The sequence below is a fragment of the Rattus norvegicus genome, chromosome 1 (genome assembly GCF_021556685.1).
Source record: "Rattus norvegicus strain SHRSP/BbbUtx chromosome 1, alternate assembly SHRSP_T2T, whole genome shotgun sequence".
Lineage (NCBI taxonomy): Eukaryota > Metazoa > Chordata > Mammalia > Rodentia > Muridae > Rattus > Rattus norvegicus.
Window position 1 is genome coordinate 89,848,623 of NC_141534.1, and position 53,607 is coordinate 89,902,229.

Sequence of the window (53,607 nt, forward strand, 5' to 3'; positions counted from 1 at the left end):
CAATTAAAGTAAAGATAAACATTTTGTGTGAAGGGTTCGTGGAGATCAAATGACAATCCCAGAACTTGGTTTTCTCCTTTCATTATGAGGGTTCCATGGATCGAACTCTGTCACCCGGCCTAGCCAGGGCCTTCAGTCACTGAGTCACCTCTGGAACCCAGAAACTAAGTCCTTAAAGTGAGTTCAGAAAGATTGCAAAGCCCTGCACCGCACAGACTCGCCTCTCCCAAAACCGGAGTTGTGTGATATTCACTGCAGCTCAAATTGAGCTCTTTGTTTTGCTGGCTTGGGCTGGTGAAGTCCTCACCACACCCTCAGCACTGTTATGATTCCCATTTGACAGATGGTGACAGACTAGGAAAGAGCCCAAGCTGGGGAGAGGTCACCCAGCTGGGAGGGAGAGGAAGGGGGCGGGGCCAATCTCTGCCCTGAGTCTGCGCACGTGATACCTGCCCACTTGTCCACTAGTCCCGCCTCTCCCGATCTGCTCCCACCTACACCAAGCACCAGGAGCCAGCCAGTCCTCAGAGGCCCCTTAGAAGCGCTTAGCGCGCAATCTCCCGATGTCCCAGCCAACGGTATCATATCATCCCCCGTTTTGCAGGCTAGAAAGCTGAAGCCTCTCGTCCCAAAAGACAAACCTGCAAAGTCTCTCCAAGAATCCCTGCTCCTCCAAACTCCCTCATTGAGAAGCAGAGGAGAAGGAATACGTCCTTGGCTTCCTGGCTTCAAATGCCATTCTTTAAAAACAACGGGGCTGGGGTTGGGGATTTAGCTCAGTGGTAGAGCAAGGCCCTGGGTTCGATCCCCAGCTCCGAAAAAAAAAATAGAAAAAAACAAAAAACAAAAACAAACAAACAAACAAAACAAAACAAAACAAAAAACCAACGGTGCTAGGCAGGGGACTAGTGGTGCAGACCCGTAATTCCAACCAGGTACTTAGGAAGTGGAAGCAGGAGGGTGGTTGTTAGTTGAAGGCCAGCCTGAGTAACTTACTGAGATCTGGGTCAAAAAATGAAAAGTAAGCCTGGTATAGTGGCTCCTGCTGGTAGCCTCCCCACAAGAGAAGCAGAAGCAGGAGGGTCTCTGTGAGTTACAGGTCAGCCAGAAATACATAAAAAGAATAGAGAGACATTGTCTCTTGAAGGAAGGAAGGAAGAACGGGAAGAAAAATGACTAGACGTGTTATTGAGACATAGAGTACTTGCCTAGAATCCCCCAATGAGGGGCTAGGGGTGTGGCTCAGTGGTGTAGCCCCTGCCTAGAATCCCCCAGTGAGGGGCTGGGGGCGTGGCTCAGTGGTGGAGCCCCTGCCTAGAATCCCCCAGTGAGGGATTTGGGTGTGGATTGGCACTAGCTCTCTTGGCTACCACGTAAAGGTCATAGATTCACTCCCTTAAAAAGGCTTAGTACCTAGGTGGCAGCACACCCTCCAGGCCTGTTTCCTTCTCTGCAAAAGGAAAATCATCATAATAACCTAACCATATAGCCATGGTTAAGTCTTAAATTAGTTAGTACCTGCAAAATTCTTTTTTTTTTTTTTTTTTTTTTTTTGGTTCTTTTTTTCGGAGCTGGGGACTGAACCCAGGGCCTTGCGCTTCCTAGGCAAGCGCTCTACCACTGAGCTAAATCCCCAACCCTGTACCTGCAAAATTCTTAAAACAGCGGTCCATCCCCCCAGTGTTAGGACATGTTCCCAGAAGCCCTGTGTGGTTAGATTATTTACCCCCAAGTTTGTTTCAGGGAAAGAAAATTCATTGAATTCTTTCACATTATGGCAGAAACTGGGAAGGTTAGACTATATCTGCCTCAGTTTTTTTAAAGTTATGTTTTATTTGCATGTACATGGATGGGGGGGTGGGGACTGGGAAATCAAAGGACACCTTGCAGGAGCCATTTCTATAATGTGGGTCCCAGGAATCAAATCCAAGTCCTTAAGCAGGTTGGCAAGTGCTGAGCCCGCTCACCAGTCCCAGCATGGACTTCTTGCCACTGAATTACAGTTTGATCCTTTACAAGGGTTAAACATGAATGGAACACTTTCTGAATTAATAAGACACAGAAAGGGTAAGATACAGCCAAGTCACCCAGCATGTAAATGACAGGCTCAGGCTCCTGTGTGTCTAGTTTGAAGCCCACCTGTGTACCAGTGAACCCCTTCCTGCATACAGCATCACAGAGACAGGAGAGGATTGAAGCTTTCCTTCTCCAGCATGGTGTGGGTCTCTGGTGGCCCTGGTCCTGGACCCTGTCCAGATTGGGTAACCATCCCCCTGAAAGCACTGGGGTGGCACAGATGAAGGGAGAGGGTGCAGCCCCCTCCACCTACCTCTGATTGGGGCCTTGCAATCCCCCAGGATTTGGTGCTTGGAAAGCTGACGTTGGGTTGCTATGGTGATGGGTTTGGGGCGGTTGCCATGACAGCAGAACTAGCCTTGGTTTAAAAATATCTAGGAGGAGGTTTGTGTTTGTGTGAGTGTGAGTGCCCGACCAACTATGCTGTTTTGTGTGGGTTCAAACGGGAGTGTTTGGGAGGACTGGATGGGACTGGGACTGCAGGCATGACTTGGGGAAAGGGGTGGGGGCATCTCAACACACAGCAGCCCAAGTGTACTATGTGCACTTGTCGGTGAGTGGTCCTTGAGGTCCAGTTATTGTGTGTGCCAGACTTTGCTGGTCCTGTATTTAGATGTGCACAGCATCCAGGTTATGTTAAGTTATAATGAAGGCCACTCAGTTTAGACTCCCCATGGCACTGACACGTATGTCTTATGTAAGTGAGGCTGTATGTTTCTTGTGTTTTTGATCACGTATGTGTAACTTCTGGGGTGAGGGTGTGGGGGAACAAATTTGGAACGGTGAGTCTGAATACGCCTACATGGGACATATTTGGATATTAGATGTCCCTGCTTTGATATTAAATACACATTTATCTATTTGTGCGTGGGAGTCTTGCTGCGGTTTTGGTCTGAATGACTGAGTGTGCATTATAGGGGAGTGTGTGTGTGTGTGTGTGTGTGTGTGTGTGTGGTTTCAGTGGTCCTCTCCTGTCAGTCTTTCTGAGTCTGTGTGAAGCATGTCCCCTGTGTGACTGACTGTGTATTTTAGTGGAGAACTTCACATTCAGTACTGCAGATGTTGGGAGACGGCCCCTGTGTAGTGTGGGTCTGTGAGATGCTAAGGTCCTAAGGTGTGGATCTCAGCCCAACCTCAGTATTTCCCTGCATCCCCTCTTGCCTCTTCTCTGTCGCCATGGTAACCAGCTCCTCAGCTCCCTCCAGGAAGATAGAAGGGGAGGATCCAGACTGCAGTGGACCACAACCCCCTCCCATCCCCCTTGGCTGAAGGGACAATGGGGGGAGGGGACAGATGGGCGTCCACCTCACCCACCCCAGGCCATCTGCTGCCTCTACTGTCCTGGAGACCTGAGAGCATAGCATGGGAGGGGCAGGTGGGGTGGAGGAGATCCCAGTGCCACAGACTACCCCCACCCCCAGCTGCCACAGTTACCCCTTCCTGGACCCCTCTGGGGCTAAACTTGCCTCTGACCAAGCTAGAAAGGAAGGAAGCCTTGGTGACCAGAGATCCAGAGAGCAGAGAAAGATATATCTGAGAACACAGAATATTGGCAGCATCCTACTCCAAGAAGAACCTCCTATGGCTTCAGGCTCTGGAATTAGACTTGTCCTCTGTCCAAATCCCAGTTTTCTCTCTGTCTAGCCATGTGCCCTTGAAAAAGCCTCTCTGTAGCCTCCATTCTGTCATCTTAAAATCAAAATCTTCTACCGAGTGACCAGAATGATAATACTTACTCTACAAAGCACTAAGGCTGTTTTGTTCCTCGCTGTGTCCCAGGGTCTAGGGCAGTATCTATCACTCAGTGGGTGGGCCGTCAGTACCGTGATAGGACCTAGTGCCAGTCAGGCGTCTGTGACAGTTACTTGCTTTAACTTGAGTTCAGTCCCGGGAGCCCGACAGCAGCCTTAGTTCCACTCTTCATGGAGAGATGGACCATCCAAAAGGGGAATTTCCTTCCGGACTGTCAGACGACATGACCCCTAGCCATTGTTTCCTTTTCTCTTTTGTTTTTTGTTTGTTTTGTTTCTTGTTGCTTTGGTTTTTTTTTTTTTTAACAAAGGGTTTTACGTTGTAGCCCAGCTTGTCCTCAAATTCAAGGCAATTCTCCTGCCTCATCCCAGTCAAGCGCTGGGATAGATGAGTGAGCGCCCACGCTAGGCTGTTTCGGGTCCCTAAGGCTCAGTGTCCTCATCTGTAAGACAGAATACTAAAAGTATATCCCATCGTTTTCTCCCTGCGGGATTCAAGTAAGAATCTCTTAGAACCATTCCTAGCACATGGCAAGTGCACAAGTAATGCTCATTAGAAGTAAAAGGCAGCTGGGGTGCCGCGCACATCTCTCTAATCCCAGCGCTTGGGGGAACGGAGGCAGGAGAATTAGGAGGTCAAAGATAGCCTGAGCTACATAGTGAGTTCAAAGCCAGCTTGGGCTACATTACACTCTGTCCAGCTCCGCCCCTCCACAAATAAAAGGGTGAAGGGTAAGGAAGGAAGGCGTGGAGGAGCCTCGCGGTCCTTATTATACCCTGCAGGGGCGGGGAGTCAGGTCTCTGGCCTCCAAGCGTGATGGGCGTGGCCAACCTAGAGACCGTGGCCCAGGCTTCAAGGGTGGACCAATGGGGGCGCCGAAGGGCGTGGCCTTGCCTGCCATGGGCGTGACCTTGCGCGGATGGGAGGGGCCAGGACGCTGTAGGAGCCTAGCTGAGAAGATGCTCGGGCCAGCAACCACCACCACCAGCCCGGTCTCCGCTGCTGCCCTCGCCCGCCGCCCCCGGGGCCCCCACTAGCGGTCACCTCCGCTTCTTATCTCCGGCCCCCCGCCCTGAGCAGGGCCTTGGGAGGGGGGCTCGGCCCCTCGCATCTGTGGGGAGATCCCAAGAAAGGGTACAGAGAGGGTGTCCTGTCTACACCTCTGCACCCCACTGGCTCAGCCAAGTGCCCGGCTTCGGTGATCTTTGAGAGACCAGGACCCCACCCCTCAGTTCTCCATCCCAGACCACCCCCATACCCTCTCCACCCTGCTTTTCTCCGTCCTCCAGCTCTGTCAGCGCTTTCCCCCCCCCAGCCCCCTCCCGCTTCCCTCCCCGCCGCTCCCCTCCCCCCTCCTCGCCGCCCCCTCCCTCCCCCTCCTTCCCCTCCCCCTCCTCCGCCCCCCCACCATGAGGATGATGGCCGCCGGCGCGGTGCACGGCCTCTTCACGGCCTCCGCGGCCCCGCAGCCGCCGCCGCCCCCGCCGCCGCCGCCGCCGCCGCAGCCCCAGCCTCCCCAGCAGCCGTCGCCGCCGCCACAGCAGCCGCCGCCGCCGCCGCAGCCGCCGCAGCAGCAGCAGCCGCCGCCCCAGGCCCCCCCCATGGAGCCCGAGGCCCCGGATTCCCGCAAGAGACCCCTCGAGACACCCCCCGAGGTGGTCTGCACCAAGCGCAGCAACACGGGAGGTGAGGCAAAGCTGAGGGACCGCGGCGTGGGGCGTGGGGGGGGATCGCGCGCCGAAGGGGGCATCGCCGTCCTCCATCATCCCCCCCCATCCCTGGCTGGCAGGTGCAAGTGCTCCGGGGAGGGGAGGGGCACCCCTCCGCGAGGAGATGGGGAGCCGGACGGACCCCTTTCTCTTGTCGCCGAGGCCCTGGGGGCTGAAAGCTTTGTCTGCGACGAGAGGGGCTGGGGGGGGAGGGGGTGGTAAGTGTCCTTGTGGTATATGAGGGAGCCAAGGATAAGGGGCGTGGGTCTCTTCTGGGCCAGTGTGTCCTTGAGGGGTGTGTGATGTGACCCTTTCGGGGCAGGGGTGTTTCCTCGGGCTTGCGTGTCCCGGTTGGGGGAGGGGAAGGAGTAGAGTCAGGCCTGTGGACCTAGAGCTTCTGAGCTTCACTCCCTGGGGATGTCCTGAGCAAGGGTTGTCCGGGAAAGGGGCGGGTGTGGACAGTATGCAGGACTGTGCATGGGGACAGGCTAGGTGGGTGTGTTGGGTGACATGGAAGAAAGGGTGGGTGTGTAAAACTGGAGGGGAAAGAGATGGAAGGCTAAGACAGGTGTATATCCTGCTGGATTCTGTAGGGCCTGGATATGTGACATTAAGGGACCATGAATGTGACAGGGTAGGGGGTGTGAATATGTGTGTAAAAGGGAGCTGAATGTGAGACCCTTCAAGGGAGGGTATGGTGCTTGTCACTCCGGAGGGGGCTCTTGTTCTGTGACATGCCAGGGGGTGTGTAGGGAGGCAGAGAGGATGGACCCTGGGTGTGAACCCTGAGAATGTGTGGATCATCGGGGAAAGGGGTTCCGTGTGGGAGATACTGCTCTGCTCTGTATAGGGTGGAGTGGGACCAGGAGAAGCTGGCGCTAGGATGTGACAGGGAAAAGGGTGTAGGTGTGACTCCAGAGAAGCTGGGTGTGACACATGGAGGTGTGCAACAGTGACATCAGAGGGGGGTGTGTAACTGGGGGGGATGGGGTTATGGAAAGGGAGAGCTGGAGCTTGTGGTTCAGTGAAACCCATTGAGGGTGTGTTCACAAGGAAATTGAAAAAAAAAAATGTAGTTCCAAGTGACTGGAGACCGTATGCTTAAAACACCCTGGGGCGTGGAGATGTGTGACACCCGAAATGTGTGTAGATGTGTATAACACAGGAAGCTATGTGTGAAACAGCTGGGTGTGTCACGCCAGAGATGTGGGGGAGATACAGGGTGTACAAGAGCGGAGGACATGTGTGTGTGCGCACACGTGTGTGAGGCTGCTCGGTGTTAGGTACCTCAGAGATATGTAGGCAGCGTAAAACAGACGCTCTACGTGTGTCTCCGTAAGAGGTGTGCATAGCAGAAAGAGCCAAGCTAAGCACAGGACTCAACTTACTACCCTCGATGGTAGGGGTTGCAGGAAACAAGTAGGGTGTGGGAGAAGGAATATCCTCAGAGCGCTCACGGTCTCCGATAAGAAGGAGACCCCAAAATACACATTTTCTCCTTCATGATCGCCCTGTTCAAAATCCTCTCCTCATCTTGTCTTGAACGAACTATACATATATCCTTCTACCAGCCTGGCGCAGTGGCAGTAAGATGTCCACTTCCCACCCTGGCATATACACAAGCTCTCCCTTCTTTCTCTCACCCCCTCACCTCAGGCCAGGTGGGACAGGATCCTAAGTTCCCCTGGTGCATGGGAGGGTGCTCAGCAGAAATTGAAGGAAAGGGAAGTTGGGGGAGGGGTGGGAGAGAATTTCCTGTCTGTCTTCCTGCATCCACCCCCAGCACACACATGAAAATGTCCAAAGCCGACTTCCTCTCCTCCTTCCTGCCCTGCTGCCGTTGCCAGTCCCAGTAAGGATCAGGGGCCCGGATTTGGCAGCACATTACAGCAAGTGGCTGCTAAGGAAGGTCCCTTCCAGTGCTGCCATGTGATACTTACTGCCAGGCAGGTTCCGAGAGCTGGGCAAATTTCTCAGTACAATCCTCTGAAGAAATTATTTGACGTGAGTTTCTACCAGTGAGGGAAACTGAGGCTCTGTGAGATGAAGGTCGAAGGCTCCTAAGTGGCAGGTCCAGAAGTTATTGGACCCTGGACTGGTTGGTCCACTGGGATTTCGATGTTTCCTCGTACACTGCCAAGACTAAGTGGAGTCTTTCGGGACCAAAACTGTAGATCCTTTCCCACCTCCAACCCATGTATGGGGAAACAGGCCAGAGATACAAACGGGCAGTCCTCTATTGAGAGGGATGGTCTGGGGCAAGTGTTAATGGCTTTGATCTCAGATGTCCCGGGTCCTTTCAGTTGGGGGTAACAGTGGTGGCTGTGGAATACTTGATCAACCCCTGCCCCTTTCCAAGCTTCTGTGTCCCTGGCTTCCCAATACAGACATAACAGCAACTGCGTTGATAATGTCACAATGGCTGGCAATACCAAAGCTTAATGCCTGACATGCACCAGCATCTCCTTCTCCCAACATGCTATGATGTAAAAACACAAATGAATAGATTATAATAATGGCTAACATTTATGGTGCCAGGAAGTAGTATGAAAAGTGCTGAAACATGGGTCATTGAGTACTTCCAGTTCTGTTAACCATCTTTCAAATGAACAGCTGAAGCACGGAGAAAATTGGAAACTTGGGCACGATTTGAACTTGGAGGCCAGCTCCACTGTGTGGACAGACTCCATGGCCAATGCCCTGTTGAGAGAAGTCTGAGGTTCAGAGTGGTGAGGATGTCACAAGTGAGAGCAATGCATACAGACCCAACTCTTGCCCTCCTTGTTCCTAGGAACAGTGGAAGAACAGGAGATAATGATTCCTCTGGCTGGTGTCTGGACACTTGGCTGACAGGTGCCATTGGGAGGTAAAAGAAATACTCAGGGCAAGAGGATTCCAGTGAAGAGACTGGGAGAAAATCCAACTCAGGGAGTTAGTTGAAGAAATGAAAGAAACCACATGTAATCCCAGCTATAGAGAGACTAAGGCAGGATGATTGGAAGTTCAAGGCTATTCTGGGTCACATACCCAGACCCTGTCTCAAAAAATAATGATTAATAAAGTGAATGAACAAATAAAAAACGAGTGTGGGGATGTAGTTCAGCTGGGGAGCCTTTGCCTAGAATCCCCTAGTGGGAACCTGGCCTAGAATGGAACAGGTTAGGGGTGTGGCTCAGTGGTAGAGCCCCTGCCTAGAATCCCCCAGTGAGGGGCTGGGGGAGTGGCTCAGTGGTAGAGTCCCTGCCTAGAATCCCCCAGTGAGGAGCTGGGGGCGTGGCTCAGTGGTAGAGCCCCTGCCTAGAATCCCCCAGAGAGGGCTGGGAGCGTGGCTCAGTGGTAGAACCCCTGTGTAGAATCCCCCAGTGAAGGCTGGGGGCGTGGCTCAGTGGTAGAGCCCCTGCCTAGAATCCCCCAGTGAGGGGCTGGGGGTGTGGCTCAGTGGTAGAGCCCCTGCCTAGAATCCTCCAGTGAGGGCTGGGGGCGTGGCTCAGTGGTAGAACCCCTGTCTAGAATCCCCCAGTGAGGGCTGGGGGCGTGGCCCAGTGGTAGAGCCCCTGCCTAGAATCCTCCCACACCCTGTGAAGGGCTGAGGTATAGCTCAACAATCAAACACTTGCCCAGTGTTTGCAAGACACTGAGTTCCATACCAAGTACCAAGATCTGGGGGAGAAAACCTGTCTGATAAACTTAGGAATGTCCCCAGGAGAGCCTCAAGGTGGCTCCGCTAGAACTGGTGCTTGCTGCATAAGCCTAGTCGTGTGGCTGGATCCCATGTCAAGGTGAACGGAGAGAGCCACCTACTCAAAGCTGTCCTTGTGGCACATGAGCTCACACATGTATCATACACACACACACACACACACACACACACACACACACTAATAAAAAATAAATTGAAAGGAGTGGTAGGTATAGTGCAGACCATAATATTACTCGTATTCCCACCTGTACTGCCTCACCACCTTCAGGCAAAAGCGTGCCTCCCACCCAGGAGCTCCCCACCCAGATCTCAACCTGGTAGCCCTTACCCACAGCACAAAGAAAAGGTCCCAAGGCGAGCCCTGGAGCAGTGAGGCCGGGAACCCGGCTCAGCAGTGAGGAGCACATGCTCCTGCAGAGGACCCTGGTTCAATTCTCAGCATCTACCTAGTGGCTCACGACTGATTGCAACTACAGTTCCAGGGACCCGATGCCTTCTTCTGCCTCCCGAGGGCACTAGGCACATTTACAGTGCTCATGCCATGTTGGCAAACATCGCTTTAAGATTTATTTCATGTCTCTTGAGTGTTTTACTCATATGTCTGTCTGTACACACCGTGCTTGAGCAAAGCCCTTATATGCGTTTTTAAAGAGTCGTGCTTTGAGCCTTGAACAAACCACATCGCTGCTGTGTGTTTGGCATGGGACTCAGCAAGTGATGCCAACAGTCTGAGCCTGGGTCTTCCCTCTGGAAAATGGGGACAGTAAATGGTCTGAGCCTCAGTCTTCCCTCTGGAAAATGGGTCTGCTCTGGATAAATGGACCGGTCTGGGTGGTTCTGTCAAGTTACTGAAATTCCCTGTGAGAACTAGACATGGTGACCCATGTTGGAAATCCCTTCCAGCATCCATGTGGGTTCTGGAGATCCAAACTCCAGCTCCTTGCTGGCACACACCACCACTGAGGAGCCATCTCTGCTCCCCATCATAACTCCCAACTCAACCACCAAGAATCTGAAAAATCAATCCTTCCTCATTCATTCATTCATTCATTCATTCATTCATTCATCGACACAGGGTCTCTCTATGTAGCCCTGGCTGTCCTGGAACTCACTCTGTAGACTAGGCTAGCCTTGAACTCAGAGATTCACCTGCCCCTGCCTCTGCCTCCCATGTGCTGAACCACCATGGCCTAGTTGACTAGTTCTTTTTTTAAAATTATTTTTATTATTTTAAATTGTGTATGCGTGTGTGTGCATGTGCTCATATGTGTGGATACCCTTAGAGGGTAGAGAGATGTGGGACTCCCCTGGACCTGGAGTTACTTTGTGTGCCCTCCTAACTGGCTTGCCATCTCTTCACATCTCCTCAGTCCCAGTTGTTGGGTTTTTGGTTTTTTTGGGGGGTTTTTTTGTTTTTGTTTTTGTTTTTGGACATTTTAAGAGAAAGTTGCCCTGAGGGGGCTTTACCCTGGATTTTGGTTGGTTTGGTTTCTTTACAGTCATATTACATTTATTCATTCAAGCAGAGGTATGTCAGGTCAGCTTGTAGAAACTGGTTCCCTCCTTCCACATCATGGGTCCTAGGCATCAAACGCAGGTCATCGGAATGGGTGACAAGCACCTTCATGGATAGTCATCCTGCCAGCCCCACCTCTCCCCTTCCTGTCTTCTTCTATTTTGGAATGCTAGGGAATTGAACCCAGCACCTCAGATATGCTAGGCAAGTGCTCTACCTCTGTGCTACATCTCCAGGCCCACTGTGGCCCAGTCTCTCAGTCTAACAGGATCAGACCTCCAGAATGTTACCCTGAACAAGAACAATCCAGATAGGCTGCTTTTCTGCTCAGACTGACACATGATCACTCATGGAAGGACCCTAAATATTTGACATACTACCCCTCCCTAGCACATGCTACCACACCATATCCTCAATGTCTCTTGGCTTTCCCCAGTAACACCCCCCACATGCTTCCAATGACATTCTCAATCCCATACCTTGCTTACTCTCATATAACATGTCGACTATCCCATTCTAACTCCCACAAGAACAGGTACTATAAGGACAACACCCCAACTTTGGTTCTCTCTAGACATGGTAGAGGGAAAAAGCTACCTCTCTAAGATGTGTGCCTCTTTGACCCTGTGTGCATGAGAGTATGTGCGTATGCATGTTCATGTGTGTGTACATGTGTGTATATGGTGTGTCCATGTATTTGTATATGTGCATGTGTGTGTGCATGTACATGTTTGTGTATGTGCATCTGTGTGTGTATGTGTGTACACGTGCATGTGTGTGCATTCATGGTGTGTCTGTGCATACATGTGTTGCATATGTGTGTATGTATCTGTGTGTGGTATGTTCATGTGTGTGCATGTGTGGACATGTGCTGCATGTGTGTATGTGTCTGTTTGTGGCATGTTCATGTGTATGAATGTGTGTACATGTGCTTGTGTGTGTTTGTGTACATGCATCTCTCTGTGTTTGCATATGTGCATATGTGTATGTGTGTATGTATCCATGTGTGGTGTGCATCTGTGTGTATGTGTGTACATGTGCATGTGTTTGTGTACATGCATTTGTGTGTGTGTGCACGTGTGTATGTGTATATGTCTCCATTTGTAGTGTGTACACATGCATGTGTGTCTCTGTGCCTGCATGTATAGTATGTGTGTGTGCACATACACTTGTATGTATGCATGGAGGCCAGAGGAAGATCCCTGACATCCTCTGCTATCAGTTTCTGTCTTATTCCTTTGAGTTGGTATCTCTATTAAATATGGATCTCACTTATCTTTGGCAAGGCTGACTGCAAGCAACTGCTGGCAAGCCTCCCATCTCCATCCAGTGCAGCACTAGGTTAAAGGCTTGGGTCCCCATGGTTGCACAGCAAATACTTTTAACCACTGAGCTGTCTCTCAAGTCCTAAATGTGTTTTGGCTTGTGTATGTTTGCGTGTGTGTCTGTGTGTGTGTGTGTGTGTGTGTGTGTGTGTGTGTGTGTGTGCCTATGTTCTGTTTTGTAGTAAGACAGTTTTGCTATGTAGCCCAGGCTGACTTTGAACTTGAAGCAATCCTCCTGCCTCTACCTCTTGAATGCTGAGATTACAGATATGTGCCACTGTGACAGGCTGGGTTCTAATTTTATCACTGTCGATCCCCAGAGAACTAAGCCACCTTACTGGACTCTGGGACAGTGTCCCATTCTTACTTTGATGAGTCCAGATCCCTCGGGTAAACAAAGCCTTATCTGCAAGGCAGGGCACTGGTTGAGTGTGCCTCCTCAGGAGAGGCAGACATGGAAAGAAGTGCTGGCCAGGGCATAGTAAGCAGAGGAAGCCAGCAAGCCAGCTTCCCCTTGAGATGGACGTGGTTGATATTGCCGCCGTGGGGGAGACAGGCAAGAGGGGCACAGTAGCTTTCTCCATGGACTTTTCCATTCCTGTCACTGGGAGCTTCAGGAACGCCAAAGTAGCTGCTAAGAGTGGGCTGGGAGTGGACGAGTGAGTTCTGGCCTCTCTTCCTCATGGGCACAGAGAATTTGACATTAGCTACTGAGACAGGGAAAGGTCTGTGGTATCTGGGAGTCCCAGGTTCAGCTAAGCTCAGTGTCTCTGCTTTACTAAGGAAACAGAGGACTGGCTTCCTCAAAAAGAGGTGGGATTCTGTGGTATGACATGCCCCGAACAGGAAGGATCGGTGGAAGGTTCTAGAAGGGACAGGCAATAGCTAGAGCACAGTAGGGACTCCAGGAGTTAAGAGTTTTGAGTTTCTACAGGCAGGAGGCCTCGTCACCCATGACTGTTGTTTTCTTCTTGACTATCTTAAATGTACATCGATACACCTGTCACATTGTAATTACTGCAGTGGCTTTAAAACCCCATTGCCACATTGCCACTCTTTTGGGGCGGGGGTGTTGTCTTTCAGTCTATCTTTTCTGGTGTGTAAAACAATGAAGTTTTTAAAACATTTTAAATTCTATGCAGTCATTCAGTGTGTGTGTGTGTGTGTGTGTGTGTGTGTCTGTCTGTCTGTCTGTCTGTGTGTGTCTGTCTGTCTGTCTACATATTCGAATGTGCCACAGAACACTTATGGAGGTCAGAGAGCAGTGGTTCTCTCCTTCCACCACGTGGGCCTCAGAAGTCAAACTCAAGGTGTAGGCTTGACATACATCATGGTACTTTGTTCATGCTTCCCCTCAATTACCCTATCTTGTTCCTCCCTTCCCCAATACCAATGGTCCTTCTGATTTGATGTCATATATACAAGATACAGGGATGGATGGATAAATGGATGGATGGATGGATGGATGGATGGATGATACATACATACATACATACATACATACATGATACAAAGATAAATATTTTTTTAGAACTGGGTCTTATGTAGTCTACATTCTCCTTATACTCTATACGGGGCCCAGGCATGACCTTGAACTCCTGATCCTCCTGCCTCCACCTCCCTAATGACATTACAGGTGTGTGCCACCATGCCCAGTCCCTGTAGTCCTAGGGATCAAACTCAGGACATCATGCATGCTAGACAAGCAAACTACCATTGAGCTATATCCCCAGTCCCAATAATCAGATTCTACATCTGAGTGCAGCTCACTGTCTTCTGCTTTCTCTGAGGTTTTTGTCTCTTGTTTTTCTTTTCAGAGACAGCCTCGCCTTGGGTAGGCTGTCCTGCTGCTTTCTGTAGCCCAGGCTTGCCTTAAACTCCTGATCCTCCTGTTAATGCCTCACTAGTGCTGGGATTAGAGGTGTGCCCTGTTGTGGTTTCTGTCTCCTTTCCACCAAGTTGTTTGTTTTAATTACATTTATTTAGTTAATTAGTTGTTCACTGTGTGTGTGTGTGTGTGTTCGAATGTGCACGTACACGGTAGCAATCAAAGAATAGCTCAAGAAGCTGGTTCTCTTCTTCCAGTCTGAGAGATCGAGGGCTCGGACTTCTGTGGTCAGGCTTGGAGGCAAGCATCCTTGCCCTCTGCACCATCTCCATGGCCCAGGTTTCTTTGGTTGGTTTTGTTTTGTTTTGTTTTGTTTTTTAACAGAAACTCTGCAATTCAGGCAGAGCTGGACATTCCAAATACTTCAGCTTCCTTAGTGCTAGGATACAGGACATGCGCAGCCATGCCTGGCTTGAAATCTTTTGAGTCACCTCACTAGTTCAGAATTCCCCCTTTGAATAAATGTGTTTATGTGTCTTAAAAGGGGTTTAAGGGAAAAGGTGCCGACTGTGTGGACTTGGGGCTATATCCCCACCATCTAATGCAAGCAGGGCCACTGAGCAGATGTTCAGGGAGGCTTTGTTGCAGAAAAGGAAGAAAAAGGAAAAAGAGAAGGAAAGATGTCATGATTCAGGGGCACATAGTAGGACAGAAATCAAGTACATGGTGGAAGAAAGCTAGAGAAAGCTAGCTAGCGAGATGAATCAGTGGGTTAAAAAAATACTTCCCAGGGGTTGGGGATTTAGCTCAGTTGGGGATTTAGCAAGCGCAAGGCTCTGGGTTCAGTCCCCAGCTCCGGGGGTGGGGGTGGGGGGGAGTCTGATGACCTAAGTTCTCTGTCTGTGTAGAAGGGAGAGAATCAATCAGTTCTCCAAAGTTTTTCTCTAACTTCAACACTCATGCGTATGCGCGCGTGCACACACACACACACACACACACACACACACACACACACACACACACGAGTCAGGGGAAGCAAACAAAATACAATAACAACACTCTACAAAAGAAGAGATTCCAGAGCTTCCAGGGACTAAGCCACTACCTAAGGACTATACATGGACTGACCCTGGACTCTGATCTCACAGGTAGCAATGAATATCCTAGTAAGAGCACCAGTGGAAGGGGACGCCCTGGGTCCTGCTAAGACTGAACCCCCAGTGAACGTGATTGTTGGGGGAAGGGCGGTAATGGGAGGAGGATGGGGAGGGGAACACCCATAGAGAAGGGGAAAGGGAGGGGTTAGGGGGATGTTGGCCCGGAAACCGAGAAAGGGAATAACACTCGAAATGTAAATAAGAAATACTCAAGTTAATAATAATAATAAAAAAAAAAAAGAAGAGATTCCAGACAGGAGATCAGGCACAGGGTTGTCCTTATATCATAAGGCCTTTTCCACACAGGATGTGAGAGTGCTGGCCTGTAATTCCAAACATTCTGGACACTGAGGCAAAGAGGATCATGAGTTGAAAGTCATTCTGAGTAACTTAGATCTTATCTCAAAATCAAAAACTAAAAAGAAGGCTGGAAATGTAGCTCTCTGGTAGAACACTTGCTTCAAATCTACCCATTCAGGAGGCTGAGAGCATCATGGCTTAGTAGTAGAGCCCCTGCCTAGAATCCCCCAGTGAGGGGCTGGGGGCGTGGCTCAGTGGTAGAGCCCCTGCCTAGAATCCCCCAGTGAGGGGCTGGGGGCGTGGCTCAGTGGTAGAGCCCCTGCCTAGAATCCCCCAGTGAGGGGCTGGGGGCGTGGCTCAGTGGTAGAGCCCCTGCCTAGAATCCCCCAGTGAGGGGCTGAGGGCGTGGCTCAGTGGTAGAGCCTCTGCCTAGAATCCCCCAGTGAGGGGCTGAGGGTGTGGCTCAGTGGTAGAGCACTTGTCTAGTATGTGGTTCAATCCAATGATAGTACCACAAAAAGACAAAAGGGAACTAACAGATGACATTGCTCAGTTGGTAAGACACTACCATGGGTGATGGCCTAAGTAGAGGGAAAGAGTTGGTTACGACAGATTATTCTCTGACCTACACATGTACTACATACATACATTCACAGAGACAGTTCAAAGAGAAGGTTCCTCTTCCAGAAAGTAGGGCACAGCACTGGGCAGCGCAAGGACTAGATGATGAAGGACAGAGTTCCCCTCTTTCTCTTACCTCCCAACAAGGTACCCAAACCTTAAGCACTGGTTTCCATCACCAAGCCCAGAGCATCCATTATGTGTCAGGCACTGAACTGCCCTTTACCACACAAGGACTGAGGCGGGGAGCTCAGGAGTTCAAGCCCTCACTGAACTAGATGTTGACAACTTGTCTCAAAACAAAAAAGAACAAAAAGACGAGTCCCAGTGTGATTGGTGGTGCTCGTCTTTGATCCCAACAGTCCAGAGGCAGAGGCAGGGGGGTCTCTGTGAGTTGGCCACCAGCCTGGTTTACATAGTTCCAGAACAGCCAGCCTCAAAAACAAACAAATGACGGATTGTAGTGATTATAGTGGCATATGGCGTGTGTAGATGCTACGTTTACAAAGCATCCGAGCTACTTCCCAGTTCGTTGTTGAATGGTTTAAAGCCCTTAGAAGTCAATGCCACTGTTTCCCCAATTTTACTATTAGGACACTGAGGCCCGTTGAGGTGGGACAGCATTAGCCAAAGCCATCCAGATTTATTTATTTTCTTTCTTTCTTCCTTCCTTCCTTTCTCTCTCTCTCTCTCTCTCTCTCTCTCTCTCTCTCTCTTTCTCTTTCTCTCTCTCTCTTTTTTTTTTTGGTTCTTTTTTTCGGAGCTGGGGACCGAACCCAGGGCCTTGCGCTTCCTAGGCAAGCGCTCTACCACTGAGCTAAATCCCCAACCCCTTTCATTTTATTTCTTTCTCTTTCTTTCTCTCCCTTCCTTCCTTTCTTGCTTATTTCTCTTTCTTTTTCCTTTTGTTTGTTTGTTGTTGTTTTTCAAAACAAGGTTTCTCTGTGTAGACCAGGCTGGCCTCGAACTCAGAGATCCACCAGCGTCTGCCTCCCGAGTGCTAGGATTAAGGGTGTGGGCTACCATCGCTCCAGTTTAGTAATAAGATTGACACTACATTTGGGATTGTTGGTCTGCTCCATACAAACTCCCCAGCTAGGGCAGAGGGGACACAGGGCAGAAGGGATGAGGTGTGGATGTCCTGGCTTTCAGAGACAGTAGATAAATCTGAGCTGCAAAAGGAAGCTGGGAGGCATAGCTGTCATGGTGTAGCCTGTCATTCCAACACTCATTGAATGACTGGGGCAGGACGATTATAAATTTGAGGCCAGCCTTGGGATACATGGCTGAGCTATCAAGAAAGAGGGATGGGAGAGAAGGAAAGTGAATTGAGCAGGGGTCAGGATGATGGATGAGAGGGCTCCCTGAGGAGTAGGGGGGAGGTTAATTACCTAATAGGCTTAATGGTGTGATTAGGCCATTTTAAGAGGATTGCTTTGGACTCAATAAAACCCTTTTATTCTTGACTTCCTCTTTGTGCTTAGAAGGCTAGGTCCAGCCACTGTGCCCCACACCACTCTATAATACATATTAGGAACCCAGAACCCTCACTCTGAAGAACCTGTGCTGAGGTGGGAAGAATGAAGCACCTATCCCATCCAGATCAAGTTTGTTTAGTTTGTGAAATGCTAGGGGAGGAGCTGAGGACCTGGGACACAGCAGGCAGGTGCTCTACTACTGAGCCACTCCAGGGATTCTAGGCAGAGACTCTACCCTTGAGCCATGTCCCCAGCCCCTCACTGGGGGATTCTAGGCAGGGGTTCTACCACTGAGCCACGCCCCAGCCCCTCACTGGGGGATTCTAGGCAGAGACTCTACCCTTGAGCCACACCCCCAGCCCCTCACTGGGGGATTCTAGGCAGGGGCTCTACCACTGAGCCACACCTCCCAACTACAAATAACACTTCTCCTCTGTCTGCTGTAGGAGGCAGCTTTGTTCACCATACTGCCAGTTGGGATTCTGTGTTTGATGGTAAAAATAGACATACTATATCAGTCTTAGTCAGGGTTTGTATTCCTGCACAAAACATCATAACTAAGAAGCAAGTTGGGGAAGAAAGGGTTTATTCAGCTTACACTTCCACATTGCCGTTCATCTGGAAAGGAAGTCAAGACTGGAACTCACACAGGGCAGGAACTTGGAGGCAGGAGCTGATGCAGAGGCCATGGAGGGATGCTGCTTACTGCATTGCTTCCCCTGGCTTGCTCAGCTTGCTTTCTTATAGAACCCAGGACTACCAGCCCAGGGATGGCATCACCCACAATGGGCCCTCCCACCTTGATCACTAACTAAAAAAATACATTACAGCTGGATCTTATGAAGGCATTTCCTCAAGGGAGGCTTTTTTCTCTGTGATAACTCCAGCTTGTGTCAAGTTGACACACAAAACCAGCCAGTACAATATCTAAAAGGAAAAGTTGAAATATCTGGAGGACAAGAAAAGCCCCCCTAAGCCTTGGGAAGCAGAGTGGCCCGACACCTTTTCTTTTCCCACTTTTTGTCCCAAGCCTAATGTGCGCTGTCACGTGGTGTGAGGGACACAGATGTGCTCTCTGCTGACGTAGTCCATATTGGCCCTATGTGACAAATTGCTCCGGATAGATGGAGCAAGGTGTGGGGGAGGGGGAGGGCCCTTCAGTCTTTGGCATTCCAGGAAAGGTTTTGAGAATAAGCGAAGCTCCCAAAATGATGGGATAGAGAAAATGCCAGGCAAAGGGCGTCCGCAGGAGCCCTGACGTGGGAGGGAACTGAGAGTACTTGAAGAAATAAAAGGACAGTGAATCTCGTGCCTTGAAGAAATGGTTCTGAGCAGTAGGTCCATATCACAATAGGCCTTCCATCGAGAAGCTTGCAGAACCTTCCTCCCAGGAAAACCTAGGGGTAACAATCTGTTAGATGCAAAGTTAAGTGAAGTTAGAGATTTGCCTTAAGGATGCATTAGTGAGGTGGTTTACACATGACTGCATTACTGAGGACCTTGGTCTATAAAAAAGAATGCCCAGGAGTCAGCAGGATGGCTCAGTGGGTAAAGATGCTTGCTGTCAAGCCCGATGGCCTTGGGATCCACACAGAGGAAGGAGAGAACTGATGGCCAGGAGTCGTCTTGTCTGAGTAAAGCCTAGCCCATTCAGCAAGTTCCAAACCAATGAGAGGTCCTGTCTGGAAAGCCAACGACATCCCATGTTGCCCTCTGACCTCTAACCATGTGCAAACATTCCTGTATACACAGATGCATCCCCCAACTGTGCACACAGAGAGAATCTCCAATCCAGCCCTCGCCTGTTTTGCCTGTTACTGCTCCCTGAGTCAGCGCACTGTCCCCTCACCTTGTGCAGAGGCTCCTGCTTGTAACACCCATCTCCTTCACCTTTGCCCTACAGTCTGCTCCTGCCACAGGCATCAGAGCGATAGTCTTGTTTTGTCTTGTGTTTGAGGTTGCGCCTCACACAGAGCAGGCTAGCCTCAGACTCGCTGTGCAGCTGAACATAACTCTGGACTCCTACCTCTGTCTCCCAAGTGCTGGGATTACGGAGGCACACACCACACTTCATTTATATGGCCTCGAGGCTGGAACACAGGGCTTCATGAATTCTGGGCAAACACCTAGTTGTATCCCCAGCCTAGAAGAATATTGTTTTTTTTTTTTTTTTTTTTTTTTTTTTTTTTTTTTTTGGTTCTTTTTTTCGGAGCTGGGGACCGAACCCAGGGCCTTGTGCTTCCTAGGTAAGCGCTCTACCACTGAGCTAAATCCCCAGCCCCAAGAATATTGTTAAAAAAAAAAAAAAAAGTCACTTAAAAATATTTTACAAAGGCGGGCATGGTGGTCACACTTTAATCCCAGAACTTGGGAGATAGATGCAGATGTCGATGAGCCTGGTCTATTTGGTGAATTCCAGCACAGCCAGGGCTATGTAATAGAGAGACCCTGTCTCAAAACAAATGTAGTGTTTTAGCTTTTTATTGTATCTGTGTGTATATTCGTGTGCACACACACATGCCATGGCACATTTTTTACAGCTCAGAGGACAACTGGCAGGAGTCCATTCTCCCCTTCTACAATGTGTGTCTTGGGTATTGAACTGAAGTCACGTCAGGCTTGGCTGCAGACTCTTTTCACCACTGAGCCATCTTGCTGGCCCGAGAGGAATATTCTCAAATCTTAAATTAGTTCATACCCCATCGATATCCCCATCCCACTTGGACTAAGAGCCCAAGGCATCACTGTGGCCCACAAGCCTCACCAGTCTGCCATCACCACCACTTCCTCTCCCTCTTCCCCTCCCACTCAGTAACACAGACTCAGCTTCCTTGACTTGCTCACAAAGCAGCCCCCTCAGGAACCTTCACTCCTGCCAAGTGGCTCGGCTCCTCCTCCATACCTCAGTGACGATAGCCTAGGATATGAACTCCAGAGCAAGGCTGAGGCCACATTTCAGCTCTCCACTCCACCAACTCAGTGACTCTGAGACGATTCCTTAACCTTCTTTCTTCATCTGTAGAATGGGTTTCTTCTTACGAACAATGGCGAAAATTCATATAACCTATGTCTGTAGAGAACTTCTGGTGGGATCGAGTGTTTATCGGATGCTACAGATGAATGGTGAATAAATAAATATGCCTACTCAGAGCTGTGCCTTATGGCCAGAGGCCCGTCACCTCAGATGCTCTGAAGGACAAGGCAGGAGAATCCCCAAGTTCAATGTTTTCTTAGGATACAGAGTGAGTTCAAAGCCAGCCTTGGGCAACCTGAGTGAGATCCTGTCCCTAAATTTAAAAAAGGGCCCTGCCTAGAATCCCCCAGTGAGGGGCTGGGAGTGTGGCTCAGTGGTGGAGCCCCTGCCTAGAATCCCCAGTGAGGGGCTGGGGGTGTCATTCACTGATTGCAAGAGAGCCTTGGTTCAATATCTAGCACCCTAAAACAGTAAACAAAGGTGTGGTCCTTTCCTGGCCCTCACATCTGACCTTGCACTCCTCTGCCCCTCCCCATCCCTTTTCCTGCTTCTTTTAGCTCTCATACTATTCTGCTTCCTCCCATCCTGCATGAACTATAGCATGGCTCCTCTCTAGAAGAATGTCATTGTCTGAGCCCTAGCTTAGGTTCCTCAAACTCTCATGGCCTTATTTGCACACAAAACGCAGGCGACCCTTGCTATTTCCTTCAGGGCTGTTTCCCCACTGATGCTAAGGGTGTGCACGGGCCAGGCAGGTACTCAGTAATTGTTGGATGAATGGATGAAGCAACCAATCAATCCTGGGGATTTCGCTTAGCTGACAGAGCGCTTGCCTAGCAGGCATGAGATCCTGGGTTCCATCCCCAGTACTCCATTAAAAACAACAAAAACAAAAAAAACAAAAAACAAAAAAACATGGTTGTGGTGGGGAGGTGGCCCAGTGGTTAAGAGCACCGACTGCTCTTCCAGAGGTCCTGAGTGCAGGTCCCTGCAACTACATGGTGGCTCACAACCATCTCTAGTGGGAACTGATGCCCTCTTCTGGTGTGTCTGAAGACAGTGATGGTGTACTCATATACATAAAATAAATAAGTAAATCTTAAAAAAAAAAAAAGAAGAACATGGTTGTATCTGTGATCCCAGCATTGGGAGACGGAGACAGATCAGGAATTCAAAGCCATCCTTGGCTATATAATTTGAGGCTGGCCCGGGCTATGTAAGAGCCTGCCATAGATAGATAAATAGATAGATAGATAGATAGATAGATAGATAGATAGATAGATAGATAGATAGAATGAATAGATAAGGTAGATAGAATGAATGAATGTAGGTCAGGCATGGTGGTGTACACTTTAATCCCAACACCCGGGAGACAGGGGCAGGTGGTTATCTGTGAATGTGTTCCAAACTGCCGGGCTACATAGTGAGACTTTGTTGCAAAAAATGGGTGTGGGGGGAAAGAAGTGAATGAATGAAGATGGTTTTATGTTATCTAACTGCTGTTGCCATAGTCGTTGCTACAGTAACATGCCTTCCTAACGTGGGACCCCTCCCTCGCTCACTCCCTCCCACCTGTATGCCCTGCAGAGGAAGGCGAGTACTTCCTGAAGGTGCTTATCCCCAGCTACGCAGCCGGCTCAATCATCGGCAAAGGTGGCCAGACCATCGTGCAGCTCCAGAAGGAGACGGGAGCCACCATCAAGCTATCTAAGTCCAAAGACTTCTACCCAGGTAAGCGGCAGACCGGCCAGGTGCCTGAGCTGAACTTCTCTCTTCTCCTTCCGTCTTTCCTGAGCCCTGGGTGTGAGGAAGGATTGCGGTTAGGACAGTTAGAGTGACGGAGAAGGGCTACTTTCTCTCCCCCTTAGAAAGCCTGAGCTGCCTGCAGCCCACAGGGCCTGGCCTGAGCAGATGGGGGTGGGGGCAGGGCCAGACAATGAGCTGCTGCATATTCATGAGATCATTTGCATTATGCCAGGCAGTTGTGTCCCTTCCCACACACCTGCCGCCTCCGGTCAGTCAGTCGGAGCAGCCAGGGGGGGGAGGACGGCAGGTGTCCGGGCTGGGTGGGGGCAGCCTTCTGAATTACCCACACCCCTCTGTCCATTTGGGTGTATTAACCTAACTTGCATCCAATATACTCTCCTCTGAGTCATTTTGGAGAAGGGGCTTTTTAAAAATTCTTTTCTTTCGTTTTTCCCCCTTTGAGGTAGCTGAGAGTGATCTTGAACTCATCACCCTGCCTCCGCCTCCCAAGTGCTGGGATTGCAGGTGCATGCCCCATACCCGCTTTGCTTTCTTGAGGCATTTCGAAAGAGAGACTGTCTCACCCCATAGCCCGTTCTGGCCTGTAGTTTCCAATTCTTCCCCTCTCTCCCACTGCTGGGCTCACAGATAGTGCGCCACCATGCCCTGCCTGATGCTTCTCACACAGCTGTTTCTGCCCGGCCCATCTTTTGTGCCCTTCTGCCTCTCTCTGCTCTTGTCTCTAGGGATTTGTCTGGCTATCTGCATCTCCTGTCCTCTGAGGCTCTCATCCTGTCCATCTGTCTGTCCTTCTGTCCTCCCATCCCTTTCTGTTCTCCCATCTCTCTCTGCTTCCCACCACCACCCCTGCCTCCGAACTTCATTTGACCCAATTTAATGGTGACCCCAGGGGTCAGGGGATGGGGGCACGCCATTGCAGGTGTTTGCTCCCCTGTTTGGCTTCAGCCTCTGTTCACTCGTCTGTCTCTGCCCCCCTTTTAGGTTTCTCTCTTGAAAAAGTCTCATCTTCCCACAGCTGTTCTTTTCTTCACTCACCTCAGCCCAACCCATTCTCTGCCTCTTCCTAGACTCCATCTTGTTTCCTCTCAATTCTTTTTGAGACAAAGTCTTATGAAGCACAGGCTGGTCTCATATGTACCCTATAGCCAAGGATGACCTTGAACTCCTGCTCCTCCTGCTCCCACATCCAACATGCTAGCATTACAGACTTTGGCTGCCATTGTGCGGAATTTATACAGGGCTGGGGCTCAAATGCTAGGCTTCTAGTATGCTAGGCACTCACTCTACCCCTGTGCTACATGCTCAGCCCCCAGCCACAGCTCTCTTTAAGATCCTTCCAGGTCTCTCACTCCCAAAGCCGAGGAGCCCCAGCCAGACGCCAGAAGTGCATCCACAGTGCATCCACCACCGGCTCTACAGCATCCTTAATCCTCTCGGATTTTTTAATATTTTAGGTCAGATACCAGAGATGTAGCACAGGCTTTGGATCTCTCTCGTTCGTTCTCATTCTCTCTCTCTTCTCATTTTCTTTCTTTCTCTTTCTCCCTCTCCCTTTTCCTCCCCTTCCTTCCCTGCTCCCTCCTCTCTTTCAGTCTCCTCATTCCTTTTTTCCCTCTCTCTCCTCAATCTTCCCTTTCTCTTTCTCTTCCCTGCCTCCTCCCCCTTCCTCCCCCTCCTTTCTCACTCTTGTAGTCCTCCACCCTCCCTTTGTCTCTATCCTCTCCTTACCTATTTCCATTCTTCCGTTTTCTTCTCATCTTCCCTTCCCTTCTCTTTCCTCCCCTCCTCCCTCTCTCTTCCCTCTCTTTTGTCCTGTTTCTTCTCTTTCCTTCCTGTCTTCTACTTTTCCCTCCCCCTTTCCATCTCTTCTCTCCCTTTTTCCCTCCCCATACCATGTCTCCTCCCTCTCCCCTCCACTTTTCCCTCCTCCCTGCCCTCCTCCCTTCCATTCTCCCTGCCCTCCTCTCTTCCCTCCTCCCTGCCCTCCTCCCTGCCCTCTTCCTTGCCCTCCTCCCTAGCTTCCCTTCCCTCTCCCTCCCTGCCCTCTTACCCTGCCCTCCTCCCTTCCCTCCCTGCCTCTCATCTCACTAAGCTGCTTTGACCAAGAGTTTAGAGAAAAATCTAGTAACCCGGGCGCCCCACCTCCTTTCCTCATCCATCCTGGCCCAGTTTCCTCTTTACCGGTCTAGCCCACACCATGTGGGTGAGACCTCTCTGCCCAGGACATCTGTCTGAGGACACTTAGCTCCTTGCCTCTGCATCACACTCTGTGCTATGAGGTGGGGACATTCCCTCCTTCCAGCTCATTGCCCTGCCCAGAGCCAGGCTACTGGGACACCCACAGTCCTTGATACTCCTACACCACCACATACTGTGTCCATGAGCAAACTAATGTGAGCCACTTCTCTGCGCATCTCACAGCCAGACAACCCAACCAGCTCCTGACATGGACCGTGCAGGACTTAGAGAGGCTGACTCCTCAGTCAGGGGCATGGGGTGTGGCTTCTCATAATGCCGCCCTACTTCCATCCCGAGGACCTCAGATTACACAACTGTTATGCTTGCATGTCTCTGGGGGTGTATTTCCTTGGGACCCTGATAGATGGCCTTTCATTCAGTCACCCAACACACATTCATTCTCCTCCTCTTGTGTCCCTGGTTGGACAAACATGTGGACACAGCAGTAAGAGAAATCTGATTTGTTCTCTTGGATCTCAAGCCAGGGAGAGAGACCTGGAGTCACTGATGATGACCCAGAATGCCCAGGGCTAGAACAGGAAGGTCAGAGAAAGATGAGAGCTGAGACAGAGTGCTTGGCCCAGACCAGGGAAGATAGGCAGAGCTGCCCGGAAGGGAAGCCTACAACCATCATGTGACTTCAAGTGTGCTAGGGAAGGGTCCAGAAGGGACCCTGAAAGAGCCACACAACAAGAGCTGGGAGATGGTTTGCTGGAAGGTGAGGCTGACCTGTTGGAAACAGGAGAGAAAGAACAGCAGAGAAGCAGAGTGACAGTGTAAGCCTTGGCCAGGCATCATGGCTTGGACCTGTGCTCCCAATGACTAAAAGGAGGGACCGGGAAACTCACAGGTTCAAGACCTGCTGCTCTGGTAACTTAGCAAGACCCTGTATCAAAGACAGACAGAGAGAGAGAGAGAGAGAGAGAGAGAGAGAGAGAGAGAGAGAGAGAGAGAGAGAGAGAACAAGCTGGGGCATGGCTTAGGGCCAGGGAGGGGCTGGGGGCCTGGCTCAGTGGTAAAGGCACTTACCCAGCATATGCAAGAGCTCAATCTCCAATAACAAAAACCAGAGAACCAGTGTTGGGCTAAAGCTTGCACTTCATAAGCTTGTCTATTTCACAAAGCTAAACCTACCCAGCCTTTAACCCTACCCACAAAGCTAACCCTACCCATCCAAAGAGATGGATTCAGAACACGCAGAAAAGTGCCTCACCTTGGTAATGAAGCCCAGAAATTCAGGTTCAGTCCTTTTGGATTTTTCATGATAAAGTGAAGAACTGAAAGGCAGTAAGTACTGACCCAAAGCCTCAAAGACTCCCTGACCGCACCACTTCCCCGAATAAAGCTAAACACCACAGACTTGGAGCATGTGTCAAAGGCTCTGGGCCTGACTCCCACAAGCAAAGCACGAGCGCTCATGTGGCGATCTTCATAATCATCATTGATTATAACATTGCTGCAACAAAGTGCAAAATCTTAGGTGTCTACTAAACGACTTCTTTCATATTCTTAACATTCGAAGCCTCAAAGCCGGAGAGGTGGCTGAGCGACGAGGAGCACTGGCTGTTTTTCCAGAAGAACCAGGTTCGGTTCTTCCCTCCACATGGTGGCTCACAGCCATCTGTAAGCTCCAGTCCTAGGGGGCCCAACAGCCTCTGCTGGCCTCTGTGGGCCCGGCAGGAATACGCAAACATACAAGCAAACGCTCACGCACATAAAATGAAAATAAAGAAATCTTAAAAGGCAGAGTTTCAGGGCTCACAAGATGACTGAGCCGTTAAGACCACTTGCTGCTCTTTCGGAGAACTCGAGTTCAAATCCCAGAACCCACATCGGATAACTCATGAACACCCACCTGTAACTCCAGTTCCAGGGCATGTAGCACTCTCTTCTAGTACACACACACGCGCGCACACACACACACACACACACACACACACACACACACATACACGCACACACACACACACACACACATACACGCACACACACGTCTAAACCAAACACAAAGTCTCTTCAAACAACTAGAAAGTAAAAGCAGAGGTTTTGCTGTGTAGGTCCCCATGTTGCTCCTTCGGAGTGTACACACGTGCACACGTACACACACACATGCATAGGGCTAATAACTCAAAGAATCTCAAATTTAACGCTGAATGGATTGGGATTTAGAGCACAGAACCTACACTAGGTATGGTGGCATATATGTGTCCCCTCAATATTTGGTAAGCTGAGGCAGGAGGATAGCAGGCAGATTCAAGACCAGTCTGGGCTACCTAGCAAGACATTGCTTCAAAGCAAAAACAAGACACAAAGATGGCAGAAACTGGCGAAGAGGAGAGTCCCTGAGTTCGAATCCTAGAACCCTTGGGAATCCGGGTGCGGTAACCCTCAGGCTCCCATGATTGCATGGGAGGCAGACGGGAGGGTCTCCAGATGTTGTGGGAGAGTTAGTCTGCCCTGCTATGTAGTGGGGAAGAGGACAGCCTACCTCGGATAAAGGCAAGGACCAACAAGTGAAGCTGTCCCCTGAAGCACAGACACACATACACGGTCTCTGATGGTTCTGTACCACGAGTGATCTGGGACAAGACCAGAGTTCTCCGTGTCCTTAGCAGGACATCAGGGCAGCTGAGCCATGGCCTACCTCCTGTCAGTGAAGAGTGAACAAACTGAAACCAAGTCCTCAGAGTGGTGCCTGGTGTTGTGGAACCCCCAGCTGTTATTACAGGACGCTTCTCTGGGATTTAACAGGGTCCTCTTATCAAGCTCCTGTAGATCTCAGGGAAAGAACTACATGGGGGGAGGGGCACACACAGACTTACTGAGTTAGGAAGGAAGCCCTACAGAGATGGTGACCCTGGCCACTTCTCCCATGCTATCTCCAGGGTTTCCCTTCTCCCCCACCCCCATCCCCACCCTCATTCCCGATCCACACCCTTTCCTATTTACACCCAGACAGAGGCAGCCTACAGCTGACTCACCCTTGGCCCAGACCAAGCTATTGTTCTTGGGTGGAGTGGGGCATAAAAGTGAGGACCATGTTGCCAAGGGCAAGGGCAGGGGCTGTCAGCATCACGGTTGGCTAACTGACAGGGACACCCCAGACCCATGGCAGCATTGAAGGGCCAGGCTGAGAGACAGCAAGGGACAGATCAGGGTTATATACCTGGCACCCTGCTCCATAATGACACTCAGCACTAAGTGTCCCAGACACACAGGCACAGGACCTGGCACACATTCAAAAACCTTTAACAGACCCAGGGAGCTGACTGTACAAGCTGTGTCCTCCAGGAGACAGAGATGCTCACACATCACATCAAAGAGGCCCAGGCACACCAAGGTCCCCATATTCACACACAGGTCAGGCGCTGTTGAGGGTTCTTTGTCTCTACGCTGTACACATTCGGGAATGTACACATACACCAGTATACACGCCATTCGAACAGCCCCATACAGACATTTACGTCTGTCTGTCTGTAGCCTCATCGTCACACAGCCAGTAAAAGGCTGGCGGCTGAGTCCTCTGTGTGTGTGTGTGTGTGTGTGTGTGTGTGTGTGTGTGTGTGTGTGTGTGTGTTTATACATGCTAATAGTTTCACACCACATACTGATCACCCAGGCAGCCTGGGAACACCTAGAGGTGTGCACTGTCCTTTCGTCTTGCTCGCACAGATGCAAACCCACACTGCCAGTGGACAGGGTTCAGTCACTGCATAGCCTCTGTTGCTTACATGCTAATAATGTCTTCCTTCTCTGAGCCTTGTTACTCCAGTCATTGTGTTATATTATGCTTTGGTATATGTTGCTGGGGATTAAATCCAGGAACTTGTACATACTAGGCAAGTACCTGACTGAGTTACACCCATAGCCCCTGGGAGATTCAGGGCTAGTGTTAGTGTTAGGATTCTACTTCTAAACCACGCCCCCAGCCTGTCACTGAGGGATTCTAGGCAGGGGCTCCCCACTGAGCCACACCCCCAGGCCCTCACTGGGGGAGTCTAGGCAGGTGCTGAAGCATACCCCAGGACACAGTATGTTTCTATCGCAATCTCTTCTGGACTTTCTCTTAGACACACACAGGGTTGGTCATCTTCCCCTGCCCAAGTACACAGAGATACTCTCACAGTTTCCCCGAGGCAGCCTCACAGGTACACACACAGATCGCGATGTCAACCATAACCGTTTCTCTCTGGTTTCAATATCACCCAGCTACTCTTATCCCCTTCCCCAATACACACATTCAGAGAATGCCGGTCAGACCTGCCGCCAGTACCTGGAAGATCTCCAGAAAGGGCAGCTGGCAACTCCACCTTCTATTTCTAGTCTCTTGGTCTCTATTTTTTTAGAGTTGCCTTTGACCTAGCCTGCTCTTCCCCTAGCCACACCCCTGCCCTCCCCCACACCCAGCCCTCCATCTGGTGGGTCTAGGTTCGCTCTCTGGCCTCTCTTCTGCCTCCCCCATCCCCCCACCTTTCCCCCAATCCTTTCCAAAAGCCCAGAGGCCAGGCGCTGTAGGCTTTCAGCGGTTACCATAGCAACCGAGCCTCATCCCTCATCCCCCTGGGGGTGGGCTGAGGACCCGGCCAGCCAGACCGATAAGGGGGTTCCAGTTACTGTGGCAACCGTTTCGGGCCTAAGCTCACTGCTTCTGGAAGGGGAGGGGGGTGAGCTTCGAGTGAATGGTTACCACAGCAACCAGGGGGAGCCCATAAGAACTGGGAAGAGGCAGCTGAGCCCTACCTCCCGTGCCCAGGGCTGCTGTGGGCACTTAAGCATCATTCTTCCATCCCCCCGGGTTGTTTTAGGGGAGGGAGATAAAGTACAGATTATAAAACAGGGATTCCATTCATTCTCTGAGCTAGCTACCCAGCATGGACCAGTCGCCCACATCAGCTGGCCCAGACCTTGGCTTTTCCATTCCATGAAATGGAGCCAGTCTGTCAGGAATGTCTCCATTGCTGTCTGATGTGTGCCCTCTGTCCCTTCCTTAACAGGAACTACAGAACGGGTATGCCTAGTACAGGGCACAGCAGAGGCCTTGAACGCTGCCCACAGCTTTATCGCAGAAAAGGTCCGAGAAATCCCTCAAGCGATGACCAAGCCTGAGGTGGTCAACATCCTTCAACCCCAAACCACGATGAACCCCGACAGAGCCAAGCAGGTCAGCTGGGAACTGACAGTGGGTTTCTGTAAAGCTGGCGAGGTGCCTGCACAGTGGGTTCTGTCAGAGATGTGGTTCTTTTGGCAAATGCCTGCAAGAGGTTAATATTCGAAAATCAGCTCCAATAGTCTCGAAAGGGCTCCACACTGCTGGTAGTGGGCTGGATTCAGAGGAACTGGAGACCAAGGCTAGTACCCTCCCATTCATCCGTCCTTCCGGAGATGCCCTACCTCCTTTCCTTTCCACCCGTCTCTCAAAGCAACCTGCCTCCTATTTCCTGTGTTCACCGGAAGTGACTTCGTGACAGCTCAACCTCTCCAGGATTTTAGAAGCAGCCTTTTTATCTCTCTCCTCCCTGATACCCATTATGGGGATAGAGATAAGTGTTTTGCTAAGAGAAAGAGAGAGGCTGATCGCCATCCTACCCAACCCTGTCTAGAAAGGATGGAGAAGGGAAGGCTGCCTCTCGGTTGCCTTAGTTACCAGGAAGCAGTGGTGTACGGGGGCGTGGCAGAGAGCGAACCAATGGTTTCCCGAGCCTCTCGGTTGCCATGACAACGTTGCGCCTGGGACAGGTGGGCTCTTAATGGAAAGTCTCTGGATTTGACGATCTTGGGGTTTTGGTTTTTTGGTTTGGTTTGGTTTGGTTTGGTTTTGGGGGTCCCGATCAATTGGGGGTTGCGGGGAGAAGAGGAACGCAGGGATGGTTTCAAGCTCTTCCGGTTCCCTGTTCACTCCCAAATATATGAGCTCTGGACACAAAGGAGAAAAGTCCTGCGCCAGCTAGCAGGGCGCCCGAGAGAGCTCCTTAAAGCCAGACTAGAAAGCAAAGGCTTGGTACAAAGAAGCTGAGATTCTTCAGCCCTGGCATTGAGGAGACCATAAACCTGAATTCTCCTAAACTCTTGGGAACAGGGTGGGTGGAGAGCCCTGGAGGAATGCGTTCCTTGAGACTTGGCGCGCGGCTGCTGTCCTTGGTGCTGAAGAGGCTGCGCTCCTAGCGCCCAGCCAGGGCTCTCCAAAATGTCTTCACAGGCAGGTTAGAGAGACTGTACTTGGCCCCTTCCCTCCGCTTTGGTGTGGCCACAAGGGAGCGAAGATTCATAGAATGTGGAGGTTGCGTGGGAAATGGGGTCAGTACCATTTAGACCTTACACCCACATAGGACAGTCAGAAGGTTTCAGAACTAGGATCTAGTCTTTATTTTATCATCCCAAGGTTTCCAAAAAATGAGTGTGTGGCTGGAGGCCCTGGCTATGGAGTCACATTTAAGTTGAATCCTCTGATATTTCTTCCTACCTTTTGGCCTCAAGCAAGTGACAAGATTATGGTTGCTCCTTGCCTAGTTTTTCTTATTTGTAAAATGAGATTTATTTTGGTATAGATTCGTGGATGGTGGTTAGTTCAATAGTGTTTGGGGAAAGTATTTAGCGTGGATAGCTAGTGCATAGACAGTGCTAACAAAGTGCACTGGGCAAGGTGGTATATTGTAATCTAGTACAGGGTGGTAGAGGCAGGAGGATGGAGAACATTTCAGGCTATCCTGGACTACATAGCAAGACTCTTCCTCCCCCTCAAAAACACAATGTCAGCTGTTCTGGATTTTGGTTCTGAGACAAGAGTGCATACAGTAGCCAAAACAGCAGGCCTTGAAGTCACAGTGATCCACCTATCTCAGGCTTCTATATGCTGGGATTAAAGACATGAGACATCATACGTGGCTTTCCCTTTTTCTCTTTGGTGTGTGTGTGTGTGTGTGTGTGTGTGTGTGTGTGTGTGTGTGTGCTTGTGTATACGAATGAGGGTTTGCATGTGTACAGATGCACAACACCTGTGTATATACGTATGTGTGGGTGGAGTTTTTCAAGGTTAAAGTCAGGTGTCTTCCTCAGTCTTTCTCCACTTTATTTGTGGAGGCGAGGTCTGTTGCTGAATTGGCCAGTCTAATTAGCTAGCTTGCCCTGAGGATGCCCAGTCTCTGACTCTCAGAGCTGTGGTTACTCACAGCTCCCACCCCTGCCTGGCTTTTACCAAGGTGCTAGGGATTCAACCTCTGTCCTTGGTACTTTAACTAACTGAGTCATTCACAAACCTTATTTTTTTCCCCCTTTCTTTGGACATAGGGAAATTTTGGAAGATTAAGGTTGGTGTCAGACTCATGAGGTAGTCAGTACTGCCACTGCCCACCTCCTGAGAGCTGAAATTACAGATATGAAGCCCCATATCCTCCTGTCAATGAGGTGCTAGAAATCTAGCCCAGAGCTCTGTGCATGCTAAGCACAAAACCAGCCCATCGAACTACAGCTTCAGACGTGCTACAGCGTTTTCTCCCGTTGTGGGGTATGGGAGGATGAGAGAACAACTAGGGGGAGTTGGTTTTCTCCCTCCACGCTGTGGGTTTCAAGGATGACATTCAAGTAGTCAGTCTTAGAGCAGCAAGTGCCTTAACCCACTGGGCCTCCTCATGGGCTCCCATCACAGGACTTGTCATAATCAGGACTGCTGCCCACTTTTCTTCTTTGGGCTCGCTGTGTCAGGGATGTTTGCCTCCGTTTCTCTTTTGTTAAGGCACAGCATCAGCATCCAGGAGCTATACATCCAATGTTTTCAAGATCTAGGCAGGGGATAAGAAAGCATTAAGGCCTGTGGCTCCCTAAAGGACTAGATATTTTAACAGGGACAGGGTGACCCATGGTAGGCTTCATCTAATTCTCCTTGGGGAGCACAAACCATTCCCACATCATGCAGACATCTGAAAAGAAGTCATAATCCTCTGGAAGCTGTTGACTTTCAAAGGTGGATCCCGTTCTTAGTTTGATGTTTTTATTTTATTCTGTTTTATTTGACACAAGGTCTCTCTCTATAGCCCAGGCTGACCTGGAATCCTCCATGTCGCTCGCTCAAGGTGGCCTCAAACCCAAGGCAATCCTCACGTCCTAGCTTTGAAAGTGCTAGATTACCGGCATGAGCCTGCCACTATGCTAGCTGCCATACAGAAACGATTTAGAAAATCCCTGGCAAGTGCCGGCGGCCAATGCCAGGCTGTCTGTCCTTGGTAGTACTGTTTTGTAATTTTCCATGAGCTTGTAAATCCCCAAGGCAGAAAATGGAGCTCCTCTGGCCTCTCAACAGCCTCCAGGGCTCTGCTCTGCGATTCCAGGGTTCTAGGCACATCAGGTACACACCTGCAAGCCCATCACCTGGAAGGCTGAGGCAGGAGGAGCTAAATAGCCAGACCCCTGACTCTGAAATAAAAAAGTAAACTGATTGTTCTGTGAGCATAGATCATTAATTTGAGATCTGGCTCCTCTCCTTTTAAAATATCCCTTTTCACACTTACTTGTGTGTATGCATGCTTAAACCATGGCCACAGGTAGAGGTCAGGGGAGAATTTAAGGTGTCAGTTTTCTCTCTATAACTTGGGTTCTGGGGATCTAACTCGAGTTTTGAGGCTTCTTTCCTGTGGCTGCATCTCATCGGCCAAGGTTTGACTCTTTTAACATTTCGGATCTCCGATTCTATAGTGGTACCACTCAGTGCCTATCCTAAAGGTGGCTGCCATCTTCGTTTGTGTGTGTGTGTGTGTGTGTGTGTGTGTGTGTGTGTGCATGCGTGCGCGTCTTGCTGCTGCTGCTCTTGTTTCTGTTTTTGTCTTGAGGTAGAGTCTCACTCTATCTCAGGTTAGCCTGTAACTTACTACAGAGCCCAGGCTACATAGGAACTCTCAGTTATCCCCCTGCCTCAACTCTCTGATTCCTAGTATTATATATATAGAATAGTGTGCCTGGCTTCCTTTTCTTTATAGTGAAAACATTCAAAGTCTTCTCTTCTAGTCTCTTGAAACGTAGAGACATGGGTAGTTGTATGATATATGTAAGATTTAACCAGTTAGGGTCAGGAAGATGGCCAGGCCAGTAAAGACTCCTGACCACCTGAGTTAGATCCCCAGGAGGGAGGAGAGAACCGACGTCTTCCAGCAGTCCTGGTCACTACCCTCGCACGTGACCCACAGTAAATAAAAAGTCTTGTAAAAGATTCAAATATTGTGCTTTGCTCAGGATTCTATTTCTGGGATAAAACATTGACCAAAAACAATTTGGGGAGGAAAAGGTTTATATGGCATACACAATCCATCATCAGAGGAAGCCCAGGCATGAATTCAACAGGAGAAATTAAAGCAGAAACCTTGACTCCAGCTGATGTTAAGATGACAAAGAAAGGAAGGGAGAGAGGGAGGGAGGGAGGGAGGGAGGGAGGGAGGGAGGGAGGGAGGGAGGAAGGGAAGGGAAGGGAAGGGAAGGGAAGGGAAGGGAAGGGAAGGGAAGGGAAGGGAAGGGAGAGCAAGCGAACGAGCAGGCCTAACCAGGACACACAGGAATACAGTTTACATACTAACAATTTACTCACATAAGCAGTTAGCCAGGGCTGCTGGCCCACGCCTGTAATCCTTACTCGGGAGGCTGAAGCAAGTTAGGGAGACGCTATCTCAAAAAGGTACAGAGGAAGGCTAGGGGTGTAGCTCGGTGGGAGAGCATCTGCCTAGCATGTGCGAAGCCCTGGTTTGAATGCCCACTACCGAGCAAAACAGGGACGTGTGCAGCTCAAAGGCTTTAGCGTATACATACATAGAGAATGCGTCCACCACCACAGTTAATCTAGAACACTTTCTCACCTCCCAAATATTTTTACAATTTTTTTAAACACTATTGTAGACCAGGCTGGCCTTGAACTCTTGCAGATCCACTCTCTTCTGCCTCCCGAGTCCTGGAATTATAAATGTGTGTGTTACCATGCCCAGTCAAAATTATTATTTTTTATTCATTTATTATATATAAGTACACTGTAGCTGTCTTCAGATACACCAGAAGAGGGCATCGGATCTCTTTATAGATGGTTGTGAGCCACCATGTGGTTGCTGGGATTTGAACTCAGGACCCCTGGAAGAGCAATGAGTGCCTTTAACCGCTGAGCCATCTCTCCAGCCCCTGAAATTATTTTTTATTTACTTATTTATTTACATCCCAAATGCCACCTCCTCTCTGGGTTCCCCCTCAGGCTCTCTCCTCATCCTTCATCCCTTCTCCTCTGAGAGGGTCCTCCCCACCCCAGGTATCCCCAACCTTGTTGCATCAAGTCTCTGCAAGATTAGGCACATCCTCTCCCACTGAGGCCAGACAAAGCAGCCCTGTTGGGGAATGGATTCCATAGGCAGGTTACGTTGCGGGATCCACATGGAAACTGAGCTACAGGTCTGCTACATATGTGCTAGGGCCTGGGTCCAGCCTGTATATACTGTTTGGTTGGTGGCTCTGTCTCAGAGCTCCCAGAGGTCCAGGTTATTTTTCTGTTTTATTTTTTGTTTCATCTTTTTCGAATTTTTGTTTGTGCTCACTTAGTTTCATTTCATTTTATTTTGTCTTGAGATGAGGTTTCACTATGTAGCCCAGGTTACCCTTGAACTCATGAGCCAACCACTGAAGTCCCTGAATGTTAGAATTACAGTCATTTGCCATCATGCCTGGCTTCCAAAAGAAATTCTTCGGGGTTGGGAATTTAGCTCAGTAGTAGAGTGCTTGCCTAGCAAGCGCAAGGCCCTGGGTTCGGTTCCCAGCTCCAGAAAAAAAAAAAAAGAAAGAAATCCTTCAGAACATTGTTCTACATGTATTCATTTATTAGGAGAGTGTGCGTTTGTACTGGCATTGGTTCTCCCCTTCCACCATGTGGGTCCCTGGGGTGAAACTCAGGTCTTTAAGCTCAGAGGCAATGCCTTTGCTCACTGACCCCTCAAAGAAACCTTGATCCCCTTAGCTGTTGCCCCCATTGCCTTCCTGAGCTAAATCCCCTCCTTCTCCTTAAGCCACCACTCATCTTATGTGTCTACGGATTTTCCTATTCTGGACACTCATAAACTCACGCAGGGTGTGCTGATGTAAAACCCTGCATTCCCAGAACTCTGGATGGAGGCAGGAGGATGAGAAACCCTTAGCGACAGAGTGGGGTCCAGGACAGCCTGGACCATGTGAAACCACGTCTTTTCAAACAAATAAACCTAAAAGGGCTGGAGATGCGGCTGAACAGTTAAGAGCCGAGGCTGCTCTTCCAGAGGACCCAGGTTTGATTCCCAGCACCCACATGACTATTCACAGCCATCTGTGACACCAGTCCCAGGGGATCTGATACCTTCTTCTGGTCTCTGCAGGCACCAGGGCATGCACACGGTACACAGATATACATGAAAGCAAATTACCCACACATATGAAATATAAATATTTTTTTCTTTTTTTCGGAGCTGGGGACCGAACCCAGGGCCTTGCGCTTGCTAGGCAAGTGCTCTACCACTGAGCTAAATCCCCAACCCCATAAATATTTTTTAAAGTCGATGATGTGGCCAACCCGAGCCACCATCGAATTCTAGAATACTTCTGCTATTCCTGCTAGCATTCGCCCCAAACCCTGTCTCTTACCTCTGGCATCCACTAACCTACTTTTTCTTTGATGCAAAGTGAGACGCATGCTAAGGTCACAGCAGAAAAAGCCGTGTCTTCCCCCATTGCTCTCCGCTTCGTTGACTTTAGGATGCCTTACCAAAGCCAGCAGCTGAGTGGATAGGATAACTCCCCAGTCCGCCTCAGTGCTGGGCTTTCAGCACCCACAGCCATGTCTGGCTTTTTACATAAGTGCTGGGTATGCAAACTCAGCTCCTTGGTGCTTAACAGTTTGCTTAGCTCTTAAGAGCTCATCTCTGTTCTGTAGGACCTGGGTTCAGTTCCTAGCACCCCCCTGGCATCTAACAGCTGTCTCCAACTCCAGTTTCCTGGAGTCTGCTGTCTTTGACTTGCTTCTGGAGGCAGGATCCTGCACATACGTACATGCAGGCAAAACACTCTTACACATAAAAATCAGATCTCATGAAGATTTACCTGTATTAGTTTTGACTACACAGAGTTCTGTGGATCTGTATGTGGGTACTGATGCTTGTGGGGACCAGAGGTGTAGCATCCCCTTGGAGCTGGAGTTACACATACTGATGTGGGAACCAAACTTCAGTTCTCTGAAAGAACAACAAGTGCTTTTAACCACCGAGCCATCTCTCCAGCTCACTAATACCTGTCGCTGTGGATCTGCATACCCTGGACATTGCATGCAAAGGAAACCACGTGTCCTTTTATGTGTAGCTTCTTTCACTCAGCGTGTTTCCTAAACACATTCATGTTATAGCGTGTGCTATGTCAGTACGTCGTGTGTATTTATTCCCAAACACTATCCCATTACATGGTGGATGCACCCCACATTTTGTTCCTTTTATGGGACTCTTTAAAATATAGGAGACGGGGCCAGGGAGAGGGCTTGGTGGGTCAAGGAATTGACCCTATAAATGAGGCAACCTGAGCTGTGCTCTCTGACTTACACACACACACACACACACACACACACACACACATACTCGCTGATACCCCAGTACTGAAGGAGTAATGATGTTATCACAGTTCACCCCAGGACTCCACAAACCAATAAAGCTATGGTCAAGAGTGATCCCCAGGGTTGGGGATTTAGCTCAGTGGTAGAGCGCTTGCCTAGCAAGCGCAAGGCCCTGGGTTCAGTCCCCAGCTCCAGAAAAAAAAAAAAAAAAAAAAGAGTGATCCCCAGACTTCTTTTGGTTTGGAGATTATTTCTTTTTCTTCTTCTTCTTCTTCTTCTTCTTCTTCTTCTTCTTCTTCTTCTTCTTCTTCTTCTTCTTCTTCTTCTTCTTCTTCTTCCTCCTCCTCCTCCTCCTCCTCCTCCTCCTCCTCCTCTTTTTCTTCTTCCTCCTCCTCCTCCTCCTCTTCTTCCTCCTCCTCCTCCTCCTCCTCCTCCTCTTCCTCCTCCTCCTCCTCCTCCTCCTCCTCTTTTTAAATGAAGTCTTACAGTGTAAGCCAGGCTAGCCCAGAACCCACTATGTTGTTCAGGCTGGTCCATGATCCTCCAGCTTCAGCCTCAAGCCAGCCTGAACTGAGAGAGGGGAGAAGAAAGGGAAGGAAAGAGGGGGAGGAAGAATTTTGTAAAGTAAGATTTGGAGGGTTTGTTTTGGGGGGCTGGGAGGACTAGGAGCCAAAGCGCACACAGAAGTTGGGAGGGATGGTGCAAGCTTGGGACAGACTCAAGATGGGCTCCCAGTAGGCACCCCATTAATAAACCTGCCACAGAAGAGATGACATGATGTCTCAGAGACATAGGCAAGGGTATCTGTGGGACTGTGTCTGATAAAGTATGTATTTTGTTTTAGTTTGTTTCCACCTGAGACAGGGTCGTGCGTGGGCGTGCGCGCACGTGTGTGTGTGTGTGTGTGTGTGTGTGTGTGTGTGTGTGTGTGTGTGTGTGTGTAACTCAGGCTGACCTCAAACTTGACACCCTCCTGCCTCCACTCCGCAGCGCGCTGTGATTACAAACATGCAGCACCACAGCCCGCCAGGTATTTCCAAAGTTTCGTTTAGGAACTAGTAAGGCTGTCATGGCGTTCATCAGAGGACCGCAGTGGGCCTGCTGACCGACCCTTAAAGGAAAGACAAAACAAAACAAAACCGCAGAAGTTATTTGAGACGGCTGCGCGCCCCGTTCTCCCCCGCGCAGACTCTGTCTCTTTCTCCCCCACGCAGGCCAAGCTAATCGTCCCCAACAGCACGGCGGGACTGATCATCGGTAAGGGAGGAGCGACCGTGAAGGCGGTGATGGAACAGTCCGGCGCGTGGGTGCAGCTGTCGCAGAAGCCCGAGGGCATCAACCTGCAGGAGCGCGTGGTGACCGTGAGCGGCGAACCCGAGCAGGTGCACAAGGCCGTGAGCGCCATCGTGCAGAAGGTACAGGAAGACCCACAGAGCAGCAGCTGCCTCAACATCAGCTACGCCAACGTGGCGGGGCCCGTGGCCAACTCCAATCCCACCGGCTCACCCTACGCCAGTCCGGCCGACGTGCTGCCCGCCGCGGCCGCCGCCTCTGCCGCAGCCGCCTCGGGTCTACTAGGCCCCGCGGGGCTGGCGGGCGTGGGCGCCTTCCCCGCCGCGCTGCCCGCCTTCTCGGGCACCGACCTGCTGGCAATCAGCACGGCGCTCAACACGTTGGCCAGCTACGGCTACAACACCAACTCGCTCAGCCTGGGCCTCAACTCGGCCGCCGCCTCGGGCGTCCTGGCCGCGGTAGCCGCAGGGGCCAACCCCGCGGCCGCCGCCGCAGCCAACCTCCTGGCGTCCTACACGGGTGACGCCGGGGCGGGGCCGGGGGCAGGGGCCGCACCGCCACCGCCACCGCCCCCCGGAGCGCTGGGCTCCTTTGCTCTGGCCGCGGCCGCCAATGGCTACCTCGGTGCGGGAGCAGGGGGCGCGGCTGGAGCGGGGGGCGCGCCCCTGGTGGCCGCCGCGGCTGCGGCCGGGGCTGCCGGCGGCTTCCTGACGGCCGAGAAGCTGGCGGCCGAGAGCGCCAAGGAGCTGGTGGAGATCGCGGTGCCCGAGAACCTGGTGGGGGCCATCCTGGGCAAAGGGGGCAAGACGCTGGTGGAGTACCAGGAGCTGACGGGCGCGCGCATCCAGATCTCCAAGAAGGGCGAGTTCCTGCCCGGCACGCGGAACCGGCGGGTCACCATCACGGGCAGCCCCGCGGCCACGCAAGCCGCTCAATACCTCATCAGCCAGCGGGTCACCTACGAGCAGGGGGTGAGGGCTTCAAACCCGCAGAAAGTGGGATGAGGCCTGTGGTGTGCGTCCCCACCCCCTCCCGCTCCTCCTCCCTCCTTTTCCTCCTCTCCCAACTCCCGCCAGACTTCAGCTTGGTGTGACTCCTGCTTGGCTTGGGATGGGGCTGGGGTAGGCCTGGCTGCACCCTCCCTTCTGGTAGTCATAGGCAGGATTGAGTGACGGCTGAGGAGGGGGCTTTTGAGCCCCCTCCCCAGCCTTGAACTGACCCCCTCCTCCCTCCCTGTGCTTGACTTGACCTGACCCACCTCTCCCGGGGTCCAGGTCTATGTGATATCTGTATATATTGCATTTTGTTGATTTTAATAGAAAACAAAGCGTTATTTTCTCTTTCTTTCCCTCCTTTTTTTTTCCTTTTTTACTTTTTCTTCTTTTTTTTGATAAGAACCTCCCCTCCTTTATAAGATTTTTTTTTTAACATATGGGAGGAGGGGAGGAAGCCTTCAGGTCACCTGGAATGAGGTGCCTCTCCCAAACACAACATCCTGCCTCTCTGATTGCAGTTCCAGAACCTGGGGAAGAGACATGAGTAGGAATAGAGGTAGCTACCCAGGAGTCAGAGCTGAAATGAGGGGTTTGAAACATAGACACTCCCCCAGACCCGAGCCCCTGGGATTCCGGTATTTCCTCAGCTCCTCTATTCCCCTGCAGTATTTCCTCGAGTGGAAGTGTAACCTTCTTCGTTGAGTAGAGATGTTACTGCTGGGAATGACTCCAGCTCTGGGATGCTTCAGGTCCTGTGAGCACTGCTGTGAGAGGCACAGAAGCAGCTATAGTTTTTTATGGCTCTTCCTAGAGGAACAAGGGTCCGTGTTGGGATGTCACTGAACCAAGTATTTACAGGGTGCTTCCAGTAACTCCCTATGATGTCCTAGGAAGTATTTCCTCAGAGGCCACTTCCAGTACCGGTTAGAGAAAAATCATTTCCTGTGAGGTCACAACAAAAGCCCTCAAAGGTCGCTTCTGTGATGCCAGGGGCAGGGGCATGTACTTCCTGTGGAATCTCGAGGTCACTCCCTGTGGCATCATAGGGATTGAAGCATGCGCTTCCTGTGTTGGACAGCGGCCAGTCCCTAAGATCCCCTTCTTCCCTCTACACTTCCCCCTTGGTGGATCAACACCCTGGGTGAGGGGGAATCCCTAGAAAGAATGGGACTTGGATCTAACAGGGAGGATTCTAAGGGGGAAAAAAACTGTCAGGGTCATCTCCATCCAAATGTGCCATCTGTGAACTTGCCTTGAGAAGCAAGACTGGGAGCGGAAGCTAGTGAAAATGAATGGTTGCAAAAGCGCCCCCTTCCCCACCCCTGCCTTTTGTGTGCATGCCTGTGTCTACGTGGTTTCATTTCATTGACGGATGAGCCAGATGTATGGTGGCTCTGTCAGGCCAGTGTGATCTGGTGTAGAGTTCAGTGAGCCTTGCAAAGTTTAGGGTATCTCGGGCTGAAATGTCTTGTGTGGTCTGCCGAATTTGATTGGCTTGGCGGCTTCCAGGGGCTGGTGTACGTTGACGGTCTTGATAGGTCAGAAGTGTTGGGTGTGTGCTCAGCCTTAGACTCGGAGGAGCTAGAGTCTCTGGAAGCATGACAAACCAGGCTACCCTGGGAGTTGTCTTGCGAGTGGTTCACTTGGCATGGTGGCTCTGGTCAGTTCTGAAGACTGAGATGTCAGGGCCTGAAAAACCTAGAGACTAGGATTGCTTAGATATCCTCCTGTCCCTTCCCACCGCCCCCTCCCTGTTGGAGAACTTCAACTTTCTCGAACCCCAAGCAGGGTCCTCAGAGCCCTGGCTCCATCATCAGCATCTCTGGGGGAGGGACACCCCATGCCTACTTCCCTCCTCCATCCCCTTCCTAGGTCTTCCAGACCCTGCTCTTCTCCATGGCTTTGGGGATATCTGGTCTCCTTGTTTCTATTCCTACAAAGGAGCTGGGAGGAGAGAAACCACCCAGACCATGCCTAGTACACTCCTGAAGCCTGGGAGCCCCGCTACCCGTGCTAGAGAGCCACCCCCAAATCAAAATGTGAAAATCCCTAGAAAGCAATAGCCTTCGAGGTACCTCGCACTGACTACCCCTCCCCCAGCCCTTCCACAGGAATGGGAGGCTGCAGCTTGAGCACTGGGGTGACTTTTTTCCATGTCCTTATCCCCCCAGTGAGGGGCAGGCCCCATTTCCTTGACACACCCCCATCTCCCACCTCCTATCGCTGCTGCCCCCTTACCCCTAATCTCCACCGTGAGCCCAGATGGAGATTTTAGTGCCAAAACAGTTCTTGATACCATTTTGTACATATCTTCTACAGTTTGGGGCTGTTGGGATTGGAGGTGGGGGCCGGCCCACAGGGCCATTGCTCCCCTCCACCTCTTAAAGGACCTTACAGTATTTCATGTAGCTCCACCTGCATGTAGGTAGTAAAGTATCTAGCTGGAATCCCCTCTCACCCTCCCACCCCCCATAAAACCCTCAGGCCCCATGAGGAGGGGAAGGAACAGGGATGAAGCAAGGTCCAGGATGGGTAGGTGGGATAGAAACACCGTTTGTCAATCATCTGTGTCCTCCCTGGAGCAGCCTGCTTTCCACGAGCCCATTGGCTGGAGTCTGGGTCCACACCCTGCGTGACATTCCCGTGTTCTCAGGGATCCGTTACCCCACCAGCCAGGGCTATCTGAAAGGTAGTTTGCTAGCTTAGTAAACTGGTCCACTCACCATGTTGGTGAGGAGCCACACACCTCCCCACCCCCATTTTACCCCAGGAAATTCCATCATCTTCCCTGTCCCTTGAAAATCCCTTCTGAAATCTAACCTCAGTCTTTTCTGTGCTGTAGTTGGTCCAGAAGGGATACGTAATGCAGGCCACGGGGGAGAATTATTTTAAAATAATAGTAATAACAAAGTTCATTCCCTTCCTCCCCGCCCCCCACTGCCCGTTAGCCAATCAGATCGCAAAGGATCTGACCGGCCTCCTTGCATCCTGCTTCGGCACCAGTATAGGTGTTTAAGTTAGTAAGTATTGCCTGCATTGAATTGTCTCATCTACCCTCCAGCTTCCGATACCCCCGCCCCCGCATTCTCCTCTCTAAATCATTTCTCTGCCTCCCTAAGGCCCACTGGGTTTTCCTCTCGTGGTTGCCCCTCCCCCACGGTTCTCTGTCCTGTCTCTACCTTTGTCTGTATTCTTCCCTTCCTGAATTCTCGACTCTTTCATTCCCCCCTTTAAAAGCAAAAAGTGCCAAACTTCCTCGGAACTGAGCCGATCTGGGGGGGGGGGGCCAGGATCTTAGATAGAGGGGAGGAACCACCTCTCTTAGAGGGGAGGCCCCTTAAGAGGCAAAGAAAACACTTTCGGACGCTGAGCTAAATTGGATCCCCTTCCTCGTTCCTCTCACCCTGAGTTTTTTCTTAGAATCTTTATAAGAAAAAAAGAAAAAGAGAAAAAAAAAACATTTTCAACTAACCCCTACTTTTTTGGATTCCTCTCCCCCAAATTCCACCAGCCAAGGAGAACCCCTTTTGCCTTTTTCTGGGCAAATCCATAGAAACTGGGGATGGAGAGACAAACTCCACTCTCTTTTGCTGGCCCAATGGGGGTGGTTGCTGGGGAGGGACCTCAAAGCATTTATGACAAGAGGGGTTCGAAAGTGCCAAATTTCACCTTCTTCATCCTGTCTTGGGCAGGGCTCTGAGCCAGCCTGTCCAGTCATCAGCTTTGCCGTCTCCCAGCCACCTCTACATGGGCGGGAAAATTTTGCCGCAATAATTAGCAGGGCAGGGATCGGAAGGCAGGGATTTTGCTGTTTCTGTCTGTACTGGACTTGGAGGTGGGAATTGTGGGAGCGTGGCAAGAGTCTTACAAATGGTTGGGGACTTATACTCGGGATATTACGGTACCACTTGTTTTTCCCCCACGGTATTTTTTTTTTCTCTACTCTTGACCAACCAAAACCCTTGGAATGTCGGACCCACCCCAGTTCTGTTTCTTCAGCCCGTCCCTGTGGCCCACACCATCCTTATTACTTTATGGCTAGCTGGTCTCCAGCTATTTGAAAGAGGAGAAGAGGTTCTCCCTTGCATGGACTCCTGCTGTTTCGAGCCTAAGATAACAGGTTAATTTGCAAAAGCGTTCACCAGAGCAGCGGTGAAGGTGGCAATCTAGGCGTCCAGGATGCTCCACTAGGCTGTACACCTGTCGAAGAGCCAGACAGGCCTTCTGCCCAGTGCATCTGCCCCAAGCGCCATCCGGAATTGAGGCCGGCGTCGTCAAAACCTGAACTGGTTGTCACCATGGGGGAGGACAGAATCGCAATACCCAGGTCGGGGGGCAGAGAAGCCTGGTTTACGCCTTGTGGAGTGTAGCCACCGAGCCTTGCTGTCCCGGCCCTCTCCACCACAGCGGTTTCGAAGTCCCAGCTGGTGTGTCCGTTCCATCCGGTCCCCACAGCTCTCACCAGTGGCGTAGACGACCTCCCGCTGAGTGGCAAGAGGGAGGGGAAAGTCTCTGGAGGGTGGTGGCGAAGACTGCTGGTTTTTAACCCCTTCTCAGACAGTCTAGGACACTCGTCTCCTTAGAACTAGTACAGGGAGACCCTCCTCCTTCCTCCCTTCCCCCCACTCCCCTCCCACCCCCACAAAACCACCAACCTCTCATCTTCTAAGTGACTCCATCACCACCGGCCACCACTGGAACCTGCGGCCTCATTGCTCCAGCCCGCCCCACTCGACCGTCAGACTCGCTCCATCGAACTCTTTTGATTAACCCTTTCTGTGTTCATCCCACGGAAAACCTGTGTGTCCGGCAGGGAGGCCAGGGGGGTGGATGCTAAGGGCAGTTGCTACCTTTCCTCCATCTCCTCCCAGTGGCCATGCCTCCCCATGCCATGCCCCCATTCCTATCCCTCGCCCCTTAAGATCCGCCTCCCCTGGGGGCACAGGGATCTTCTAGAAATACCTTTGCTGTTTGCCTTTGCAAAGGCGGGCCTAGGGGGCGTGGCCTCCCCTTCGGAGCGCTCATTCTGTCCTCCCCGTTGCCCCCACCCACTCCCCACGCCTTCATTGTAAATAGTCACTTTTGTACTTGGTTTGAGCCAGGCGACGTGGGGAGTCTCAGTCTCTCTCTCTCTCTCTCTCTCTCTCTCTCTCTCTCTCTCTCTCTCTCCCCCCCCCCCCCCTTCTCTCTCTCTCTTCTCTGTTTTTTATTTGTGTTGGCATCTCAATTACTGGAGGCATGGTCCACATCCCGGTTCGATTTGGGAGAAACCCAAGGTGCGCCCCGCCAAAATGTTAAGGATTTTGAGAGAACAGTATTAACTCCGACAGGGCTGGCTGGGATGCACAGGTCCCCCGACCGGGAGGAGGGAGAAGAAGCCTTTGTTCTTGAGATCCTGTGAAATGGGTTCATCCTCCAAGGTCCCTGAAGAACCTTGGGGGAACTGAGAATTGAGTTTCTCCTCCGCTTCCTCTGTTGGAGGCTGGTTCAAAACGAATGGCTTTGGGATGGGGCTGTCTTCGGAGAACTGACTGCTGAATTCTTCCTGGGACCTGAAGCTAACCTCTGGTAGGCTTGTTTTCTTGCAAAGAGGTAGTCAAATGAACGTCAAAGGTCCCTCTCCAACCCTTAAAGGAAAGGTCCAAGCCCCGCGGGTTGGCTCCTGTTCTGCTGCTACTCTGCCGCATTATAGTTTGGGGGTAGGGTGGGCAGTTAAGTGGCCATGCCTCCAGTTTCTCCATTCAGCCCCCTCTTAACTGATTTCCTTCCATCCTCTTCGACCAGCGCCGCCGCCCACTTCCTCTCCGCCACCTCCAGAAGCTCTTGGCTGGGGTCACCGCACTCTCTTCCCTATCCCCCCATCGCCATGCCTGGGCCATGCCCACCTCTCCCACCCACTCACCCACCCACCCCCCAGTGTCCGTTGTGTGACCTAGTGCACCATGTATTAGCTTCCATGGACCCCCACCCACCCACCCACTCCCCGCTCCCACCACACCCCTCCCCCCACCCCTTCTCCCTCGGCGACTTCACCTTTTTTTGCCGCGATAAACGTCATCTCAGCATCTGTGTCTAATGTTGTCTTTTTTGCTTGGCATCACACACGCCTTCTTAACCCATCCCCTTCCCTTTCCCTCCTCCCTGGCACCTCCACCCTCATCCTCAACTCTTTTCCCCTTTGTCCCCCATCCCCCACCCAGGGCTGTGGGCATTTAAGGGAGGGGGAGGGTGTGTTCTCTGATTTGGGAGAAGAACTAAGAGTAAGTATGGCCGAAGACAGTAAGTGTTTCAAGGCTGAACTTGTCCATCCGATGTCCAGTCCTGGGAACCAGGGTCACCACCAGCCACACACACACACAGAACCCACAGGCAGCTCCAGGACGCCCATGTCCACAGGGAGCACAGCTCCTCAAGTCCAGTAGCACCAGGATAGCCCCGGGGCCAGGTGCTTGGAGTGATGTAAGGCCCCACCTCAGATCCTTGAGATTCTGCCCGTCTGAGCCACCAACCTTGCCAACTGTAGAATGAAAAGGGTTTTTTTTTAAATGTTATTTCTACATCAATTGTTTATGCTTGAATTTAATACATCATTCACTTTTTAAAGAGTTTATTAAGCACCTACTATGTGTAAGGCACTGTTCTAAGTGCCAGAGTTAGAAAAATGAACTAAACAGACCCAAACCTGTCTGCCTTCAGGGAATGTGTGTTCTACTGGAATCCAGATTCTTTCTTAACCTAAAGCCTGGTACACAACACACACACAACAAACCTGGGGGCTTCAAGCTATCAACAGGGGGGTAAGTCTGGCCAACACAGAACCGGTTCCCAACCCCTGAACAGCATTTGCGTGGGAAACTCTGGCTTGAGAAAAATCCAAGATGGCATGAGGCGAGGTGGCGCAGGTTGGTGATCCCAGCACTGCAAGAATGAGGTGAGAGGATTGATTGGCAAGAACTGGAAGGCAGCTTGGGGATTACTGCGGGCTGAAGGCCAGCCTGAGCTGTATCTAATGAGTTCTCAGTCAGGCTGAGTTACATAGCAAGACCCTGTCTTAAGAAGCTAAAGAAAAAGAATAAACCCAAGATAGCGACGATGGGCACGGGGTAGCCACAGCCAATTCCCAGCATGCACTGCTCCTATGTGTTAACCGCCTCTCCGGAGCCCTGGATGGATTAAAGGATGCGGCCCCTGAGTAAATGCTTAACACAAATGTCCTGCATTTTAGAAATTACCACAGAGCTAGGCAGGTGAGGTGCCAAACAAGGAAATCTGACATGGAGACAGATGGTTGGAAGTTGTGTAGGATGCATACTCTGAAAGGGGGAGGGGGGGACACGACCCAGGACCCCTCCCATGCTCTCTGGGTCTGAGTCTCCACTGACAGAAAGCACCTTTCATAGGTGTACCTACCTTCTGGAATGTCATATAAGGACACTGTATGTCAATCAATTCATCAGCATCTAACAACACTTCTTAACAGGCGGTGGTTACTGGGATCCTCTCCAGCTGTAAAAGGGAAAAGCCAAGAGAGGAGAGGATGAGAGGAAAGAGGCTGGAGACCCAGACAAAGTAAGAGACCTCGATGGGGCTGAAGAGACGTGCCGACCTGAAAATGAGTATCACCTGCCTGAGGAGGTTTCATTCATGCGTGCACTTATCCATTCATTCCACAAACGTTTGTAATCAGAGTGCTACGGCACAGGTTTATAATCTCAGTTATCTGGGAGGCTGAAGGAAGAGGTTTGGAAGAAAGTTCAAGGCTTGCCTGGCCTACAGAGCAAGTGTAAGGATGGCTTGAGCTGCTTAGAGCCTGTTTCAAAGTTATAAATACAAATTTGGCTGGTGTTGATCTTAGTGGTAGAGCATCTGCCTAGAATACCCCAGTGAGAGGCTGGGGACGTGGTTCAGTGGTAGAGCCCCTGCCTAGAATCCCCCAGTGAGGGGCTGGGGGGCATGGCTCAGTGGCCTCTATTTTGCTTCAGTTCCCAGGTTCAATCCTTAGTGCAGTTTTGAGAAGCCACACATGGAAGCTGTGCTCAATGGTACACACAGGCGAATCTCAGAATTTGAGGCCAGCATAGTCTAATTACAGAGTTTCAGACCAGACATGACTACATAGCATAGGGTAAAAAAAGAGAGAAAAGATATAAGCAGGATGTGTAGGTGGTAAACATTTGTAATCTCAGCATTTTCCAGGTAAAACGATTTTCAGTTCAGGGCAGCCTCAGCTGAGGAGCAAGTTCAAAGTCAAACAGGTGTAGAAAAGACTTGGCAGGGGTGGGAGCACTAAACACATAACCATGCTGTCAGTTCTGATACAGCAATCCATGTCCGCTCAACTCCCAGCACACAGTAGGTCCTCAAAAGACTGCCATGCCTGAGTCACGAGTATCTGAGGTCCTAGCCTGTAACAGTCAAGTATTTCCAGTCAGGGCCACTTCAGGAAGAATGACTTTCCACCTGGAAGGGGGTGGGGCCCTGTGGGGTTGGTTCCTGTTCTGCCTTGGGGCAGCTCTGCTAACCTCTCTGGCCCTGGAGATGAACGAGGTCAGGATGAATGTTAGCTATTAGTTGATGGGCATAGGGCAGCGGCAGCATGTGATGTTTCCGAGGTGAGATGGAGGAAAATTGCAAAGAAGTTGCCTGGAGCAGGGAGCGTACTCTAGAAATAAGGCTGGGATGGCAGTAGGAAGGGAAGAGGTTGTCCAGGTGAGTGTGTAGAGGTCACAGGTCACCGCATGTCACACACTAGAGCCAAATCATTCAGTGAGGCAAGGATATTAGCGATCCCAGCACTCCGGATGCTGAGACCCGGGGTTGACAGTGCCAGGCCATCTGAGTACAACCTGAGCAACACTGTAAAACCCAGGAGAGGGAGGTGAGAATGACAGACAGACGAGAAAAGAAGCGTACAGGTGAGCTTCTACTTTTCCTAGGTGACAGCAAATGCTGGCTGCCAGCGTAACAAGGGCCCACACTGGCTGGAGTGATCTCCAAACTGCCTTTCCCTCTACCAAAGCAGGTTAGAAATTCAAGCTTCCCGCTAAGGCGTCTGATTGGTGGGGGCCAAACTCCGACCACACAGCTTCCTGGGAAATGTAGTTTTAGCCTGCGTCCGCAGCTGCTGCCAGTGTACTAACCATTGGAATAGAATCCCAGTTTCTCCACAGTTTTGCACGCACTCTCCCTGTGTGTGAACCCATCTAGGTTTCCATTTACACCTGTCTCTCACTTTCAGTCTCTCTGTGACTCTCCCTCTGGTTTCAGGTTTTGGGTTTGTTTGTTTTATCTCTTGCTCTCTTTTCTTTCAGAACCTACTTTATTCTTTGGCAATTCCACACTCTTATACAATGTATCTTAATGATATCTCCCCATTCACCTCCCTCTTCTCACTCCCACAACGCCCCTCAACGGGATCCCTCTCACCTTCATATCCTCTCCTTTTGGTTTTTGGGTATTTGAGATGTGGTTTCACTCTGTAGCCCAGGCTAGCCTCGAGCTATTCTTTTCTCTCGGCCTCTCCGTCATAAGAATTAACAGACCTGAGCCTCTTCTCTGAGCAGTGTTTATGTCTAGTTTTTACAGTTTTAAAGACTTTTTTAAGAGATTTATTTTTAATTGTTTTTAATTAGGTCCCTTTTAAATTAGGTGTCTGTGGGTGAGGTTGTGTGTAAGTGGAGGTGCCTGGTGAACCAAAGTCTAGAATAGGAAGTGCTCCTAATTGCCGAGCCATCTCTTCAATGCCATCACCTCCTTTTTGAAACAGAGTCTCAGTTCTTTTTCTGAGTCTCTGGCTGGCCTAGAGCCTCTCTCTCTCTCTCTACAGAGAGAGTTCCAGACTGGCCTGGAAGTTGCAGGGATCCTCCAGCCTCTGCCTCCAGCTAACAGACATCAGCCGCTGCACCAGGCCTTGGCTCGAGCTCCATTACTGAGTGAGTTTCCCTCTTCCTCTTCATCCCATTTTTAGGTGAACCCCAATCTCAAAGCTCTCAAGGAGAAGATGAGGGACGAGTTCAGGGGAGGGAGAGGATTGGGGAGGGGGAACCCTGTGCTGAAGATCAAGCCTTGGTTTTCCAGCTGAACTCCCTGTACATGGAGGATGCTCAAGACTGGTCCCAAAAGGAGAACCAAAGAGTCCAGTGAATTCCTAGCCTGGACCAGAGTGGCTAAAGGAGTGAAGGCTTTGGGTCAGAGCCAGACCCTCAGTCAGCCAACTATAAGTGAGCACTAAGCCTGCCTTATCAAGGCTAAGGACCACCTCCATCCTATGCCCTTTACTCGAGGAAGCTTAAATATTAAATATTTAGTAAGCACCTACTGGATACCAGTCCTGCTCTGAATAGCCAGTGTGCAGCAAAGCGGGGAGGGCCGTAGGGAGGAGAAATGACAGACTAGCAGGATGTAGTACCTCCCTCCCAAATGTGATTCTAACACTTGGAAGGCTGAGGCAGGAGGATGGACTTGAACTCAAGACCAAGCTAGGCTACCTGGTGAATTCAAAGCCAGCCTGAGGTAGAAAGTGAAACCCTGTGGGGAAAAACGGGGTAGAGGGATGGCCAGGACGTGGTGTCACACAGCTTTAATCCCAGCACCCGGGAGGCAGAGGCAGGCATATCTCTGAGTTCGAGGCCAGCCTGGTCTACAGAGGGAGTTCTGGGATAACCGGGGTTACACAGTGAGAGGACAGTGTAGAGGTAGGGAGGGGTGGCTGATGTGCTGCATCAGCAGATTCAAGGCTCACCAGCCGAGTGTGAAAAGTGGGACTGGAACGATAGCTCAGTAGTTTGGAGTGACTGCTCTTGCAGAGAAGCTGGGTTCTATACCCAGCACCCAGAAGGTGGCTCACAGTCATCTGGAACTCCACATGCAGGGGTCTGACACCTTCTGACTCTACAGCACCAAGTGTGAAGAGTTCAGTCTGGATTCCTAGCACCTACATTTCAGACAGGAAGGGGGGCCTACCTGTGATCCTCCACTTAGACCAGCCAGATTGGTGAGCCCCAGGGTCACCCGGAGACCCTGCCTTAGCCATCCAGGAAGACACCTGACATTGACTTCTGATCACCACAGGTATGCATTAATGCTTGCACACATACCTGCACAAATGCCGTGCTCATACACAGGTGTAGACACACAGACACACGCACAAATGCAAAAGAGAAAAGGTAAAGGAGAGAGGAGAGAGGGTGGGTGGCCCTCCTGGTTCAAGTCTCCCTGGTCTGAGGTTGCAGGCATGAGTCCCCCAGACCCAGATGGTTTTCTTTTGGAAGGAAGAAAGAGGGTGTCAAAGACTGAATGATAAAAGAAAAGGAAAAGGAGAGATGGAGGGGAGAGGGAGGGATTCAGCTACAGAGTGGAGGTAATAAACATGAGATATGGAAGGCCATGGAGAGGGCTGGGGGGTGGAGTTAGAGATGTTTTCCCTAAAGCCAGAAGTTGATCCTCGGAACCCATCCCTTTAAAGGAGGGAGCTGACCTCCACATGTACCCCGGGGCACACATAACATACACACACCACCCCCATGCAAGGCACACATCCACATGCAATGCACAGCTATATGCAGTGCACACATGCAACGTGGACATTCACACATGCAGTGCACACACACAATGCACACATACATGCAGTGCACGCACACAATGTGCACACATACACGTGCAATGCACACAACAATAATAAAATTTTGGAAAAGAGATGGATCTAGAGTCAAGACCCTGGTTGCAGCTAGACTTAGGCTCAAGATGGAGGCTAGGAATATATCTAAGGTGGGGGCTAACTTTTGATTGAGGGCTGGAGTAAGAGTAGAGCTAAGGGTCAAGGTCGAGGCAAATCTCTGGTCAGGGCCTAGGTTAAAGTTTCAGCCTAGGGTATAGCTAGGTTAGGACCATCAGATAAGAGTGGGAATGGAGGAGCTGGAGAGGTGGCTCAGGGATTAAGAGCTCTGTCTGCTCTTCCAGAGGCCCCGAGTTCAGTTCCAGCAATCACATGGTGGCTCACAGCCATCAAAATGGGATCTGATTTCTTTTTCTGGCCTGCATTAACTGAGTAAGCAGTGAGCATCAGTCCTCCATAGTCAAGGCAGGTGGAGTTCCAGGCCAGCCATGGCTGCTACATAGTAAGACCTTCTTTAGAAAAGTCAAATAGAGGGGCTGGAGAGAGATGGCTCAGCAGGTAAGAGACTGCTCTTCCAGAGGGCTTGAGTTCAATTCCCAGCAACCACATGGTGGCTCACAACCATCTGTAATGGGATGGGATGCCCTCTTCTGGTGTGTCTGAAGACAGCTACAGTGTACTCAAATACATAAAATAAATAAATCTTTTTTAAAAAAATAGAATAAAAGAAATAGAGAGGATGGTGAAGTTAGGACTGGTGTAGGGTGGGGAGAGGTGTCTGTGGAAGGTTCAGACTGTTCCCTTCCTTTGGCCTTTTGAGTCAGAGTCTCACTCAGCCCTGTAGCCCAGGCTATCCTAGAACTCTGTAACCCAAGCTGGCCTCAAAGTCACAGCAGATCGTCCTGCCTTCCTGGTGCTGGAACTGCAAGAGTGAGTGTGCATGCCTGGCTTTTAAAATACAGCTTCTTATTACAGGAGAGTGCTTCACCAAGTAGCCCCAGCTGGCCTGGAACTCACTCTGCAGAGCAGGCTGGCCTCAAACTCTGCCTCTGCTTCCCAAGTGCCGGGGTTAAAGGCATGCCACCGTGCCTCACTTTTGTTGTTATTCTTTCTAGGCTTGTGTTTTTAAGATTTATTTATTGTTAGTTTATGTGTATGGGTGTTTTGCTTACCCATGAATCTGTGCATCATGTGTCTGTGGTGCCCACAGAGGTAGGAAGAGGGCATTGGACCCTCTGGAATTAGCATCACAGACAGTTATAAACTACCAAACTTCTCGACAGCTGAGATCTTTTTGTTTTCTCTTCTTCCTCTCTTTCTGCCTGCCTTTCTTTCTTTCCTTCTTTCTTTCTTCCTGTTTTTTTTTTTAAACACATATACAGCCCTGGCTAGTCTGACTCATTATGTAGACCAGGCTGCCCTTGAACATACAGAGATCAGCCTGCCTCTGCCTCCTGAATGTTGGGATTAAAGATGTGCCAACATCCCCAATCCTCCTTTTTCTTTAAAACAAACAAACAAACAAGAAAGCCAAAAACCTTTCAATAGATTAAGTATAATTTTCCTCCTTTCAAACTTTTTTGTTTTTTTGAGACAGGATTTCACACTGTAGCCCAGCTCACACACTGGTCTCAGATTCATAATTCTCCTGCCTCAGCCCCTTGAGTGCTGGGATTATAGATGTGCCTCACAAGACCAAGTTTGTTTTATCACTTTGTTTACTTTCAGTTTTTGATTCCTAAAGATAAGGCCAAGGACTTGCCAAAACCTTAAAGCCTACTCGACAAACAGCAGCAAACCCATAGAAAGCTCAAGCCTTCAGCCTCTCACTAGGTCCCACAGGCTGGGAAAACTCCAAGAGTAAACAAGAAACCTATGGACAGGGTGACTCCCTACATCGCTCCAGAAGCTCTCTGCCTCCAGGATGTGGCTCCCCAGAGATGCTGTCAAAAGAGAGATCACAGCCTACCAAGATGGCTCTCTGGTAAAGACCATTGCCACCAACCATGATGACTAGAGCTTGAATCCTGGAACTCACAAAGAAACTCCCCAAAGCTGTTCTCTGACCACTATGGTACACACACACACACACACACACACACACACACACACACACACACACTCACACATACCACACACCACACGCACATATGGGAGGGGGGAACAGAGACAAAAACAGAGACACTGTGACAGAGACAGACGAGAGGGACGGAGGGAGGGAGAGAAAAAGAATTAAATACAATTTTTCTTTAAAAAAATACATTTCGGGTCTGGGGATTTAGCTCAGTGGTAGAGCACTTACCTAGGAAGCGCAAGGCCCTGGGTTCGGTCCCCAGCTCCGAAAAAAAAGAACCAAAAAAAAAAAAAAAATACATTTCAGCTCAGCCATTAAGAATACTGCTCTTGGGGCTGGAGAAATGGCTCAGCGGTTAAAAGAATACTGCTCTTCGGGGTTGGGGATTTGGCTCAGTGGTAGAGCGCTTGCCTAGCAAACGCAAGGCCCTGGGTTCGGTCCCCAACTCCGGAAAAAAAAAATAGAAAAAAAAAAAAAAAAGAATACTGCTCTTCCGAAGGAACTAGATTTGATGCCCAGCACCAAAGTGGGGGCTCACAACCATCTGTAACTCCAGTTCCAGGGTCTCGGATACCCTCTTCTGACCTCCTCAGACACATACATGGTACAT

General features: G+C 50.5%; 1 protein-coding gene and 1 long non-coding RNA gene across 2 annotated transcripts; one reads left to right on the plus strand and one right to left on the minus strand.

The window, feature by feature from the left end:
- The first annotated feature begins 4,777 nt into the window (after positions 1–4,777).
- Positions 4,778–45,990, plus strand: Nova2 (NOVA alternative splicing regulator 2). Its single transcript, NM_001427170.2, is given in 4 exon segments — positions 4,778–5,514; positions 22,024–22,167; positions 29,436–29,602; positions 38,236–45,990. Coding segments are annotated over 4 exon segments (1,479 nt in total). The 5' UTR covers positions 4,778–5,429; the 3' UTR covers positions 39,319–45,990.
- Positions 33,633–38,132, minus strand: LOC148007271 (uncharacterized). The gene is made up of 3 exons (XR_015649815.1): positions 37,977–38,132; positions 36,523–36,653; positions 33,633–34,366 (listed from the first exon to the last, which is right to left on the minus strand). It is a non-coding gene; the product is annotated as an uncharacterized LOC148007271 (long non-coding RNA).
- Positions 45,991–53,607: the final 7,617 nt, after the last annotated feature.